The 72089-nt window shown below is 43.9% G+C and overlaps 1 protein-coding gene across 2 annotated transcripts; it reads right to left on the bottom strand.

Annotated features, from left to right (window-relative positions):
* Window positions 1-16960: 16960 nt before the first annotated feature.
* On the bottom strand, window positions 16961-55136 carry angpt1 (angiopoietin 1). Of its 2 annotated transcripts, XM_075450404.1 has the most exons (10): window positions 54066-55136; window positions 45886-46041; window positions 45646-45767; window positions 41037-41269; window positions 39714-39841; window positions 38535-38636; window positions 36701-36867; window positions 24095-24225; window positions 18838-19029; window positions 16961-18725 (listed from the first exon to the last, which is right to left on the bottom strand). In XM_075450404.1, exons 1-9 carry the CDS (start codon window positions 54354-54356, stop codon window positions 18866-18868), a joined length of 1494 nt encoding a protein of 497 aa, XP_075306519.1. In that variant the 5' UTR covers window positions 54357-55136; the 3' UTR covers window positions 16961-18725; window positions 18838-18865. The 2 variants fall into 2 exon arrangements, with proteins under 2 accessions (XP_075306519.1, XP_075306518.1); XM_075450403.1 differs by having other exon boundaries at window positions 16961-19029.
* Between the last annotated feature and the right edge of the window lie 16953 nt (window positions 55137-72089).

The following is a 72089-nucleotide window of genomic DNA, read 5'->3' as shown; positions in this document are numbered from 1 at the left end:
AGTAAAACAAAGTTGTTTCCGCGCGTAGCTCCGCCCCCGTGGCTCCGCCCCCAATGGTTTGAGTATCAGTGGATAGCCCCTGTCCTGCTGAATCCGAGGATGTGTGTATCTTGTCTATGCCACCTTCCTATCAGGACTTATTGCCTCTTGAGCTTATGCCGGGGTTCGGCATAAGGGGTTTTTGCCCCTTATCCTAACCCTAACCCTAACCCTACCCTAACCCTAACCCCTAACCCTAACCCTAACCCTAACCCTAACCCTACCCTAACCCTAACCCTAACCCTAACCCTAACCCTAACCCTAACCCCTAACCCTAACCCCTAACCCTAACCCTAACCCTAACCCTAACCCTAACCCTATCCTAACCCTAACCCTAACCCTTACCCTTACCCTTACCCCTAACCCTAACCCTAACCCTAACCCTAACCCTTACCCTTACCCTAACCCAATGCCTAACCCTAACCGGACATAGGGGAGTGCTTGTGTACGTAATACTTACCTGGAACTAGGGTTTTTCACTGTGGGACTTGGTAAAAAATTTGGGAAATTTACCAAGTATTTTGTCAAAAATCATGCGTCCAAAATTGGTACCAATTGACTCCAAATGGCCTGAAACGTGCTCCTAACAACATTCCACAGAGTCCTTTTTGGCTGTGGGACTTAGGAACTTTTCGAGAAAATCGAGTTCCACTCATTTCAATGGCGAAACGGTTTTTGCCGATTATCTCGGGAACGAAAGGTCGTAGAGACTCGGAGATGACTTCCGTCAGACATAATACGACCCTTGTGAACACGCTCGACTTGTCCCCATGTCTCTACGACCTTCCGTTCCTGAGATATAAGCAAAACAAAGTTGTTTCCGGTCGTAGCTCCGCCCCCGTGGCTCCGCCCCCAAAGGTTCGAGTATCAGTGGATAGCCCTGGTCTTGCAGAATCCGGGGATATGTGTATCTAGTCTGTGCTACCTTCCTATCAGGACTTATGGCCATCTGAAGGATGGTTCTCAAATGGTAGGGGGGTACCATTCGGGGTTTTGTCCCCTAACCCTAACCCTAACCCTAACCCTAACCCTACCCTAACCCTAACCCTAACCCTAACCCTAACCCTAACCCCTAACCCTAACCCCTAACCCTAACCCTAACCCTAACCCTAACCCTAACCCTATCCTAACCCTAACCCTAACCCTTACCCTTACCCTTACCCCTAACCCTAACCCTAACCCTAACCCTAACCCTTACCCTTACCCTAACCCAATGCCTAACCCTAACCGGACATAGGGGAGTGCTTGTGTACGTAATACTTACCTGGAACTAGGGTTTTTCACTGTGGGACTTGGTAAAAAATTTGGGAAATTTACCAAGTATTTTGTCAAAAATCATGCGTCCAAAATTGGTACCAATTGACTCCAAATGGCCTGAAACGTGCTCCTAACAACATTCCACAGAGTCCTTTTTGGCTGTGGGACTTAGGAACTTTTCGAGAAAATCGAGTTCCACTCATTTCAATGGCGAAACGGTTTTTGCCGATTATCTCGGGAACGAAAGGTCGTAGAGACTCGGAGATGACTTCCGTCAGACATAATACGACCCTTGTGAACACGCTCGACTTGTCCCCATGTCTCTACGACCTTCCGTTCCTGAGATATAAGCAAAACAAAGTTGTTTCCGGTCGTAGCTCCGCCCCCGTGGCTCCGCCCCCAAAGGTTCGAGTATCAGTGGATAGCCCTGGTCTTGCAGAATCCGGGGATATGTGTATCTAGTCTGTGCTACCTTCCTATCAGGACTTATGGCCATCTGAAGGATGGTTCTCAAATGGTAGGGGGGTACCATTCGGGGTTTTGTCCCCTAACCCTAACCCTAACCCTAACCCTAACCCTAACCCTAACCCTAACCCCTAACCCTAACCCTAACCCTAACCCTAACCCTTACCCTAACCCTAACCCTTACCCTTACCCTAACCCTAACCCTACCCTAACCCTAACCCTAACCCTAACCCTAACCCCTAACCCTAACCCTAACCCTAACCCTAACCCTAACCCTAACCCTAACCCTAACCCCCTAACCCTAACCCTAACCCTAACCCTAACCCTAACCCTAACCCTAACCCTACCCTAACCCTAACCCTCCCTAACCCTAACCCTAACCCTTGTGTACGTAATACTTACCTGGAAGTAGGGTTTTTGACTGTGGGACTTGTTAAAAATTTTGGGAAATTTACCAAGTATTTTGTCATAAATCATGTGTCCAAAATAGGTACCAAATGACTCCAAATGGCCTGAAACGTGCTCCTAACAACTTTCCCCAGGGTCCTTTTTGGCTGTGGGACTTAAGAACTTTTCGAGAAAATCGAGTTCCACTCATTTCAATGGCGAAACGGTTTTTGTTGAATAACTTTGGAACGAAAGATCCTAGAGACTCGGAAGTCACTTCCGTCAGACATAATACGACCCTTGTGAACACGCTCGACTTGTCCCCGTGTCTCTACGACCTTCCGTTCCGGAGATATAAGTAAAACAAAGTTGTTTCCGCGCGTAGCTCCGCCCCCGTGGCTCCGCCCCCAATGGTTTGAGTATCAGTGGATAGCCCCTGTCCTGCTGAATCCGAGGATGTGTGTATCTTGTCTATGCCACCTTCCTATCAGGACTTATTGCCTCTTGAGCTTATGCCGGGGTTCGGCATAAGGGGTTTTTGCCCCTTATCCTAACCCTAACCCTAACCCTAACCCCTAACCCTAACCCTAACCCTAACCCTAACCCTAACCCTAACCCTAACCCCCTAACCCTAACCCTAACCCTAACCCTAACCCTAACCCTAACCCTAACCCTAACCCTAACCCCTAACCCTAACCCTAACCCTAACCCTAACCCTAACCCTAACCCTAACCCTAACCCTAACCCTAACCCTTACCCTTACCCTAACCCTAACCCTACCCTAACCCTAACCCTAACCCTAACCCTAACCCCTAACCCTAACCCTAACCCTAACCCTAACCCTAACCCTAACCCTAACCCTAACCCCCTAACCCTAACCCTAACCCTAACCCTAACCCTAACCCTAACCCTAACCCTACCCTAACCCTAACCCTCCCTAACCCTAACCCTAACCCTTGTGTACGTAATACTTACCTGGAAGTAGGGTTTTTGACTGTGGGACTTGTTAAAAATTTTGGGAAATTTACCAAGTATTTTGTCATAAATCATGTGTCCAAAATAGGTACCAAATGACTCCAAATGGCCTGAAACGTGCTCCTAACAACTTTCCCCAGGGTCCTTTTTGGCTGTGGGACTTAAGAACTTTTCGAGAAAATCGAGTTCCACTCATTTCAATGGCGAAACGGTTTTTGTTGAATAACTTTGGAACGAAAGATCCTAGAGACTCGGAAGTCACTTCCGTCAGACATAATACGACCCTTGTGAACACGCTCGACTTGTCCCCGTGTCTCTACGACCTTCCGTTCCGGAGATATAAGTAAAACAAAGTTGTTTCCGCGCGTAGCTCCGCCCCCGTGGCTCCGCCCCCAATGGTTTGAGTATCAGTGGATAGCCCCTGTCCTGCTGAATCCGAGGATGTGTGTATCTTGTCTATGCCACCTTCCTATCAGGACTTATTGCCTCTTGAGCTTATGCCGGGGTTCGGCATAAGGGGTTTTTGCCCCTTATCCTAACCCTAACCCTAACCCTAACCCTAACCCTTACCCTTACCCTAACCCTAACCCTACCCTAACCCTAACCCTAACCCTAACCCTAACCCCTAACCCTAACCCTAACCCTAACCCTAACCCTAACCCTAACCCTAACCCTAACCCCCTAACCCTAACCCTAACCCTAACCCTAACCCTAACCCTAACCCTAACCCTACCCTAACCCTAACCCTCCCTAACCCTAACCCTAACCCTTGTGTACGTAATACTTACCTGGAAGTAGGGTTTTTGACTGTGGGACTTGTTAAAAATTTTGGGAAATTTACCAAGTATTTTGTCATAAATCATGTGTCCAAAATAGGTACCAAATGACTCCAAATGGCCTGAAACGTGCTCCTAACAACTTTCCCCAGGGTCCTTTTTGGCTGTGGGACTTAAGAACTTTTCGAGAAAATCGAGTTCCACTCATTTCAATGGCGAAACGGTTTTTGTTGAATAACTTTGGAACGAAAGATCCTAGAGACTCGGAAGTCACTTCCGTCAGACATAATACGACCCTTGTGAACACGCTCGACTTGTCCCCGTGTCTCTACGACCTTCCGTTCCGGAGATATAAGTAAAACAAAGTTGTTTCCGCGCGTAGCTCCGCCCCCGTGGCTCCGCCCCCAATGGTTTGAGTATCAGTGGATAGCCCCTGTCCTGCTGAATCCGAGGATGTGTGTATCTTGTCTATGCCACCTTCCTATCAGGACTTATTGCCTCTTGAGCTTATGCCGGGGTTCGGCATAAGGGGTTTTTGCCCCTTATCCTAACCCTAACCCTAACCCTAACCCTAACCCTTACCCTTACCCTAACCCTAACCCTACCCTAACCCTAACCCTAACCCTAACCCTAACCCCTAACCCTAACCCTAACCCTAACCCTAACCCTAACCCTAACCCTAACCCTAACCCCCTAACCCTAACCCTAACCCTAACCCTAACCCTAACCCTAACCCTAACCCTACCCTAACCCTAACCCTCCCTAACCCTAACCCTAACCCTTGTGTACGTAATACTTACCTGGAAGTAGGGTTTTTGACTGTGGGACTTGTTAAAAATTTTGGGAAATTTACCAAGTATTTTGTCATAAATCATGTGTCCAAAATAGGTACCAAATGACTCCAAATGGCCTGAAACGTGCTCCTAACAACTTTCCCCAGGGTCCTTTTTGGCTGTGGGACTTAAGAACTTTTCGAGAAAATCGAGTTCCACTCATTTCAATGGCGAAACGGTTTTTGTTGAATAACTTTGGAACGAAAGATCCTAGAGACTCGGAAGTCACTTCCGTCAGACATAATACGACCCTTGTGAACACGCTCGACTTGTCCCCGTGTCTCTACGACCTTCCGTTCCGGAGATATAAGTAAAACAAAGTTGTTTCCGCGCGTAGCTCCGCCCCCGTGGCTCCGCCCCCAATGGTTTGAGTATCAGTGGATAGCCCCTGTCCTGCTGAATCCGAGGATGTGTGTATCTTGTCTATGCCACCTTCCTATCAGGACTTATTGCCTCTTGAGCTTATGCCGGGGTTCGGCATAAGGGGTTTTTGCCCCTTATCCTAACCCCTAACCCTAACCCTAACCCTAACCCTAACCCTACCCTAACCCTAACCCTAACCCTAACCCTAACCCTAACCCTAACCCCTAACCCTAACCCCTAACCCTAACCCTAACCCTAACCCTAACCCTAACCCTATCCTAACCCTAACCCTAACCCTTACCCTTACCCTTACCCCTAACCCTAACCCTAACCCTAACCCTAACCCTTACCCTTACCCTAACCCAATGCCTAACCCTAACCGGACATAGGGGAGTGCTTGTGTACGTAATACTTACCTGGAACTAGGGTTTTTCACTGTGGGACTTGGTAAAAAATTTGGGAAATTTACCAAGTATTTTGTCAAAAATCATGCGTCCAAAATTGGTACCAATTGACTCCAAATGGCCTGAAACGTGCTCCTAACAACATTCCACAGAGTCCTTTTTGCTGTGGGACTTAGGAACTTTTCGAGAAAATCGAGTTCCACTCATTTCAATGGCGAAACGGTTTTTGCCGATTATCTCGGGAACGAAAGGTCGTAGAGACTCGGAGATGACTTCCGTCAGACATAATACGACCCTTGTGAACACGCTCGACTTGTCCCCATGTCTCTACGACCTTCCGTTCCTGAGATATAAGCAAAACAAAGTTGTTTCCGGTCGTAGCTCCGCCCCCGTGGCTCCGCCCCCAAAGGTTCGAGTATCAGTGGATAGCCCTGGTCTTGCAGAATCCGGGGATATGTGTATCTAGTCTGTGCTACCTTCCTATCAGGACTTATGGCCATCTGAAGGATGGTTCTCAAATGGTAGGGGGGTACCATTCGGGGTTTTGTCCCCTAACCCTAACCCTAACCCTAACCCTAACCCTACCCTAACCCTAACCCTAACCCTAACCCTAACCCTAACCCCTAACCCTAACCCCTAACCCTAACCCTAACCCTAACCCTAACCCTAACCCTATCCTAACCCTAACCCTAACCCTTACCCTTACCCTTACCCCTAACCCTAACCCTAACCCTAACCCTAACCCTTACCCTTACCCTAACCCAATGCCTAACCCTAACCGGACATAGGGGAGTGCTTGTGTACGTAATACTTACCTGGAACTAGGTTTTTCACTGTGGGACTTGGTAAAAAATTTGGGAAATTTACCAAGTATTTTGTCAAAAATCATGCGTCCAAAATTGGTACCAATTGACTCCAAATGGCCTGAAACGTGCTCCTAACAACATTCCACAGAGTCCTTTTTGGCTGTGGGACTTAGGAACTTTTCGAGAAAATCGAGTTCCACTCATTTCAATGGCGAAACGGTTTTTGCCGATTATCTCGGGAACGAAAGGTCGTAGAGACTCGGAGATGACTTCCGTCAGACATAATACGACCCTTGTGAACACGCTCGACTTGTCCCCATGTCTCTACGACCTTCCGTTCCTGAGATATAAGCAAAACAAAGTTGTTTCCGGTCGTAGCTCCGCCCCCGTGGCTCCGCCCCCAAAGGTTCGAGTATCAGTGGATAGCCCTGGTCTTGCAGAATCCGGGGATATGTGTATCTAGTCTGTGCTACCTTCCTATCAGGACTTATGGCCATCTGAAGGATGGTTCTCAAATGGTAGGGGGGTACCATTCGGGGTTTTGTCCCCTAACCCTAACCCTAACCCTAACCCTAACCCTAACCCTAACCCTAACCCCTAACCCTAACCCTAACCCTAACCCTAACCCTTACCCTAACCCTAACCCTTACCCTTACCCTAACCCTAACCCTACCCTAACCCTAACCCTAACCCTAACCCTAACCCCTAACCCTAACCCTAACCCTAACCCTAACCCTAACCCTAACCCTAACCCTAACCCCCTAACCCTAACCCTAACCCTAACCCTAACCCTAACCCTAACCCTAACCCTACCCTAACCCTAACCCTCCCTAACCCTAACCCTAACCCTTGTGTACGTAATACTTACCTGGAAGTAGGGTTTTTGACTGTGGGACTTGTTAAAAATTTTGGGAAATTTACCAAGTATTTTGTCATAAATCATGTGTCCAAAATAGGTACCAAATGACTCCAAATGGCCTGAAACGTGCTCCTAACAACTTTCCCCAGGGTCCTTTTGGCTGTGGGACTTAAGAACTTTTCGAGAAAATCGAGTTCCACTCATTTCAATGGCGAAACGGTTTTTGTTGAATAACTTTGGAACGAAAGATCCTAGAGACTCGGAAGTCACTTCCGTCAGACATAATACGACCCTTGTGAACACGCTCGACTTGTCCCCGTGTCTCTACGACCTTCCGTTCCGGAGATATAAGTAAAACAAAGTTGTTTCCGCGCGTAGCTCCGCCCCCGTGGCTCCGCCCCCAATGGTTTGAGTATCAGTGGATAGCCCCTGTCCTGCTGAATCCGAGGATGTGTGTATCTTGTCTATGCCACCTTCCTATCAGGACTTATTGCCTCTTGAGCTTATGCCGGGGTTCGGCATAAGGGGTTTTTGCCCCTTATCCTAACCCTAACCCTAACCCTAACCCTAACCCTTACCCTTACCCTAACCCTAACCCTACCCTAACCCTAACCCTAACCCTAACCCTAACCCCTAACCCTAACCCTAACCCTAACCCTAACCCTAACCCTAACCCTAACCCTAACCCCCTAACCCTAACCCTAACCCTAACCCTAACCCTAACCCTAACCCTAACCCTACCCTAACCCTACCCTCCCTAACCCTAACCCTAACCCTTGTGTACGTAATACTTACCTGGAAGTAGGGTTTTTGACTGTGGGACTTGTTAAAAATTTTGGGAAATTTACCAAGTATTTTGTCATAAATCATGTGTCCAAAATAGGTACCAAATGACTCCAAATGGCCTGAAACGTGCTCCTAACAACTTTCCCCAGGGTCCTTTTTGGCTGTGGGACTTAAGAACTTTTCGAGAAAATCGAGTTCCACTCATTTCAATGGCGAAACGGTTTTTGTTGAATAACTTTGGAACGAAAGATCCTAGAGACTCGGAAGTCACTTCCGTCAGACATAATACGACCCTTGTGAACACGCTCGACTTGTCCCCGTGTCTCTACGACCTTCCGTTCCGGAGATATAAGTAAAACAAAGTTGTTTCCGCGCGTAGCTCCGCCCCCGTGGCTCCGCCCCAATGGTTTGAGTATCAGTGGATAGCCCCTGTCCTGCTGAATCCGAGGATGTGTGTATCTTGTCTATGCCACCTTCCTATCAGGACTTATTGCCTCTTGAGCTTATGCCGGGGTTCGGCATAAGGGGTTTTTGCCCCTTATCCTAACCCCTAACCCTAACCCTAACCCTAACCCTAACCCTACCCTAACCCTAACCCTAACCCTAACCCTAACCCTAACCCTAACCCCTAACCCTAACCCCTAACCCTAACCCTAACCCTAACCCTAACCCTAACCCTATCCTAACCCTAACCCTAACCCTTACCCTTACCCTTACCCCTAACCCTAACCCTAACCCTAACCCTAACCCTTACCCTTACCCTAACCCAATGCCTAACCCTAACCGGACATAGGGGAGTGCTTGTGTACGTAATACTTACCTGGAACTAGGGTTTTTCACTGTGGGACTTGGTAAAAAATTTGGGAAATTTACCAAGTATTTTGTCAAAAATCATGCGTCCAAAATTGGTACCAATTGACTCCAAATGGCCTGAAACGTGCTCCTAACAACATTCCACAGAGTCCTTTTTGGCTGTGGGACTTAGGAACTTTTCGAGAAAATCGAGTTCCACTCATTTCAATGGCGAAACGGTTTTTGCCGATTATCTCGGGAACGAAAGGTCGTAGAGACTCGGAGATGACTTCCGTCAGACATAATACGACCCTTGTGAACACGCTCGACTTGTCCCCATGTCTCTACGACCTTCCGTTCCTGAGATATAAGCAAAACAAAGTTGTTTCCGGTCGTAGCTCCGCCCCCGTGGCTCCGCCCCCAAAGGTTCGAGTATCAGTGGATAGCCCTGGTCTTGCAGAATCCGGGGATATGTGTATCTAGTCTGTGCTACCTTCCTATCAGGACTTATGGCCATCTGAAGGATGGTTCTCAAATGGTAGGGGGGTACCATTCGGGGTTTTGTCCCCTAACCCTAACCCTAACCCTAACCCTAACCCTACCCTAACCCTAACCCTAACCCTAACCCTAACCCTAACCCCTAACCCTAACCCCTAACCCTAACCCTAACCCTAACCCTAACCCTAACCCTATCCTAACCCTAACCCTAACCCTTACCCTTACCCTTACCCCTAACCCTAACCCTAACCCTAACCCTAACCCTTACCCTTACCCTAACCCAATGCCTAACCCTAACCGGACATAGGGGAGTGCTTGTGTACGTAATACTTACCTGGAACTAGGGTTTTTCACTGTGGGACTTGGTAAAAAATTTGGGAAATTTACCAAGTATTTTGTCAAAAATCATGCGTCCAAAATTGGTACCAATTGACTCCAAATGGCCTGAAACGTGCTCCTAACAACATTCCACAGAGTCCTTTTTGGCTGTGGGACTTAGGAACTTTTCGAGAAAATCGAGTTCCACTCATTTCAATGGCGAAACGGTTTTTGCCGATTATCTCGGGAACGAAAGGTCGTAGAGACTCGGAGATGACTTCCGTCAGACATAATACGACCCTTGTGAACACGCTCGACTTGTCCCCATGTCTCTACGACCTTCCGTTCCTGAGATATAAGCAAAACAAAGTTGTTTCCGGTCGTAGCTCCGCCCCCGTGGCTCCGCCCCCAAAGGTTCGAGTATCAGTGGATAGCCCTGGTCTTGCAGAATCCGGGGATATGTGTATCTAGTCTGTGCTACCTTCCTATCAGGACTTATGGCCATCTGAAGGATGGTTCTCAAATGGTAGGGGGGTACCATTCGGGGTTTTGTCCCCTAACCCTAACCCTAACCCTAACCCTAACCCTAACCCTAACCCTAACCCCTAACCCTAACCCTAACCCTAACCCTAACCCTTACCCTAACCCTAACCCTTACCCTTACCCTAACCCTAACCCTACCCTAACCCTAACCCTAACCCTAACCCTAACCCCTAACCCTAACCCTAACCCTAACCCTAACCCTAACCCTAACCCTAACCCTAACCCCCTAACCCTAACCCTAACCCTAACCCTAACCCTAACCCTAACCCTAACCCTACCCTAACCCTAACCCTCCCTAACCCTAACCCTAACCCTTGTGTACGTAATACTTACCTGGAAGTAGGGTTTTTGACTGTGGGACTTGTTAAAAATTTTGGGAAATTTACCAAGTATTTTGTCATAAATCATGTGTCCAAAATAGGTACCAAATGACTCCAAATGGCCTGAAACGTGCTCCTAACAACTTTCCCCAGGGTCCTTTTTGGCTGTGGGACTTAAGAACTTTTCGAGAAAATCGAGTTCCACTCATTTCAATGGCGAAACGGTTTTTGTTGAATAACTTTGGAACGAAAGATCCTAGAGACTCGGAAGTCACTTCCGTCAGACATAATACGACCCTTGTGAACACGCTCGACTTGTCCCCGTGTCTCTACGACCTTCCGTTCCGGAGATATAAGTAAAACAAAGTTGTTTCCGCGCGTAGCTCCGCCCCCGTGGCTCCGCCCCCAATGGTTTGAGTATCAGTGGATAGCCCCTGTCCTGCTGAATCCGAGGATGTGTGTATCTTGTCTATGCCACCTTCCTATCAGGACTTATTGCCTCTTGAGCTTATGCCGGGGTTCGGCATAAGGGGTTTTTGCCCCTTATCCTAACCCTAACCCTAACCCAACCCTAACCCTAACCCTAACCCTAACCCCTAACCCTAACCCTAACCCTAACCCTAACCCTAACCCTTACCCTAACCCTAACCCTAACCCCTAACCCTAAACCCTAACCCTAACCCTAACCCTAACCCCTAACCCCTAACCCTAACCCTAACCCTAACCCTAACCCTAACCGTCCTAGAGACTTGCAAATGCCTTCCGTCAGACATAATTCGACCGCTCTGAACACGCAGGACGTGTCCCCGAGTCTCTACGACTTACGGTTCCCGAGATACAGACATTTTCACCCCAAGGAAGTGACGTATCTCCGCAACGGAAGGTCCCACAGACAAACGGGTGCTACCGTTGGAAAGCCCGCCTACGAATTAGTGGGGGCGGAGCATACTTTCGAGTCGCTACGACCTTCCTATCAAGAGATAAATCAAAATAACTAATCCTTTTTTGACTAATCGTGGCTAATACCCCTATTCCCTAACCCTAACCCTAACCCACGCCCTAACCTAACCCTAACCATAACCCTAACACATAAGGTAAGTTTAATTTATTTAAAGAACCTTTACAAAAACCTTAAACTTAGTCTCATTTAATATCAAACTTAATACTTAAACTTAATACTTACCTTAAATTACTTACCTTAGGTTTGCTTACCTCGTGCTCTTCAAACAAACTTCCAATAGGGATAAATCCAATTGGGCGAGTGACACACAGCGGGACATGATCAATCCCGTCTGGGCTTCCCTCGGGTAGGGTGTCTGGTGGTAATGGCCGAAACACCCGAAGACCCCGGGGTCCACCACTGATGATGTGTCTCAAATTTTAGCTTTAAACCACCCAACTAGGCTTTCAAATTAGACTTTAAATAGGTTGATCTGTCTCTGGTTTTAGAAGATTCTCGGAAAACCAGACTGACATGGTCGTCTTTAAAAACTTAGGCTTATTCAGGAGTGTTCTTCTTGGAAGTGTGATGCACAGCGAGGAGGGGTTCTAGTTGACAAGCGCCGGCCCGTGCCTTGCCTTTAGTTCTCTACACCAAACCGTGGTTATCGTCGGATGCCACGGGGGGAACTATCGAGATAGATTACTTACACCTAACCCTAACCCTAACCCAACCCTAACCCTAACCCAGGGTTGCGGGAGGTTCGAAGGGTCGCAGGACCGTGCACCTTCTTCCTCCCACGGGAGGATAGCTCCAGACCCACGCCCTAACCCTACCCTAACCCTAACCCTAACCCATCCCATTAACTCTAACTCTAACCCTAACCTTAACCCTAACCCTACTGGATCACGGGACTATATGCCTAAACATAAGTCCGAGTATGAGCCAGATTTGGAAAAATCAAAGTTCAATTAAAAAATTAAACATTTTTTATAAATTCATAATCCCCTCTCATCAACTCTAAAACCTAACCCCAACCCTAACTGAATCACAGGACTATAGGCCTAAGCATAAGCCCAAGTACTAGCTACATTCTGAAAAATGGAATCCCAATAAATAATCCTGAAGAAATTAATACTTTAACAAACCCATAATTCCTTTTCAAACACCCCCCCCTCCTTTCCTTCCCTTCTTTCCTCTCTCCCCACAACACATGACACACACGGATACGGACCTTGTGTCTAACACACCCATTTTTTAACATAAACCCAGAAATGCACGGAGTTTCCCACGGCCTCCTGAGTTACTCCAAGACCATTCCAGCACACGCAGCAACCATCAGTCGGGTCCTGAGCGACAGTGCACCTCCCTTGGCACCTATACCAAACTCCATGGTGATTGAACAGGAGTCCGAACTGAGACATCACGTAGGAGGGGCCCATTGAGCCTAACCCCAACCATAACCCTTTCATCCTATATCCTAACCCTAACCTGGAGTTTAACCCTAATCGTAACCCTATTCTGGAATCTAATCCTAATTGCACAGGTTATGTAACCTCAGCACCAACGTGGGGTTCTGACCCTGGAAAAATAACAGTAACCTCATAACAGGTAGTGTTGGTTTTTAATTTTAAAGCATTTCTGATTTCCATTTGGATTTATTGTGACACTTGGGGGAAAAGGACCCAAAATTCAGGCCAGGGTTAGACTGAACAGGAGTCTGAACTGAGATGTTACGTAGGAGGGGAGCCGCTGACTAAAAACTCCTACTACCTAACCCTAAGTCCATTTAAAAAAAAAATGAGTAGGATTTATTAGTTTTAGTTTGGAAAAGGAACGGTCTGCAGAGGCCACTGTCACTGGGATTGTGAGGAAGATCATAAGAACTGTGCAAACTTCTCCGAAACTTGCTGTGATGCAGCTGTTCTCAACGAGTAGCATCTTCGTCAACTCTCGCGCTGTCTTCATTTGTGAAATGCGGTGTTTTAGACAAGCACGGAATGACAGCAGCTGAATGGGGAAATCTGACGTTATGTCATCTCTGTAGATGTCCACCAGTTAGCTTGCTTGCAGAAACAGTTCGTCGTTTGTGGCGGTGCACAGTGTCACGGGCTGTATGGCTTTGAAATGTTCTGCTGTTAATCGCAAACCAGTGAATCGCTGGGTCAACTGAGAGATGACAATATCGAGACATGCATTAAACACATGCACTCGAAAGTAAGACTCGGCATCTGCAAGGCGTTCGTCTAGACACAGTTCATCAAAGTGCGCTTTCACCTTTCTCACCTTGCTTACCTTGCTTACTCCCCACTTCTCCAAGAGGCCCTGTGCTGCCTGTTTCGAATCTTCGAAGTGCTCGCGGTAAGCAGACAGTTCTGCGATAGCGATGTCCAAAAGCTGGACTGCTGTGGACAGGTCAGTTTCTTTTGACTGCAAAAGCTTAGACACGGGCCCCTAGGCGGTCGTGGGCCCGTAAGCAACTGCCCCTTCTGCTTACTGATAGTTACGCCACTGAGTGGTGTTCATTATTTACCTTTATATAGTTCCAAAAGCTGGAATGTTTTAGAGTAAAGCACATAAAATGTTTAAACTTACACATACTCTACAAAGATATTCATCATTGTGGGAGAATCCTGATGTATGCATTGGGAAGAAACCAGTGTATTGGAAACAGTGGCATGTCAGAGGTTTAAGCACCATTAATAATCTATTTGAAGATGGAGTGTTTTTGCCATATGATAAGCTGTTGCAGAAATTGTGGTAAATATGTGAGAGAGGCAAGGGGTAAACTTACACAATATAATGTATTACATAAATACTATTACACACCATCCAGACTGTACAGGATGAAACTAGTGGGTGATGACTTGTGTTTGAAATGTAAGGAGGAAATTGGTATCTTCGTTCATTGTATGTGGGAATGTGTCTTGATTAGACCTTTCTGGACTCTGATTCTAAATATGGGGAGTAACTGGCTTGTAGCAGAGATTCCCCTCAGTCCAGCGCTCTGTCTACTGTGGAACAAGTCTCAATTACCCAATATAACCAAATGTCATTTTTCAGGAATCTCAGTGGGTACAACAACAGCTTGTCGAGTCATCTTAAGACATTTGAAGGCATCAGAAAATCCATATGTGAAAGAATCGGTGTGTGCAATGACAGAAACTGCATCCTATGAATGTATGCTTAGTAGATTTAGTGGTGACAGGGAGGAGGGGGTGACCCCCTGGGGCAGGTTTTTGAAATATATATTTTTTTCAATTAAAAAATTAAAAAATATAATATTATTAGGATTAAATTTGGATTTTAATTTTAAGGAAAAAAAATATTTAAAACACTTACAATAGTTTAAAAAAATGAACATTTAAAAGCAGAACTTTAAACTGTGGTTGAAAAGTCAATCCGAAAGAAAAACAGGGAGGGGAGGGGAGGAGCGGGTATAAAAGGAGTGGCGCGAGGGAGAAGCGCATTCTGCTCTCAACTTTTGAACAGCCAACTGCTCTCATACTGCAAAGTCAAAGTCAGCCAGCCATTTTTAAACTTTTGGTAGAAAGGATTTAAATTTTGTTTCCCCTTCCCCTTAAGACTAGTTTCTTAATTAAAAAAGTTGGCTTTGGTTATTATGACTGAAAAAAGGATTTATTTTAAAATATCATTAAAAATTTTAAATTTAATCAAAATTCAAATAATGTAGTATCATTTATTAGGATTTAATTGGATATTTAATTAAAGAAAAGCAAAACATAAAAACATTCATAGTTGTTTAAAAACACCAACTTCGAAAAGCACTATTCACTTGATGAAGGAATACAGGGAAGGGAGGAGAGAGTATAAAAGGAGTGGAAGGAGGTAGAGAGCTTATTATCCTTCCAAATCAACATATCTCTGTTTGTATTGCCAAACAGCTTTGTTTTATTGCTTTTTTTGTGTTCAAAGGTGCCTGAAGAAGACCCTCAAGGGTCGTAACGTTGCCTGAGCACACGTTTGTTTGGGTTTTTCATTTATTGATTTATTAATATAAAATAAATGAAAAATTAAATTTTTTTAAAATGATTAATTTCATTTATTTTCATTCAAAACATATATTCAAAGCTTATAACAATAACTTTATAAAGCACTTATTACTAAATAAAGGCCACATCAACATAATTAAATAAAAAAAAGGCTACATTACAATAAATAAGTAAAACATCCAACACGGTGCATTATGGGAAGAGGCGCCAGCCAAATGAGTGTTTCCCTACTAATATGGACTTTCTTTAGACAGCACTTCTTTAGACTATGTAAAAGATTCCAGTGAGGGATTTGATGAGTACAAGTGTTCAAAAAATCACTGTGGTCTTCAGGCTGCAGCAATTCGTTTAACTGCCGATTAGGTTATGGAATGTCAGCTATGGAAAGACACAACAGCTCTTGACAGCATCATTTGGCACTTCAGCAATCTGTCATTGCTAATAGGTTGCAAGGAAGTGAGCCAACACTTGAGACAAGAGTAATGCCCAGATAGACAAAGATTTTCAGTGTTTAGAGAAGAGGTCTGTGTGATTAATCTGGTCTTTCTTTGTCCATTACTGTGCATGACATACAGCTTAACATTTTAATATTAAGTCATCATTATTGTAACGCATATTATGTGAGAGAGGAAGTCTGCTCGTGCTGATATTTTGCTGAAACAAAAGTAAACACTAAAAACAAAGTGTTGCATCACTTCCTGTAACCTTGTTTGTGTTTGTGGAACTTGCCTTTCTGGGATTATGAAATAACACTTCATTTCTTCTGATAAGTGCCAATGTTGCACCATGAGCCCCATTACACACCATTTGTTTTATTCTAGCACCCATTCATATTAATCTTTGGTGTTTTGACACCTTTTCACTTTTCATAGCGGTGTGTCTGCTTCTCTACCTTAGCATAGCTATCCGCTCTCTCAGATATGTGTCAAATATTTAGTTACTCCTCTGCCTCCTTTAACGACCATGGTACATTTAACAAATATAGCCTTTTAGTAATTTTTGGAGGCAAGGTTTTCCCAATTTGAATCTCAGCTATGCATTGTTGAAAACTACCCGATAGCTAGCCAGGTCTCTTTAGCTGGTGTGAAGCCACCTAGCGGAGTTAAACCTGTTAGCTCTTCCAGGCTGGCTAGATGACGGTCAGTAAGAGGAGCCATAGGGTTGTGCTCAGACCTTCTCACCGTCTTATTCACACCCTTGATCTTATGCTGACTTATGGCATTGAGAGTGAACAGTTAAAATTATTTCCTCATAACTCAGTTACATTCGACTATTTTTCAATCACCTTTGAATTTACATTACTTGACTATACAGCTTCTGAGGAAAAATATGTACAAACAGGAAGGTGTCTATCAGAGAATGCTGTAACAGGATTTAAACAATTCATTCCAGAATCTAGTTACTCTTTTACACTTAAAAATAAGAGACTGAATAGTTTTTTCTCTTTCCATCTTTCCTTCACAAAGCGATGGATGGTTCAAAGCAATGTTGGTTTTCGTGTTCTGCCCAAGGACACGTCAACGTGTGGTTAGGGGAAACTAAGAGTCAAACCGCTGACCTTCCAGTCATATCGAAACACACTGAAATCAATAATGCATCACATGTTCTTTTATTGAATGTAGCTAAAGAAGCACTAACCACATTTTAAGAAAAATGTTTCAATACATCCAGAAATTAAGAATTTCATTACGTAAAAATAGCAGATATGAAATGCATACATTTAGAGTTCTTATGGCTGGCAATGCTCAGGTTTAAAAAAAAAAAAACAACAAACAAACAAAAAGACCTTTTCTGGCCATTTTAAAAGGATAGCCTATATAAAGTTCAAGTAATCCTTTACTTAGTTTTAGTATAGTAATAATCCAGTCAGTTGTAGTTTTACCAATATTTGATTTTCCTCATCTTCCCACAACGTACCTTCAATGAAAGTTGATATTGTTAACTTAACCAAGCTCAAACTCTAGCAATATATTTCTGCATACATCCGTTGGTGGACTCATTAATTTCATGCTTCACATAAAACCTCTACTTTTTCTTATTCCCAAAGCTGCATTGAAGAGAAACAAAATCTAACTATTCTGTGGCTGTTAAAAATATTTGGGTTATACTTTCCTGATGTTCCATCAGAAATTCACAAATCAAAATATGGAAACGTTCAAAAAAAAGTAAATTTTATCCTTATTTATGAGTCATCGGCTTAGCATGAGCATTCATATATTACAGTATATACACTGTACAAACTGTGGCAGGTACATGCAAACAAAAATGTTCTTCTCCTTGTTGTCATAGTAACTTGAGTAATATGCATCTGAATCAATGTTCTTGAATTCTGCATCTTTATGGGTGCAGCAGATGTAAAGTGATCACTCAATCCGAACTCAGGTAGGTATTCATTGTTTCTCAGTCAGTAACCAAGGAAAATAGTTGTCCACCTTGGATCTGTAAAAATTGGCTTTGTTCTTAGACATTATGAATGAAATAAGTCTCAGTACTTTTCCATGATGACCTAAAGTGATCCAGGAGTAGAAAGACAAAACAATTGGGAAAGCCTGGGAAAGCAAGGGCAGATTCACACAGACACATTGTTTGGCTGATCCAGAGAATATGACGAAGCATGTTGAACCTACTCATGTCCAATCATACTCGGTCGAGTGTGAGTCCAACCTATGAGGCTATAAATGCAAATGATAAACCGGAAATCGAGGCTCAGTCTGACGGAATTCCTGCGGGAGCTCTGTTCCACTGAGCCCAGCGCTGAAATGCTTCATTTGTTGCCAGCAATAAAGACTTCATTTTCACTTGAATTACTCCGGTCCGTTCTTGAGCTTCCAATTATAGAATCGAATCTAACAGATCTAATCCAATAATAATATCACATGTTGAACTCGAAATAGCAGGTCAATAACTGCCTGCAAATACTTGCAACCTTTTAAGATAGTTACCAACTGTGTATCTTGAATTTAGTTTATTAAAGTTTACATAATGCAGACAGATTTTCAATAAAAAAATATATAATCTCATCTAATTTTAGCTATTAATTTTGGAAAAAAAACAAAAAACACTATGTTATGGGTTGTCTGATGGGATGATATGAACAATTTCACTGAAAAAACTTACTTAAACAGGCAACACTGGAATACATGTCCCAGAATAAAAACAAATGATACGTGGCATTTTCAATAATTCTTCACATATGTGTGCTATTTGTTATATCAAACTTGGAAATCCGCTTGGTAACAGATCAGTTCAGGTATGCCATGACTTGCTTTGCCTTCCGCCCAACAGCTGCTTTTTTTAGTTCACTGAGAGCAAAGGTTATGAGGCCTCAGCAATGCAGGCACATCAGCAACTCTGGGAAACAACGAGGCAGAAAAAAATATCAAATCAAAGACTTAATGTCCAGTGAGAATGAGATGAGACAAGGAAATCAAACAGGAAGGGTTATTCCTATGTGTTCCCTTACAAACTTAAAAGTTGAGAAGCTCAAAACGCTAGGAGAAGTCCAGTGGACGGATCATCATAGCTGTGGCTCGGAGTGAGTAGCTGGGACCCTTAAAGTAGTGCCATTTGATCCCATTCAACTTCCCAATGTGTTGACCTTGGGCAAAGTACATCCCATTAAGGTTTGATGGACCACAAGCATCAAACCACCAACCTGGTGGATAAGGAAAATAGAAATAAAGAATTTTTGGTACAAATCATACAGAGCAGAATGACAGAGTGCAGTTGAAGCTTAAATATTCCTGTTCTCTGGTAAAGGTTTAGAGCTTCCCATGGCCTCCCCCACTAAGCCTTGGCATAAGTTCAGACACCATTTCCCTGCTATCTGCTCAATGTGTTAGGGTGAGTGGGTTCATTGGCATGACAATACCTGTTGTTGAACACTTTATGTACCTTCTATTTAAAGCAGAGTGCATGTTTGAGCTTCATCAAGATATCAGGTTGGTAAATGGCATGAGAAACTTTCTCTTCTCACAAAGTGACACATTTCATGATTTCCCTGAACAATACTTCATTGTTCAAAAGGTGTTCTCAGAGTTATGGGCTAACTTATTCTGAATTAAAGTGAATGCTGATAATTTACTTGCTAATCCAAAGGGGCTTATATTGTTTGGCTTACCATACATAGTTATCTGTCTAGCTATACTTCTACACACTTCCTTAGGTCAGCATCAATTAAACATTATGAACCATAAATTTTAAAACAAACTTGCCCCAAATATGTGCCATGAACCATTTTGTATCACTCCGTTTCCTTACATTGAAAGTTTTGGAAATTCTATTTTAGAGAGCAGAGATCGTTCAAGTCTTTAATTTAAAAACCACAAAATCTTTCACGAGGAAGCAGATGTGGTTGAATGGAACAGTGTATACTGCGTTTTAAACCATGGGTCTTTGTGTGCTGCCAGATCAAGACTGACAAACATCTTTTCAATAACAAAATTTTACTTTGGATTTAAATAACATTTGTTGGTCAGGATTAGGAATCTTCATAGTTAGGTCAAAATATATTCTCTTTACAATATGACCTTCAGCACAGTGGATCGTATTTTGCTGGTTGCCTTGGTTACATGTACATACAACATGCCTTTAACATCTAATATCACTTGTTTGGTGTTAGAAATATATAGTTTGGGATAAAATAAAAATATTTTTGCAACACAACCATACTGTAGAGGATGTCATTTTTAACATTAACATGAAGTTGCCCTTACAACCTCTAGAGGTCACATATTCTTTGAACATTATTATTGGCTGGATCTGACAGCATGAGCCAACGCCACATGGGAACATTTCGAGGAAGACAGTCTTCTCATTGAAAGTTTCAAAGGAATCATTAGACATTATCATCATTCTACTTACTTTTAACTACGACAATAACTCCCAGTCATTTTTTTTAAAGAATAGGAATCTTTTAAACAGTTTGGAGATGACCTAAAATACTTTCATAAATAAGAATAAGCCAATGTTTACAGGAGGATAAGGCAGACCATATAATAGGTCGTGGTGTGTGGGTGATATAATGTTTGTGATGAAGCTCATCGGTCTGTGGTAGATTGTCTCCAGTGCATGTAAGCATTGTAAAGATGTATGCATATAAATAACATCACCAAAAATCAACTATACACATGAAAAAAAATAGTATGAAGTAGATTCCTTAGTAATTGTACTGCGACACTGGCTCAGTCTCAGAGTCCCTGAAGATTATGGAGTTTTGATGTTTCAGTTGAAAAAATCATGAGTTTTATTGACGTTCAAAACAATTTTTAAATTACACAAACTTTGTTGGACAATATTGAAATATTGATTCAGCTGAGAGCCTGATTGGAAGTAGATGCAGAACATCACAGTATCATCAGCATTAAAATGGAATTTGTCATTTAATAGCTGTTGTAGGAAGATGGCCGCTCCTTCTGGTTGTGATGGAGGTTTCTTCCTGTTAAAAGCAAGTTTTTTCTCTCCACAGTCGCTTCCTGCACGCTCAGGATGGGGCATTGGATCGAAGAGAGGTTTCTGTGCAATCTGTTAGTTTCCTTAGCTAGGAAATTGCTTTTGAATTGGCTCTGTATTTATGAATTTGACTTATTTTCAATTAAATTAACTGGATTTGATTGGATTATGATTACAATAAACTGGACTGTTATTGACTTGAATTACACTGCATCATTGAAGTGCTCTGAGATGACTTTTGTTGTGATTTGGCACTTAATAGATAAACTGAATTGAATATATGGATGCTGTAGTGATTTGTGTTCATTGGCAATAGTTTGTCATGATCTGCTCTGAAACATACAGAAAATGTGAACTTGCTATCCATTGATAAACTGCAGACTACATGGCTGCAATTACACACAAACATCTAGTTTGCACATCTGCAATTTCTGTGATTATATAACCAGTATTTTGTCTGTTTCATGATGTCTGTTTCGTTTCATTTCTCTCTTTTTATTCAATTCCATTTGTTTGTTTTTCCTTTAATTGTTTACATATCTTTTATATTGTACGCTGTCGCAACACAATAATTTCCCAAATTGGGATGAATAAAGTATCTATCTATCTTAAAGACCTAGAAAAATATTGTTAATGACAGATTTGTTTTAAAGCAATACAATATAACTTCTCAAAAAGCCCACTATGGAGCTCCCCCTACAGGCTTGGAGGTAATGTACGGTTACACTGTCATAAATACAACACCCTTTCACTTTCACGTTTGTTGACGAACCGGCGAGGAGTCAGAAGGTGCAAGCTATGTCGACCGAGAAGGTAAGAGTAATCAAATGTACCTGGGAGCGTGAGAGGTCTATTTGTTTTTGCGGTAGGTGTGCCAGAAAGCAAGTCGAAGTACTTCCGCTCAGCTCCCGGGCCGCTCCAGCAAAGTTACATAGCACAGTTTTTCCAACTCAGACCCCCGAAGGGCATAGGAGACAGGCCAATCTTAATATTAAAACTCATTCTAGCCGCACAATTTTTTTCAAGCTGTTATTTTAAGGTAGAAATGTTACATAGTATTGCTTTAATGATATTGGGATACTTTTTCCCCTCATGCAGTACAGTCACAGCTGCTGAGTGTTCTAGTGCTGGTAAAAAATAGAAATGTGTGTACCATCCAAGATATTTTTGGCATGGCCTGTTGTGATTGGCACTTGTTAATGTATCAGATAAGTGTTTTCCTATTGTTTATTAATGACGTTTAGAAAAAATCAAATAAAAATTCCAGCTTTACCCTTCTAAGAGCAAAGAATAAATTAAATGATTGACAATGTATGGTACAGGTGAGACTGTTCTCGGTTCACACCAGCCCCTGAATCAGGACTCCAACAACAACAGAGGTGACGTCAAGGTTGCTGGAGTCCAATTCAGTAGGAGAGTCATTTAATAACCAGGACATTTAGTGCAGTGCCTATGGATTTTTTGGATGTGATTGTTTCCAAGTATGTCAAACAACTGTGAAGGGATACAGAATGTCACCTAAATATAAAGGCTGATATTTAAGTGGCCAAACTTGTCCCCTGAATGATTTGCAAGAGGAGGACAATGACCAGAAATATGTGGGAAGATTACCGGTTAGAAAATTAAAATTAAAAAAAGGGGATACAAAAAAAGCTGAAAATATGGTTCTACCACTCACAGCAGATGGGTTGAATGAATAATCATCAAGCTTAACCCATGTCCTGCTACTATTTGTAAGATACCATCTGAATGTAGGAATATGTCTGGATAACTAATTTTATATATAAATACTTGCAGCTTGCTTCTAAAAATGGAAATGCTGAGAATCTGTGCTGGTTCAGCAGTTGCTGATGTTATTGTTATTTCTGAGATAATGAATTTAATATTTAATGTTCAGACTGTAAAAGGAAAGGGATATATGTTGAATCTAGTGCCGCCTTACAAGTGCTGCTCTGTAAATCACTTTTCAGCCGTTGTTGGATGCCACTGCCGAGACTTTAACATCATTAGAGCAGCTTTAATCTCAATTAGATTTAAAGGAAATCATCCTGGTGGGACATTTGATTGGGATTGGCTTTTACCTGTGTATAATGATGCTAAAGTACATGGTCTATCTTTCAAAATTACTAATAATTACTAATTGTTGTCAAGCAGAAGAGATTATTATTAATTATTTTTTTTAAAGCAAAGATTGGGCAAAACCAGAAATTGGTTGTATGATTTGACTGAATAAAAAAAAAAACTTTTTTTTTTACAGAAAGAACTCTGGTTTATTCCTTTTTCCTGAATAAACTGTATTGCACAGGATTTTTCACCCTCCCCTGTGTCTCCAGCAACTTTAGCTAACACTATTGCTGTAATGAGGCATTTTGATCAATGTTTGTGAAAAAGTCAAACTGGACCTGACCTGGATATTTTTTTACACAACAGGAACTACTCTTTACGTTCTATGTCAACAATGTGGACCTCAATATTACAGACACATCATTACATCTTTATGCTGATGACACAGTTATATTCTTGCGAACATATAGTCTAGTCTAGTTTCCTGTGCTTTGACTTTGTACTTTTTATTTAAACATCAGTTATAAACAAACAATTCATCAAATTGTATCTTTTAATCAGGTCTCTGGAGAGTGAGACTGTCTGAATAAGATTGCCTGTATAAATAAAGGTTTTATAAAAATCAAACAGCTCTGCCGGAAGAAATGTGTTTTCTTTCACTCCACTTTATGACTTATCTTCAAATGTCAAAATCAATTTTCAAAGTCAAATCTAAAAGATACTACACACATAGTTTAAGTATATAATAATAATTGCTTGATGTACATGAATGCGTAAAAGATAAACACATTGTAGAGTGATTTGTAGATTCAGAAACAAGTTTAAAAGGTGTTATGGGAATGTAGACCATTTGTCTTAAGGACCTTTGATGTAGTTCTCACAATTTACTGTTAACTGCATGATAATTTAGAAAGTACATGGGTCAGATCTGGAAAACACTTCTGATGTGCTCTCTAAAAACAACACAACCACTTGGAGGACAAAGTTGCTCACCAACTGGTGGTTAACTGACATATGCAGCAGCTAAAGAGACGTTTCCTTCTTTAAACGCACAAGGTACAAATTCCATTTAATTCTACCAGGAAACTTCAAACATAATTATCTAGAAGTGTCCATGTTGCTTTGTGTTTGTTTGGCATGTAAATAAGCAATTATTTGATTACTTGTGAGGTAATATTGTTGTAACTGTGCATATTTTAACTTACCACCAGTTAACATGAGTGAGCACTTGCACATGCAGTTGTCATTGTCCATGTCCTTGGTGCTAAAGTCTGCTCCATGGATCACCAGACTGCTCTGTCTGCCTGCAGTCCCACTGTGGCTTTTCAGGAACAACCTGAAAGACATCAGGAGTCAGAAAAGGTAGAGGACAGGACATGAAAACATAAGAGCGAGAAGGGGAGAGAGAACTATGGCAATGTAGGAATAAAATGAATACAGGAAGCAAAGAAACAGGCTGAGAAATAAAATAAAAACTTTTTGTTTTTGTGACTGAATTCATAGAGTGCACCTGAAACAACACTGATAACACTGTAAGGAGATTACACAATAAATAAGAGAATGTTAAAGACAGGAACCATAAGAGAGCAGCACAGTGTGAGGACTGTCTGGGAAGTACAGAGCCTGAAAATAATACTGACCTCTAAAAGTGGCAAAAAGCAAAATAACAAAGCAAGAATCTAACACATCAGTATTAAGTAGTAATACTAAATACTGATTTTTATTTCATTGTCTTAATAATCCCATTTAGTGGTAGCCATGTTTAGCAGTCCATCACAACCATGCAGTGCTGGAGGATTTTACTGATGAGACTTTGAGAAGAGTATTAAAAGATTGTTCATATTTTCTCCACAATAGCTGCCTCATTCGCTGCTTTAGACCTTCAAAGGCTGCTCAAGAAAACAGCAAATATACCACAACCTATCTGAATAGCTGTGTATCCCTTCTGAAATTCCACTAAACCTCATGAGAAGAATGTACATTCCACCTCTGTGCATATATACAGTTTAAGTTAAGCAATTCCCCTAAGTTTAATGGGTCATTTGTTTTAACACACCATTTGGACTATTCTTCATTTGTTTGGGGTTTTTTTGTCATGAAACCATAGCAAATCAGAAGGATATCATATTTTAAAAGCACATTATAGTCATGCAATAACTCTGGGAAATGGGACAATAAAGAATCTGAGCCCAATTTAAAAAAAAAAAAAATGAAATATAATGACAATACACAATGTAAGCAACTGAAGTTAGTGAATATATAACAATACAAAACAGTATTGTTGTTGTTTATGCATTTGGCAGACGGTTTTATCCAAAGCGACTTACAGGTAGGGTAAGGGGGTCTTGCCTAAGGACCCCTACTGGAGGTTGTACCCAGGTCACCTACACGAAAGGGAGCAATCTTACCACTACACCATCCAGTCCCTGCTATTGAAAACAGTAAGTTACAATAATCAAAATCAAATAAATTTAACAGACCACTGCTGCCTTCAGTTCACTCAGCTTTTCAACATCCTTCTTCAGACGTTGGTATTTTTCAAGCTTCTCATGTGCTTTCTTCTCCGTTTTTCTGTCACTTGAATTGCTACATCTATCACCCCAGCATCTATTGCTCTTGAGCTGCCATGATTAGTACCTCTGTACCGTCTAGAACTAGCCTTTTCTATCCACCAATAGGACTTCAGAATCACAATTTGTTTTATTGCCATTGTTAGTGAACAGTGTTCACTGACTAGGAATTTGCTGCGGCGTAAGGTGCAAACATTGAAGATAGGATATAATGATAAAAATAAAGAATAAAAATATATGAATATAAAATGTACAAGGTGTGTACAACAATACACAGTATACAGAGCAACAACAGTGCAGCTTCAGTAGTGCAATTTTAATGATGGTAAAGTGACTGGGGCAGGTTATGAGGTGATTATGAAGTGTTCATAAGTCCAACTGCAAGGGGGAAAAAACTGTTGTGACGGGAGGTTCTAGTCCGAATGGACCGAAGCCTCCTGGTGCAAATAGTCCATGTGCAGGGTGAGAAGGGTCAGCTGTGATTGTTGTGGAGAAAAAGGAGTCGAATACGCGTCAGTCAGCCTTTCATTGGGGAAGTTTATATGAACAGCCGTCACAGCAAATTTGCATACAGGATGTTCACAAATCTCCACCGACCTCATTTTGTGACAACCTTTTATACGCAGTGGCCAGGCGCCTAGCTTTCGCCGTAATCATAAACAAGCTCATTCTAACCTTCAACAGTATTCATATGAACCGAACAACAAAGCACACGATGTAATTAGGCCATGTCATGACATTTCTCTCCCACATGATCCGACTTGCTCGCCCCATAGTCCTGGAGACGTGCAGGTCATGGATAGATGGGAGGCTGCAGCCGAGGCCATACCACACCGTGATGGAGGAGCAGAGGATGGACTCCATGATGGCCGTGTAGAACTGGGCCGGCAGCTTGGACTTCCTCAGCTGTCGCAGGAACTACATCCTCTGCTGGGCCTTCCTGGTGAGGGAGCTGATGGTCGGCTCCCACTTGAGGTCCCGGGTGATGGTGGTGCCGAGGAACCGGTGACAGTCCGCAGTGGTGATGGGGGTGTTCAATTGGCCTGTTTTAGCAGGTGTGCCTCCATTTAAAAATGCTAATTTTGGTGTAAAAACAACAAAACTCATATTTTACAGGAAATAATTAACTCAAGAGAAGTGGATGTTTTTGTTTTAAATAACAGCAGCTAGATCTCACAGTAGATAGGTAATGAATGCCGATTGTTCCTGTTAAAGTAACAGTAGTATGATTGCTACCCGTTCTAAAGCCTGGTTTATAGTCGGTAACGCAAGACGCAACGCAAGCCCTTGCGCGGTTGCAAGCCCCCCCTTGCGTGCTTGCGTGTGTCAACTCAATTTTCTAAACTTCACGCAAGACGCAAGCGCAAGCCACTGGCTGTGGTCGAAACCGCCTAATACTTGATCGATCTGACAGTATGCAGAGCGTTTACACACAGTGCACTTCACTCCTGCCCGAGCCGAAATCAGCCGGCCTGAAAAGCTGATTTCCCTTAAGCTATAGGCTAAACTCTGTAAATATGTAACTTTAGCAACATTTGAAACATTTTCAGGCGAGAAAGTAGTCGTTTAGACCCCCAAGGTGTTGAAAATCTGACAAAATACCGGCTATTTACAAGAAGAAGAAGAAGCATGAATCTATGGAAGAGAGACTTGCTGAAGAGGTCCTGGCGGTGAATTTGCTTTCATCATAGTAGGCTTGTCATTGAAAAAACCCGCTACTCCACCTACTGTCCTGGCGGTGAATCGCCACGCAGCACACGCAACCGCCGACAAAGCAAAATGAAGTATAAACGTCTCGAGCCATTAACATACGCGCAAGACGCAAGCGCAAGGGCAGTTAAAAGAAGTATAACTCAGCCTTAAAAGCAGCTCTGGTGAAGAACCCAACCAGAGGCTTGACTGTTTAGAAATGTTTGTGTAGCAGCTGTTTTACCCAGCTAAAACAGCCACTTTGAGACACAGGAGTGCAAGGTTTCTCACACTGATGACCAGGAGACGTAATCCACTGAAGTCCATTTATTTTGAACAAAACGCAAATTAACATGACAGGATTCCTTTGTCAGCAGGTAGAAAATCTGTCTGCTCCCAAACCTGTGTTCGATTCTAGGATCACTGGTGACATCACAGGTCTCTAAAAAAGGGAGTACCCATTCCACTCAGATTTCTTACAACCTGCAGCATTCTATTGGCTGTCACAGTTTGCTTGAATGTTTGTTTGAAAAACCAGTTTGCGTAACACATTTGATTAGACTGTGGAGGAAACCGTAACAATATTCCTATGCACGGAGGCCTTCACACTCTTCATCGGCATAATAAACCTCATTAAACAGAAGTGGTGGTGCGCCTTGGAGCTGTAAAATGCATCTTTTCTCCTCACACAGGAAAAATTAGGGTTTGTAAACGACAGTTGTGCATTGGAATGCATTTCATTTTAATGTTGTTCCTTCTATTGAGGCTGAAATTAACCTTCATCACTTCTGAATTGTGTGAGCAAACTAGATGACATTTATTGTTGAAATGCTTTCAGTGCATTCAAAGACAACTGTGGAGAAATGTAAAGAAAATGCTGAATACTAATCTTAATTTCCACCTAGATATTAAAAGAAAAACTAATCTTTTAACAACCTGTGTGAAGTTGGCACCCCATATGTTGAAAATATGAATAAAAGCATTTTGGTTCGTTTGTGCATTGTTTGTGCACGATTGTGCAGGCAAAATCAACGTTTGTGCACAAACCGTGTTGAAGATATTTAACTTTTAAGAGGTTGGTGACCTTAGGTCACTCAGCACCCCATCAACATCCAAATGACTCGAAAATGGTTGGAATCGTTTGTGCATCGTTTGTGCAGGCAAAATTAATGTTTGTGCACAAATAGTTTTTTTATAATTTAACTTTTAATTTTTTGAAAGTAGGTCACTCAGCACTATGTCTTGGCAGTCATTATTTACCAGAGGTGTAAAAATGTTGAATATTGTAGCACACTGTTGTGATTATATACCCCTATTTTGCACTATTGTGGCCATCAACATAAGTTAGCATTGGTCAACTGATCAAACATTAGTATTTATGCAATCACAAGGGTTGTCTTCATATTTTCAGAGTGGTAAAGCATGATTAAGTTTAATTTTGGTAAATAGTACCACTCCCTATTTTAAATGTCTAGCTGTATATCACCATGCATATACACCAATGTTCATTCTCCTTGTCTGCAAAGTAATAGCGTAAACTACAACACAAATAAAATGCAACATGCATGCACTTCATACTTAAATGGCACAATGAAAGAAAAATGCAACATGCATGCACTTCATACTTTACTGGCACAATGAAAGAAGTGCTTCATGTGTACTGTGCAAAAAATGATGGCCCGGGAAAATGGTGAAATGTATCAATTTGCTACAGGGTGGGAGGGCCTTGGGCAATAAGACTCAGTTTACCTTAAATACAAAAACCATTTCTGCAGCACCAGCCACGCATACAGCCATCTGGCCAAGGTAACTAATTTATATCTATACACTGTTAGATACTGCTATCTTAAATGCCTTGTATCTCTACATATTGATGATTGATTTAAAGACAACTACAAATCCAATTCCTAAAAGTTCGGGATACTTAGGCCTAAGATGTAAATATAATTTTGTGCAAAGATTTGTGTGAAAGACACATATCAGTGTTAAAACCAAAATTACAGTTTTGAGGGAAATACAGGGATTACAAGGAGTTTTATTTTAGTATTGCCAAGGAAAATCACAGAAAGTCATCATTGGCTCTCTGAAAAGTCCCTATATGATGTCATGACGGTCAAGGCAGTATGGGAATTCGCAGGCTACATGTTTTCAAGTGTCCATTTCAAACCTCTGCATTATGTGCATATAGTATTAACCATAGTTTGGTCATACATGAACCAAGTGTTCATTGTTGTCACAGTACCACAGTATTATAAACATTTCTCTATGGACATGCTGCCATTTCATAAACCCATACAAAGATTGTCATCAGAAAGAGGTCTTATATACCTGTGACATTATAAAGTCAATATTATTATGTAATAATTAAGTAATACACAATATTGCCAAAAGTATTCACTAACCTGCCTAGACTCACATATGAACTTACGTGCTATCCCATTCCTAAACCCAGGTGTCAAGTAACGAAGTACAAATACAAGTACAAATACTTTGTTACTGTACTTAAGTAGAAAGTCGTTACTTTGTACTTAAATGGAGTAATTATTTTTCATCATACTTTTTAATTCTTACTTTTTACATGGCCAATCATAATTTGAAAGGGTGGGATGTCCAGCACTGACAGGGATGCATGCATGTGTTTTGTGTCTTAGCTATTGTAAGCTTTTACTTACAAGCTATTGTATGCAAACTGCCAAAGGAATTGGACCAACAATCTATTTCAGCTCTTTCAGCAGTTTGATTTATGCTCAACTCCGTCAGAAGTTATAGTGTTCTTTCAGGAGTATTCATGTAAGCCTTTCTCACTCACACGGAAGGCTCACTGGTCTCAAGTCATAAACACACATTAAAAAACTGATGGCACATGTTATCAATACAGTACTACTGTACAATGTTGTTGAGTTGGAGAAAAATAGGATAATAATAATAATAATATCTTACGAAGCCATACATTCTATGAGTCACATGTCTCATCCATAGGCTACACTACTGTCCTCAATGACATTTTTTTCCATATTTTATTACTTTTACTTTTTACTTTAAAAGTAGCTTGGAAACTGTATACTTTTTTACTTTTACTTGGGTAAAAAGCTTCAGTAGATTCTTCTACTTGTGAATAAGTATTTCTAAACCCAAGTATCTATACTTGTTTGTACTTAAGTAGTAAATGTGAATACTTTTGACACCTCTCCCTAAACCATAGGGTTCAACATGATGTCGGTCCACCTTTTGCAGCTAGTACAGCTTCAGGATACCAAAACATTTTTGACAATTCCATGCTCCCAACCTTGTGAGAACAGTTTGGAATGGGCCTCTACCTCTTAAAAACACACTCCTCAACCTTGTGGATGGCCTTCCCAAAAGAGTTCAAGCTGTAATAGCTTTCAAAACTTTCAAAAACTTAAAAGTCAAAAAACATAAAAATGGTTTGTGCACAAATGTTAATTTTGCCTGCACAAACGTGCACAAACAATGCACAAACGATTCCAACCATTTTCAAGTCATTTGGATGTTAATGGGGTGCTGAGTGACCTAAGGTCACCAACCTCTTAAAAGTTAAATATCTTCAAGACGGTTTGTGCACAAACGTTGATTTTGCCTGCACAATCGTGCACAAACAATGCACAAACGAACCAAAATGCTTTTATTCATATTTTCAACATATGGGGTGCCAACTTTTTTGAGTGTGTTTGACCTTCTGGAGGAGCTGTGGACTTCTTGATTCATCCAGAATTCGTAAGCTACATTTATCTTGTGTACCATTTAGCTTTTTGCTAGATTTTTGCTAAATCTTTGCTAAATCTTTGCTAGATTTTGACTGCTAAAAAGTAAATTTGCTGTAGGCTTGTTTTTCACTGTGTGATCACAGCCCCATTGAAACTAGCTTCAGGCCTGAGTGGCCACTTGTCTTTTAATCTGTGGGAGGGGTTTGCATGACCCTAGCCCCTATTTAGTCAGCTCAGATCATATTGTGACTGTTTGAGTGTGTTTGACCTTCTGGAGGAGCTGTGGACTTCTTGATTCATCCAGAATTCGTAAGCTACATTTATCTTGTGTACCATTTAGCTTTTTGCTAGATTTTTGCTAAATCTTTGCTAAATCTTTGCTAGATTTTGACTGCTAAAAAGTAAATTTGCTGTAGGCTTGTTTTTCACTGTGTGATAACAGCCCCATTGAAACTAGCTTCAGGCCTGAGTGGCCACTTGTCTTTTAATCTGTGGGAGGGGTCTGCACTCCTGCAGACAATCAGCAATTAGTGAATCAGTACAAAGCAACTCCTGTTGTTGGAAGCGTCAGCTTTCAAGCGTCAGTCTTCAAGTGAAGGCTGTCGTACAAAGGCACTTGACTTTTTCAAGTCCGACTTCCTCAAGGACGATCTTCGTCTGGACGGTCCCTGTAAGTGTAAAGTACCATTTTTCAAGAAACCATGTGCTTCATTCCCGTTCTCTCCTCTCGGTCTTGGCGCCCACGCAGATACAGGGTCAGACCCAGAGGCCAGGACCCCACTAACCTCATCCACCCTTCTCTCTCTACTCATATTGAGCAGGTGGTGGCAGGGGGGCTGTGGAACTGCCAGTCTTCTGTGCAGAAGGCTGAGTTTATCTCAGGTTATGCATCCATGCTCTTCCTTAACTTTCTTGCTCTTACAGAGACCTGGATCACCCCAGAAAACACTGCCACGCCCGCAGCTCTGTCTGATGTGTACTCTTTCTCTCACACTCCCAGAGCTGCGAGGCGGGGCGGTGGTACTGGCCTGCTGACTTCCAAGGACTGGAAATACTCTCTTTGTTCCCTCTTGCAATTCTCTCCCTCCTCCTTTGAATTTCATGCTGTCACTGTCTCTCACCCAGTCAAGCTCACCATCGCTGTAGTTTATCGCCCACCAGGCCCTATTGGGGAGTTCCTGGAAGAGCTGGACACTCTTGTCTCTCACTTCCCTGATGATGGCTCTGGCCTCACCCTTCTCGGTGATTTCAACATCCAGACAGAGAAGCTTCACCCTCTTGTTTCTCTTCTCTCCTCCTTCGACCTAGCTCTCTCCCCATCTCCTCCTACCCACAAGGCTGGCAACATACTGGACCTTATCTTCACCAGACACTGTTCTAGCGCCAACCTCTCTGTCACTCCTCTTCATCTCTCTGACCACTACTTCATGTCCTACACCCTCTCCCTCTCTTCTCCTCCCTCCCGACCTCCCCCCACCCACTTGGTATCTTCTCGTCCCAATCTCCGCTCTCTCTCCCCCACTGACTTCTCCTCTTCTGTTCTCTCTGCTCTGCCTGCCCCTGAATCTTTTTCTCTTCTTTCCCCTGACACTTCTACTGATCTTCCTCTCTCCACCCTGTCCTCCTCTCTGGACAAACTCTGTCCCCTCACCTCCAGGCCTGCACGCTCAGCTCCACCTGCCCCTTGGCTGTCGGACTCAGTGCGTACTGAGAGGCGGAGCGTGAGGGCGGCCGAGCGCAAATGGAGGAAAAGTAAACTTCCTGAAGACCTTCTTGCCTTCCAGTCCTTGCTTTCCACTTTTTCCTCCTCTCTCTCTGCTGCAAAAACTGCCTTCTTCTGTAACAAAATTCAAACTTCTGCTTCCAACCCCAAAAAACTCTTCCAAACTTTCTCATCCCTCCTCCAACCCCCATCCCCTCTCCCCTCCTCCTCCCTCCTCCCTGACGATTTCGCCGACTTCTTTGACAAGAAGGTTAACGTTATCCGATCTTCCTTCCCTCACCTCCCAGCTGTCCACACCACCCACACCTGTCGCCCTCCCACTCCTCCCTCCCTACCACCTTCTCCCTCACCTCCCTCTCTGTCCCACTTCTCTACCCTCTCTGCAAATGAGGTCCTCCACCTTGTAACATGCAGCCGCCCCACCACATGTTCCCTTGACCCAGTCCCTTCCCCTCTCCTTCATTCTGCTGCACCTGATCTTCTTCCTTACCTGACCCACCTCATTAACACATCTTTGACATCAGGCTCTTTTCCTTCTGCTTTCAGGACTGCCAGAGTCACTCCTCTTCTAAAGAAACCAGCTCTTGACCCTTCAGAGATCAAGAATTACAGACCGGTATCCCTTCTACCCTTTCTGTCCAAAACTCTTGAACGTGCTGTCTTCAAACAACTGTCCTCTTACCTCCACCAGAACAACCTCTTGGATCCCTACCAGTCCGGGTTCAAGGTGGGCCACTCAACTGAGACGGCCCTCCTAGCAGTAACTGAGTCACTCCAAACTGCTCGAGCTAACTCTCTCTCCTCTGTCCTGATTCTCCTGGACCTGTCTGCAGCATTTGACACAGTGAACCACGACATCCTTCTCTCTACCCTGGAGGGAATGGGTGTCTCTGAATCTGCACTCTCCATGTTCTCATCCTACCTGACAGATCGCTTCTACCAGGTCACACTGAGAGGGTCTGTGTCGAAGCCACGTAGGCTCACCACCGGGGTTCCCCAAGGTTCGGTCCTGGGTCCTCTTCTTTTCTCCCTCTACACATCATCTCTTGGTTCTGTCATCCACTCCCATAACTTTTCCTACCACTGCTATGCAGACGACACCCAGCTGATTCTGTCTTTTCCCCCTTCTGACACCTAAGTGGAAGCACGCATTGCTGCGTGCCTGGCAGACATCTCGGGGTGGATGTCGATGCACCACGTTAAGCTCAACCTGGACAAGACTGAGCTGGTGTTTCTCCCGGGGAAGGGCTGCCCATTCAGAGACCTGGCCATCACCATGGATGACTCTGTGGTGACATCAACCCGGACCGCGAGGAATCTGGGTGTGACCCTGGACGACGAACTGTCGTTCTCGCCAAACATCGCATCAGTGACCCGTTCCTGCCGATTCCTCCTCTACAACATCCGGAGGATTCGCCCCTTCCTCACCAACAAGGCAGCACAGGTGCTCATCCAGGCTCTGGTCATCTCCCGCCTGGACTACTGCAACTCCCTCCTTGCTGGCGCCCCGGCTTCTGCCATCAGACCTCTGGAGCTGGTTCAGAAAGCTGCTGCTCGTCTGGTGTTCAACCTCCCCAAGTTCTCCCACACCACTCCCCTTCTCCGCTCTCTACACTGGCTCCCTGTAGCTGCTCGCATCCAGTTTAAGACTCTGGTGCTAGCCTACAGGGCAGTTGAAGGAACAGCTCCTTCATACCTCCAGGCTATGGTCAAGCCCTACACCCCCGCCCGACCACTTCGCTCTGCGGCCACCAGGCGCCTGGCTGCCCCGTCACTCAGGGGTCCCTGCGCACGATCGACACGGTCACGGCTTTTCTCTGTTCTGGCGCCCCGATGGTGGAACGATCTCCCGAATGATATCAGGACAGCTGAGTCGCTGCCCATCTTTCGCCGTAGGCTGAAAACCCACCTCTTCAAGAAAAACTACCCTGATCCGCCCTCTTAGGACCGCACCTGCGCCGTCCTAGTTCCTTACGCACTTATTGTTTCCTCCACCAATGGCACCCTCTATATTTTCATTACCCCCTACCCGAACCAGGGTTTGAATCCCAGTCCTGCTTTTCTTACCTCTTTTATTTCTTCCCCTACCCGAACCAGGGTTTGCATCCCCACCCCGCTGTGACTGGTGTGCAGTTGGTGAGAGGCTGGTTGGTTATCGCACTTACTCTAGCACTAGTTTTGCTCTTAGCTGTTTGGTATTAGAAGGAAATGTACTTATGATTTCTTGTGACCTGAAGTTCTTTTGCCTACCGAGGTTGAACGCACTTATTGTAAGTCGCTTTGGTTAAAAGCGTCTGCAAAATGACCGTAATGTAATGTAACTTCACACAGGTCTTTTACCACAGTCAGAACTTTACTATCTGTTAATAATTCATTTTATTTGTGTTGAGAATAGACAATAAGAATTAGAGTAATTCAAGCAGCAAGATGAAAAAATGCTCACTAACATTTATGGTAAATGGTGTGAATCATTGGACTGTCGGACTATTATTCTGCCTGCTCTCAGAGGGCTGATGGGCTGCCTTGTTTCTGTGAGTTTAAGACCGACAGAAACAACTCAGTCTTTTACTGGAATACGCTCAGCGTCAGCACAAATAGACAAACATTTGTAAAGCTCTACAGATGACAGAACTTATTCCAAAACCAACCAAAATAAAGGTTCTCTAGTTTCAAAGCAATAAATGCAATCTGGACAATTTGTCACAGTGTTTGACATTTCAAAGCAGGAAGGTGCCAAAAGAGAAAGAACAGAAGATGTGGAGCCTTGGCTTGTGGTTTGTTTTGGTTCATGTCTCTCTAGAGCAATGCATGATTATCATACCACAACTATTTTTGCAGAACAGATCTATTTATAGAGATCAGCATGTCAGTTGGACTCTGAAACCGTGAGAGCCTGCATCCAAAAGAGGCTGAAACAGCCAGGGATGCCGTGCTCAGTACAAACAACTTTATTAGCAAAAAGGCCAAATGTGAGAAAAGATTATAAAAAAGTAAATCCTTTTTTTGGTTTTTCACTTAATGTTTCTGAGTGACACTGAGTTGCAGATGGTCGAGGAAGGAGCAGTTTTTTTTTTTTTTAAGAGCTAAAATTCTAAACATTTTATGGATCTTTTTTTCCTTTATTTCAGTAAGTGCATATGCAGATTTGGTAAACTTCATGTATGTATGCCTGCACTTCACAAATGTGTGGGACAAAAACAATGAAACCAGCCAAAAATAAATAAATACACGAGTTGATCACCTTGATATCAGTTCTCCAGAGAAAAACACAGAGTAGAAGCCTCTGAAAACAAAAACCAGTCAAAGTGAAACCAGTTTGATTTTTATGAAGGTCTAAAGTCTACTGAAAGTAGTGTGGTAGAAGCTTTTAAGCCACAGAAAAGTGCCTTATTTCATCGTTCTGTGCTGAACTCAACATGTAGGAAAGAAACAAGCAGAAAACAACTGAATTCGTGTTTCTGAAGTCAGAGGAACGTAGTTTTTCCATACATGAGAAGGCCAAGCATCTGCCATACTTTGAGCTATTTATCTTGAAGTTTGGTCCAAAACACAGAGTTGATTTACAAGAGAGGAAAATAAAGATTTCATGGATGACGAAGCTGAACTTTTAAATCATTTTGATCAGGTTTTCACTGAAAGTCTCTGAACATTTTCATCTCTATGCTTCTTTAATGGGTTGTCTGTGAAGGACAGAAACAGTTTAAACAGATTATTGGAGTCCAGTTAAAGGAGCTGTGTTCACTTTGGAGGATACAAGGAATCATTGGTTTTTTTCAGATGATCTGATCTTATGCCCACAGGGTGGCGCTGTGACAAGGAAACAAAGTGTTATTCTGATTCTTTTATTCCTTCTGCTGTCAGGCTGCTGAATACTGACAGTAGGTTTATGTCTTTAATCCTGATGTTGTTATCAGATGCTGATCTGTTGTATCTGACATGTTTTACTGATGCTGCTGTGAGAATCGGGAAGGCCGTCTGACTGAACGGCCAATGCTGGATAAATAAAGTCTTTTTTTTGGGTTGTTTTATTCACAGAGTAATGGCCACAGAAGGCTGCCATGAATGTGTGGAAACAGCTTGTGCCTACATGTGCTTTGATATTACCTGTAGTTTTGTTTCTCACTGCCGATGTGGAAGCGGTCGTACAGTGAAAAAGCGAGGTGTCCATCCCAGTCAGTGAGTTCCACCCGGAGGGCGTACGGCCTTTGGCTGGTCAGCTGATGAACATACTCGTTTCCCAACCAGTGCTCAGCAGATACGCTCCCGAAACCCTGCAATGATGCAAGAGAAATTCAATTATCTGAATGGAAATACTTACAAGAATCCATTTTGGGAATAATAAACTCTCCCCTGGGTCCAGGCAAAGTGCTTCTGACAGCAGTTTGCAGAGGGGGGATATCACCCAGCAGGGTAACATTACAGCTCAGTCTGGACCCCTCATTAAAGATTGGAAAGCTGGGGGTGGGTTAGGGTTAGTTTAGGGTTAGGGTTAACGCAACAGGGTTAGGGTTAGGGTAACATTACAGCTCAGACAGGACAGTCTGGACCCCTCATTAAAGATTGGAAAGCTGAGGGTGGAGGGGGAGAGTCTGAGCGTTTGTGCTAGGCGTGCGTGGTGATGAGGAATGGATACTGGGAACAGAAATATGGGGCATTCCTGCTGAGTGGGTGGAAGGAAACAGAGCTGGGGCCCATCACCTTGTTCTCCTTTTCCTCGCTCACCCTCTACAATTTACTTTAATTTTTCGTGTGATGTTCTTGCCTGACCGGCTTTTATCGGAGGTACCCGGGCAGCAGAAAAGGTTTTGGAGTCCAACTGTTTTGACAGTTCTGCTTTGCAGAGTTCTGGTGCTTTGAAATTCTTTTCATTTAAACCAGATCTACATCACTAAACCCAGAGCAGATGGGACAATGTTGAACTGAACATTTGGTTTAACATGTTGGAAAAATCAAGCCAATTTCAAAGAAAAAAAATCAAGGAAACATTAATGATGAACTCTGTGAATCTGTTAAATCTGTTAAATTAGCACAGCTAAGGAGACCAAGAATTAAAGTATCAATATCACAACATGACACCACGAGTCACCTCCAGTCTTTTCAAGGAGACTTCCAGTTATGCCGTCTGGTTAAGTGTAAATGTCAGCCAAGGTCTGTGAGTGCACACTTATGTACCGAGCAGCTGTTCCAAGCTGGATGCTCTGCATAGCCATCTCATTGGGGCTCACATTTAAGGCCTCATTTATTAGCTTTTCTGTCATTAAGTGCACTTAATATAACCATTTCCTTTTGGTTCACCTGCTTGTAATCTACAATAATTTTCTTTTAAATCTTTTCTAACTGGCTGATTCATTTTAATCAAGAGCAGTTTAAAGAGGAAAGAAATGGAAACAGAACCAGGCCAAATGAACATAAAGTGACAACTAGAGGAAGTTACACACAAGCAAAGCTACAAAAATGTAAAAACAAATCCAATTTACCCTCTAACGCAGGTTGCAAATGTTAATACTCTTATCCCAAATATGCGTTTATTCGTCTTTGATGAAGAACACATGACATAGCTGGCACTGCGTGATCCAGACTAAACAAATACACTGATTTCCTGTTCCAGAAGAAGAACAATAACATGTCACTGAATCCCAAGTCTCAGACTCCCAGATAATAATACTGAAACAAACTAAAAGGGGGCAAAGACATCTGGCTTTCCCAAATGGTGTCCATCAGTGCACTCTGCCTCCGTTTCATAAATGTTTAGTCAAAGGGTCAGAACAGCTCTGGAAGTCCAGTTTAGAAACAGGATGTTTTTCTTATTATGGGTTTGTAATTTAATGGATATGGGGAAGTTTAAACTGTCTTGAGAACTAACATCTTCATCTTATTTTTAATGGATATGAATGGATGATGACTGAATGTTTGTGGGTACATATTTGCCAGGTCTCACCATCTTGTACTCTTTCCAGGTTCTCTGGAAGTCCACACTTCCATCGTCTCTGCGCTGCATTACAGTCCATCCACCACCAGCGGCCTCCATGTTGCAGTACACCTATACAACAGAAAAAAAGATTTAAATGGTGGAAAAACATTCATGGATGAAGGTACTAAAACTCTGATAGAACCCACAAGCCTTTGTATTTTCAGAAAATGTCATCCAGCTACCAAACTAATAAACTCAACATGAGTGTCAGTGATATTAAGAAACGATGGACAATCCATTCACCCTCCTTTAGGGTTGGGGTTAGATATGTGTCCTCCTCAGAGTTAGACATGCATCCTCCTCAGAGTTGGCCATCACAGATGCTCCTGTTTCTGCAGCATCACACTGGAGATCTGGAGCTAACATGTACCAGCTGCCCCCCCCCCCCGGGTGGAATGTGGTCCTTAACCTTTAGGTATAAGGTGATAATGCAGAGCTAATGCAGTATTTGTATTGTTGCTCTTTGTTTTGTGGTGGAGAGCCCTGTTAGGAGTGTGGAAGGTCTGTCAGATCAGCCCGCCCACAGAGCTGAACACATGACCATCGTCTTCATACAGTAATGAGGCAGCTCTGAAGCCTTCCATAAACTCTCACTCCTTCATGGCTCACATGCATCTACAACCACATAAACTAGTCAGTCCTGTTTTACACCAACATTGCAATGTGTTTTTCTAAACACTGAAGATAAAATTAAGAAGTTAAAATAAAATGTTATTATGTTCTTTACTCCGAGGTCTTTAAAGAGCAGACAGTAATGCACCATGGAATGGATGTCCGTCTGTCTGATGATTAAAGCTTAAAGTTACTCTTTTCCAATACTTACCCTGCATCACACACTCAAAGCACTCCAACCAATGTCCTAAATTTAACCCATCTATCATGAAGACCACAGTGTGAACATTAAAAACCAGAATCCACACACAAACCTGGACAGCTGTCACCATCCTCAGATTCACCTCCCGTTCATTTCAAGCTGCCAGGTCTATCTTTGGTTTCAGGAATTCTGCAGAGCTCATATTCAACATTCACACTCAAAGGTTCACAAGAAAAACCTTTTGTTCCACCTCAAAGACACGAAGTGAAAACCTGTAAGGGAATTAAATCAGGTAGTTTTCAGCAGTGGACTGCCAGCTACAGGTTTCTCACCTTTTTATTCTCATGTGAATTTATCTGGATGTTGTAAACACCGTTCTTATGGAAGCCAGTCTGGTAAAGGTCTGCACAGTCACCAAACTTCTTTTCTTCAACCACAGTTTTCGTACTGTTTGGAACAACTGTGGATACACAGAATAATACAAAATTAATACGATTATAGGGTTATGATATTTTTGCCCGTAGAATATTGTATAAGGTGCAGTATGTAAGAAAAAGTCTTTGTGTTGCGACAGAACCAAATACTATGAGAATGGTTTTAGGTTTTTACAGAAAAAAGGGATACTGTCACTTTCATGCCTGAATGTAAACTTCTCACTTAAAGGGGAACTCCGGGGCATTTGAAGCGGAATCCCATTGCTAGAGGTTGTCAAATACTGATAGTAGGACACAGACAGGTGCAAATCGGCACAGGGAGCATGTCACTTACCTCTTGTTGGTATGCTCGCGCATGTGAAAGTATTCAAGTATTTAAAACATTACAACAATACATGCCCAGTAATATTGTTGTAATGTTTTAAATACTTGAGCGCAGTTTTTCTAGAGAAGATAATTGTTTTGTATTTGGGAGTATCGTCCATTGACTCTTTTGGGCTTTCACATGCGCGAGCATACCAACAAGAGGTAAGTGACATGCTGTTTATAAAGTTGTTTTGTAACGTCCCCATGCCAGTAATGTGAGAACCATGCATATGGTTTTGATGGTAAGGCTTGTGACTTTATTGTCGGATGGTTTATAAAGTGGTGTGACGTTTCTGCAGTGTGCAAGTTGTTGTTTTACGTGGAAGGGTTAGCACTTGCCCCTTAGCCACCACGTATTAGCCTCGCATGACAGGCTGCGCAAACAGCGCAATCTCCGCACAGGGAGCGCCGATTTGCACCTGTCTATGTCCTACTATCAGTATTTGACAACCTCTAGCAATGGGATTGCGCTTCAAATGCCCCGGAGTTCCCCTTTAAGTGATGACCATTTATAAGACCATGTTTACACTTTGAATTGATAAAAACCTTATCCATGTCAGTTAGCTTACCTCCATCTCTGGGTCAGTTAGCTTACCTCCATCTGTGGGTCAGTTAGCTTACCTCCATCTTTGGGTCAGTTAGCTTACCTCCATCTTTGGGTCAGTTAGCTTAGCTCCATCTTTGGGTCAGTTAGCTTACCTCCATCTTTGGGTCAGTTAGCTTACCTCCATCTTTGGGTCAGTTAGCTTACCTCCATCTCTGGGTCAGTTAGCTTACCTCCATCTCTGGGTTAGTTAGCTTACCTCCATCTTTGGGTCAGTTAGCTTAGCTCCATCTTTGGGTCAGTTAGCTTACCTCCATCTTTGGCGCAGAGGTTGAGCAGGTTGTGGACAGTATCCATCATCTCCTGCTGCTGTCTCTGCAGGACGCTGCTGTTTCCTGTGGCCCGGCTCAGCTGGGCTTCCAGCTCCCGGATGACTCCGCTCTGCCTCCCCACTAAAGCCTGGAGACTCCCCTTCTCCTGCTTAAGTGTCTCCAGCTCTTCATGGTGTCGCATTTCCATCTCCAGCATCTTTTGTTCCATGAGGCTGCAGAAGATGAAATCTCAATTTTTACTACTGATTTTCTGGTTTTGTAATGTGCTTGTTTCTTATTCATTTTGTTTTTGTCAGCATGAAGACACCACACCCTCCTTTATTCAATAAAACTAATTTAAATAAAAACTTTACACATCACATTTTTATATATAAACACACTTTGGGAGGATCTGGCTGTGGCCTTTTCCCTTTTCGCCTCTTGTCTCCTGTTTGTTTTCCCCTCAACCGTCTCCTTTAATTCTGGATTTGGTCGGCTGCTCGGGTGATAGCACACCCGACGTACCCAAGGCTCATTGTGCTCCTTAACCTCTGCCAGTTTGTCTTTGTGGTACACAGCTCAGTGATCCTTCAATTGTTGTTGTTATGTTTTGCTCGGTATCCAACCGGCATTCCGACATCCCGTCACTCAGACATGACGCCACTGCGACATCCCGCCATACCGACAGTTTGACACCACCATTCCGACAATTTGATACCACCCTTCCGACAATTTGATACCACCCTTCCGACACTTTTTGGGAGCTGTCAGGGTCGGACTGGGAAAAAAAAATGGGCCCTGGCAATTTTCCCCGGGACCAGCCCCCCCCCCCTCAGTATTAATTAGTATCTCCAATCTAATTAAATAAAAATAAAAAACGAGCACAGACCGCTCAGTCAATGGCATGTACCCATAGAAAAAATACACACACATCACACAACCTGACTATCGACTGCTAACAACCATGATCAGTAACCTACACAAACCCAGACACATAATGGCTCGGCGGCCAGCAATCGGATAAACCAATGAAGTGAATCAATCCTGTGAATGAAACCTGCACTCACCCATTATGAAGTTAACTCTGCCAGCCCCTCCATAACCTGCTCAGCCAACTCCTTGACGTCGGGTATGGTTGGTAACGTTACGGCGGCTAGCATTAGCAACAAGGCTGCTAGGCTTGCTAAATCAGTAAGCATTAGGCTACTGAAGAAAGCTAGTCTTTTTAGCTACGTTATATTATCATCTTTCTTCTCGGCTATAACCTTTGTTTACGGCCACTGGCCCTAACCTGACGCCCTAGCTGTCAAGTCACCGGAAGTTTTCACCGGAAGTACTCACGCACACACGAAAGCTCTCTCCAGACATATCTTTCTTTCATTCCGCCCAGATGAAATTTAATGCCACTCTTTGAAAATCGGCCAAATTTAAGACATTTTATCTGCCGGTGAACCCAAGTGTCCATTGTCCTGATAAAGATCTAGCCTACCAGCTGTTGTGAGGCTTCACTTTGTCAGCATTCTCAGTGGTTTAAGGTAAAATAAATTGAGGCAATTGTCACAAAAAAAAATAGCATCCGTTTTACACTGCCAAATGAAATATTGGCTACACAACGAGCCCCTCGTCAGCCCTCATCAACAGTAAATTTCTGAGTGGGTGCGATCAGTCTTGCTTGACTTGCGTGTTGGAATGTCTCTCTCTCGGGCATTTGTAGCTGGTGCAGCCCTATTATTGCATGGCGAGCTGTCCACGCGTGTGGTGCTGAAATCGCGTGTCGGAATGGTGGTATGTTGAAAAGAAAAAATCATACCGCCATTCAGACAAAAGAAAAAATGAAATTCGGAATGACGGGACGTTTCATTTCGTAAAAAAATGTCACCATTCCGACAATTGAACGTCAATGTCGGAATGGCAGCATGTAACCGTTTTGCTCTGCTCCTTTGTGGGAGGAAAAGAGCCCACTGACGTTTACAGCTCTGAAAATGCTGCAGTTATACTTGCCTGGGAGTGACCATGCCCAGAGAGACCAGAAGAGCCATTGCAGACTTCAGCTCGAATTAGTTATGTTCTCCTTTCCATTCTCAAACAGCAGGATTATTCCTTGACACTTAAATTCTTCCCATCAACTTGTATGATAACTAGATGCCCTTGTCACCACCAGCCTTGTAAATGGTCCAGAACTTGTGTTAAAATGTTTCTTGGCTGTTCTACTCCTGCAAGAAATATAAAACGTGCATACATTTTCTTCTGCTTAACTAAAGCCAGATATCAGCCTGCGGCATTGCCAGGCCAGAGGAGATATATAACTCTTCCACTGCGTTCTGGGTCTGCCCAAAGCCTCCTTCAAGTTGGACGTGTCTAGATAAACATCCAAAACAACAATCACGGGGTACCCTAACCAGATGCCGGAACCACCTTAGCTGACTCCTTTTTACATGGAACAGCAGCTGTTCTGCTCAGAGTTTCCTCAGTTCCCTCATCTCTAAACCTGTCCGAGTTCCCTCAGTACGAGCCGATCACATCTCTACACCTGAGCCCAGGAGACTCATTCCAGCCACCCGTTTCTGCCATTCTTTAGGTTACTATCCAAATCTCAAGACATGGGTCAGGGTTGGAATGAAGATGGACAAGTAAATTGAAAGCTTTGCTTTTTGGATCAGCTATGTAAATGGTAAATGGACTGTACTTGTATAGCGCTTTTCTAGTCTAGCTGACCACTCAAAGCGCTTCTAACTACATGCCACATTCACCCATTCACACACACTCATACAGCACGTCTATGCCTATACACACACTACGTGCTTTCTAATCATTCACACACACATTCATACACCGATGGATTTATCGGTAGGCAACGTGGGGTTCAGTGTCTTGCCCAAGGACACTTCGACATGTAGCCCGGGGAAGCCGAAGTCGAAGCACCGACCTTCCGATTGGTGGGCGACTGCTCTTCCTCCTGAGCTACAGCCGCCTATGTCTTCACTATACATCTATACCACTATGCCAACCTACCACAACAAGGGGAGTATTAATCCCAGTCACCAACACATACATCCCTGCTAATTATCAGATACCCCTAAGAGGAAGGAGGGAGGCAGAGGGCTAGAGCCACTAGGCGTCAGAGTTACCATCCAAGATGAACCAATAAATATCCAGGAATACATCACGAAGATGGCCCCCACTGAGGAACTGCTAAATGAGTGACTCAAGCTGCTGAAACCCAGAGAAGGCGAGGATATTGAGAAGTCCTATCAGTGGCTAGAAAAGGCTGGTTTAACAGACAGTACAGAGGTACTAATCATGGCAGCTGAAGAAAAGACCCTGAGCACAAGAGTAATATAGGCCAGGGTCTACCACACCAGACAGGAGCCTAGGTGTAGGCCGTGCAAAGAGGCCTCTGAGGCAGTCCAGCACATAGTTTCAGGGTGTAAGATGTAGGTAGGTACAGCATACATGGATTGCTATAACCAAGTGGTTGGAATGGTGAACAGGAACATCTGTGCAGAGTATGGATTGGAAGTCCCAAAGTAAGAGTGGGAGATTCCTCCAAAGGTGGTGGACAATGACAGAGCTAAGATTCTGTGGGACTTCCAGATCCAGACCGATAAACAGGTGATGGCTAACCAACCGGACACGGTGGTGGTTGATAAACTACAGAAGGCGGAGGTGATAGATGTAGCAATCCAAGTGACAGCCACACTGAGAAGAAGGAACACAAGTAGCTTGAAAAATACCAATGGCGGAAGGAGGAAGTTGAAAAGATGTGGGAATTGAAGGCAGCAGTGGCACCAAAAGTAATCAGAATGCTCTGGTCCATGATCCTCAAACAGGAAGAGTGGCTCCAGCAGATCCTGTTTGAAATGGTGAACGCCCACATGGGGGCAAAGTGTGGAGGTTTAGGTACCTATATACGACGTCAATAGACACAGATGGCATATATTCCTCATGCTATATAATCATAAGTTTAATAAAGCACTTTTCAGGGTCCTTTGGTGGCTAAATGTATATCCCTACTGTATGCGAGAAGTAACTATTTCTTATTAACTAATCATTTTTTTCCCTTCAAGTCTGTTAAAGAAGATGGAAAGTAAAAATACAAATGAACATAACAAATCTGAGTTACCAGAGAATATGCTTTCAGATGCGGATGGTGTTCATTTGCTCAGTAATTAAGCGTCTCTATGGATACTGAAATAAGATATCTGGATCCATTCCCTACATCATCTAAGAAGACCCCACAGGACCACTCACTGAAAAGATTTGGAGACATGAACATTGATCCAAAAGCCACATTTTAATTACTTTGTTTTGCAACACATACACTGGTCCAACATGTAAAGCATGGCATTATTTATTTGAGAGTCATTTACTAAACAAAGAGAAAGTGGCTTCATACCATGCTGCTGTTTATACAAGCAGATATTGTTATGGAAAATGGACAAACTAGGAGTTGGTAGAAAGCTTTAGATTTTTGTTTATGCAACCTCAGAGTTCAGGGGTATTGAGTGAGGAATGCTTTATTTTCTTGTCTTTGTAGTGTGTGTGTGTGTGTGCTGGCTGCGTTTCTTCTGGTTTGGCTGCCATTCTGTGTGGTGGTTTGCATGTTTACCTATTTTTGTCATGCAGCTTGCTGATCTCATTGGTCTGGACCATTACTTGTTTCTCCAACTTGTTGGTGGAAAGAGAGTTTTCCAGGAGCTGGATCTCAAGCCTGGAAGTTTGATTAAGAACCTGCCACAGTAAGAAATGTATAAATATATCAAATACATAAGCAATATTGATTATATTACACTTTGGTAGTCAGTTCTGCAGATGTTTGAAAGCCGTAGCATGAGTGTGTTTTTGGTACCTGTGTCTCAACATCGGTTAGCTTGCGCGTCTGTTCAGCTGTCTGAGAAAGAAGGTTGGTTCCCATTTCCAACATGGCGGCAGTGTGGTTGTGGACAGCGCTCTGCTGCAGGTGAGTCATTTCCCTCTTCATACTCTCTTTGATTTTACTCTCAATCTGCAGCCAAGAAAGATTTCAGAAAATGGATGAAAACAGCTCATAAGACATAATTGAGTGTTTGCCAAAAATGGAAAACAAAGTTTCCTTTTTGACATTCATGATCCCCGATATATTCAGAACACAGAATGGGTTTTTATAGTTTACTTTTATCTTTTCCTAATTAATTTGTAAAGGTACATATTTACCGTCACTGGTCTGTTCAAATGAAGAGAAACAAGAAAATAAATACCTCTAAGGAAATGTACAGCAGGAGACGTTAAATAAATACATTTTTTGATTGAAAAAAACAAACATTACAATGATTTGATTTAGAAGTATATGAATAAAAAAAAAAGATGTCAGATGTTAGGGGACCAAGACATACTGATGGCAAGTGGGCTGCTGCAACAAGACATTCATGGTATAAAGTGGAGAATATCACATTGTTGGAAAGGTTCTATTCAAGCAATACCGGTGAGAGAGGACCGAACATCTAAACTAACTAAGAAACAACTTCTAACTCAGAGTTCTAATGTTTCTCAAACAGAATCTGTTATCACAGCGAGAGATCACTGAGGTACAACAAAGATGCTATGGCAAGGGGGAGCCAGGACGACAGGTCTGGGGGGGAATCATCATCATCCCAACCATTCGAAAATGGGTACCAAGCCCCATAACAAAGCCCTGACAACCTGAAGATGAGGGCAGCTGACCTGGGATGGAAGATCACAAATAACCTGGATACTTGGAGGCTGTATGGCCCTTTTGCTAAGGCTAAGAGACAAAGTTCCTTCTGAAAGTTAGGAAGTCAGAAGATGTGACTGCAGCACTACATATTGTACCTACTGGGACCATCAGAGAGACCAATAAGCTGCAGTGATCCTAGAGAACAACAAGGAGCAGTAAGGGGCAGAATCCCATTGAGACAAAGGTTGGAGGCCAAGACTAAGGCCACACAGAGGGAGGTAAGCCAGCTATCACAGCTTCAGAAAGGTACAATGAAGAGAGAAAAGCTAAATAAATACAAACTCTCTATACCTGAAGCACTGGAGACTGCCAAACAACGACTCACAGCTCTGGCTACCTGGTCAAGAAGGTACGCCGGAGAAGCTGAACCATCCAAAGTGTACTCTTAGTATGAGAATAGACCCACCCAGGGCTGGGACTGAATGATACGAGAAGAGCATTTTGGAGAGACAAGTGGATCTGAGAGCAGACCACAGCAGTGTCCCAGAACAGGAACTAACAACCATCACCATGGGAGACATCCAAAAAATAGTCACAAGTATGAAGTGCTGGACTCCACCAGGCCCTGACATGATACACACCTACTGGCTAAAGAATCTAACTGCACTCCATGAACACCAGTGGCACAAACTGTATTAGCCATCTGCTAATGGATGGGACCCGCACCAAGGTTGGACAGTCCTAATAATCAAATTTCTGTCTTCTGTCATTACACTAATGAAAGATTAGTGGGCAGTTCCATCCAACTAACATCCAACACCTGCTTCTGTACAATATGGAAGCTCCTGTCAGGCATCATAGCGGATAAGATGAGTCGGCACAAAGCTCAATACATGAGTGGAGCCCAGAGGGGAACTGGGAGTAACACCAGAAGAGCTAAACAGCAACTACTGATCGACAGAACTGTCACTGAAGACAGTAAGATCAGACACACAAATCTTTGCACCGCCTGGACTGACTACAAGAAAGTCTTAAACTCCATGGATACCCTTGGACCTCTGCAACATCAACAGGATACCAAGAGTCTTCATCAGGAACTCAGTGCAACTGTGGCAGACAGATGTGCAACTGTGGCAGACAGATGTGCCACTGTGGAATACAGATGTGCCACTGTTGAAGACAGATGTGCCACTGTGGAAGACAGATGTGCAGCTGTGGAACACAGATGTGCAGCTGTGGAACACAGATGTGGAACTGTGGAAGACAGATGTGCAGCTGTGGAAGACAGATGTGCAACTGTGGCAGACAGATGTGCCACTGTGGAAGACAGATGTGCCACTGTGGAAGACAGATGCGCAGCTGTGGAAGACAGATGCGCAACTGTGGAAGACAGATGTGCAACTGTGGAAGACAGATGTGCAGCTGTGGAAGACAAATGTGCAACTGTGGAACACAGATGTGCAGCTGTGGAAGACAGCACCCGAGGCCAAACAAGTTGCTCCTTCCCCAATGTTCTGCATCTTCTTCCCAGGACTGAGTGAGAAACAAATGACTTAATTACTACTAAGTATTTTGTATGGATTAGGTACCTATTCAGTAATAATAGGAACTTCAATAAGGCCAAATGGAATTCTTTTTGGATCTTGAAGACGTTTCAGCTCTCATACGAAAGGCTTCTTCTTCACAGAAGACAGAAAACACTGCTGCCTTATTATTTCACACTTACAGTGAAAGGTGGAATTTACACTCCTGAAGCCTGTGTGGACCTAACCCTAACCCCGACTGGGCTTCAGGAGGCTTTATTTGCTTTTATTAGCAGTTGTATAACATCCTGCCACACTTTTCTAGTGTGTATCCACCATGGAATAGTTTCAGGCCATCAGCCATGATGGAGCGCTCTGCTCTGCATGTTAAAGCTCAAACTCAGCCATGATGGAGCGCTCTGCTCTGCATGTTAAAGCTCAAACTCAGCCATGATGGAAAGCTCTGCTCTGCATGTTAAAGCTCAAACTCAGCCATGATGGAGCGCTCTGCTCTGCATGTTAAACCTCAAACTCAGCCATGATGGAGCGCTCTGCTCTGCATGTTAAAGCTCAAACTCAGCCATGATGGAAAGCTCTGCTCTGCATGTTAAAGCTCAAACTCAGCCATGATGGAAAGCTCTGCTCTGCATGTTAAAGCTCAAACTCAGCCATGATGGAAAGCTCTGCTCTGCATGTTAAAGCTCAAACTCAGCCATGATGGAAAGCTCTGCTCTGCATGTTATAGCTCAAACTCAGCCATGATGGAGAGCTCTGCTCTGCATGTTAAAGCTCAAACTCAGCCATGATGGAAAGCTCTGCTCTGCATGTTAAAGCTCAAACTCAGCCATGATGGAAAGCTCTGCTCTGCATGTTAAAGCTCAAACTCAGCCATGATGGAAAGCTCTGCATGTTAAAGCTCAAACTCAGCCATGATGCAGAGCTCTGCATGTTAAAGCTCAAACTCAGCCATGATGGAAAGCTCTGCTCTGCATGTTAAAGCTCCGTCAGGGAAATGTTTCTAATGTTCCAGCCTGTGTGCCAACACCATCCATCAAGCTCGGTGTCTGTTCTAATCAAAGGAATGAGCGTTTAATGACAAGAGTCATTTCCTTCAAAGTCACTTTTGTGTTTATCTTTCATCATAACGTCCCATTAAGCTTGGACTCCAGAGTTTAGAAAGCATTCCTGGAGTTACAGTCATCTCAGTGAAAGCCAAACACAGCTTGTCTCACTTTCTCCTTCTGCCCCCTGCATCCGTCTTCATGTGATACCCCCCTCCACCATCTACTGTTGCCTTGGAAGTAATCAACTCATGTTGGGCTTTATGTCCTAAAGTGAGTGCAGAGGACTCATGTTGGGCTTTATGTCCTAAAAGTGAGTGCATAGGACTCATGTTGGGCTTTATGTCCTAAAGTGAGTGCATAGGACTCATGTTGGGCTTTATGTCCTAAAGTGAGTGCAGAGGACTCATGTTGGGCTTTATGTCCTAAAGTGAGTGCATAGGACTCATGTTGGGCTTTATGTCCTAAAGTGAGTGCATAGGACTCGTTGGGCTTTATGTCCTAAAAGTGAGTGCAAAGGACTCATGTTGGGCTTTATGTCCTAAAGTGAGTGCAGAGGACTCATGTTGGGCTTTATGTCCTAAAGTGAGTGCAGAGGACTCATGTTGGGCTTTATGTCCTAAAGTGAGTGCAGAGGACTCATGTTGGGCTTTATGTCCTAAAAGTGAGTGCAGAGGACTCATGTTGGGCTTTATGTCCTAAAGTGAGTGCAGAGGACTCATGTTGGGCTTTATGTCCTAAAGTGAGTGCATAGGACTCATGTTGGGCTTTATGTCCTAAAGTGAGTGCATAGGACTCATGTTGGGCTTTATGTCCTAAAGTGAGTGCATAGGACTCATGTTGGGCTTTATGTCCTAAAAGTGAGTGCAGAGGACTCATGTTGGGCTTTATGTCCTAAAGTGAGTGCATAGGACTCATGTTGGGCTTTATGTCCTAAAGTGAGTGCATAGGACTCATGTTGGGCTTTATGTCCTAAAGTGAGTGCATAGGACTCATGTTGGGCTTTATGTCCTAAAAGTGAGTGCAGAGGACTCATGTTGGGCTTTATGTCCTAAAGTGAGTGCAGAGGACTCATGTTGGGCTTTGTGTCCTAAAGTGAGTGCAGAGGACTCATGTTGGGCTTTATGTCCTAAAGTGAGTGCATAGGACTCATGTTGGGCTTTATGTCCTAAAGTGAGTGCATAGGACTCATGTTGGGCTTTATGTCCTAAAGTGAGTGCATAGGACTCATGTTGGGCTTTATGTCCTAAAGTGAGTGCAGAGGACTCATGTTGGGCTTTATGTCCTAAAGTGAGTGCAGAGGACTCATGTTGGGCTTTATGTCCTAAAGTGAGTGCATAGGACTCATGTTGGGCTTTATGTCCTAAAGTGAGTGCAGAGGACTCATGTTGGGCTTTATGTCCTAAAGTGAGTGCAGAGGACTCATGTTGGGCTTTATGTCCTAAAGTGAGTGCAGAGGACTCATGTTGGGCTTTATGTCCTAAAGTGAGTGCAGAGGACTCTGAATGAAACTTCCAGGAGGTGGTTTGAGTCTACAGGAAACTGAAGAGCAGCAGCTCAGCTACCATCCCATAATAATTCATATAAATCAGCTTTGGTCTGACCACATGCTGAGACACGACTGCAGGGTGGGAGCCTCAGATCGTGCTCGTTTGGGGGATGCTCGTGGTTCAGAAATTATTAAAAGCAAACATGAAAAGCTGCTGTACAGTTTCAGATGGACAGGTTCTGTTGGCGGGAGATGGTAAATAAAACAGGACTAACACACATTTCATTATTCATTAGTGTCAGGTTAATGGTCAAAGGTTTGTGAATACAGTGGATGCACGGATGGATGGATGGATGGATGGATGGATGGTTGGATGGATGGATGGATGGATGGACGGACGGACGTAACCCTAACCCCCACCGAGGTGACGGGGGTTGAAATAAATGCAACAAATCAGACACTGATGAGCCTGTTGGCCATCGAGGAGACAGATGTCACAAGACATTTTACTGATTCTTATTCCTTTTACTGATTTGTTTTTAAGGGGATAAAAAAGTTGGAACAGTTTTGTTCATAGTTGTGTTCATGAATTCAGAAAAGATGGAAATGTGTGCTCAGTGATGTCACCAGTGATGTCATCAGTGATGTCACCAGTGATGTCACCACATGCAAATTAGGTGATCACATTTACTGCCTTCGTAAACTTTGGGTCAGACTCAGTAATTTTCCCCATTTATTTATTTTCCCTTCATCTCTGACCATTCAAGCTTCAGGCATTTTAAATCTGGTTAAAATGTTTCTTCAAGGTTCATTTTCAATTTAATCAACCTGTTTGTTCCATTTACAAACATTTTCAGTCTGTTTCACATAATATATTCTAAAATGTTTTTTTACTCATTTCAAGTGCATTTATGGATATTAGAATTTATTCACCGTCATTTATCTTTGTATTTTTTTCTGAACATGATTCCTCCATAAATACCTTCCACCACAAAATAAAGTGATCCGTATTCTGAAGATCGATGAAGGGTTCAAACTATCCATCTGGAATCAGTTGTTTTTTCTGAACTTCTACACTTCCTGTCAGGTTTCCACCAGATAGGATTACACAACTTTTCCTTTAATAATACGCAGTCATTTTTCTGCACTCTGAGCCGACAGGAGCTCTGAATCCGCCAGACTCAACTCCAAACCGGCTGAAACATCTGACCTCTCAGAGGGGAACATCTGCTGGGGAGTCCAGCCTCAGATTCCCTCTTACTTAGAGAGATTAATAACTGGATCAGACAACAGAACCTGAGGAAAATATCCAAACTGAATGAATTTGAGGCGAGAACATTACATAAACTCACTAATTCTTCATTTTTATGCTCGTTGTTTTCTTTTTCCTGGACGTAAAGCAGCTGTAAAAGAAAGCGACCGACACATTACTGTACATTCAGACTGAAAGATGTCCACCACAAACAGCTCGCATTGCCAAAGCCTCTCTAAAGCCTCTCTGGTCCCCTGACCATCATCAGAATCTGATTTACAGCATCCAGACGGAATGAACTGAAGTTCAGAAGCAGATACAGTTAAATCTGTTTATCAGGAGTCAGAACTAAATAAGCTCAGAGGTGCTTCAGCACATAACTGACATCAGATTCCTGTTTTACTCTCAGCTGGGTTACAAAAAACGTGGCTGCTAATAACTTCAGCAGGGAAACAGGCCTGAACTCATAGCTAATGACCTCCAGGAACATAGATTAGATTAGAGAATTATACAATGAATTAAGACATATAGGGATAGGGTAAGACTTAAATGGAAATGCTTCCTTTAAAGATGCTGAAATAAAAACTTTAGATCAAACTGAACTAGCTGCACATTCATCACCTCAGGTCCATAAAGCTCATTGTTTTTCTGTCAGTACATTCACCGTTTATCTCTAAACCCTGATCAGAGTCTTACAGGTGCCCGTTTTGTCAAAAAAGCTCAAATAGATGCACTTTACACAAAGTGTTGGGAATCCAACCGATGCATCAAATCCTTTTTCCTGTTAAACAAAAGACTGAAACTCACATGTTCCCTCTGAGGAGGATGAACCCAGATCAGACTTCAGATGGATGCTAATGTTTCTCTGTTAGGTGGCAGTTCTGTGATTTTCTGCCTCTGGCTGAAATTTATTTAATCAGATCATTCTAAACCTGAGTGACCTCCAGCAACCAAAAGGAAAAACTGAACACGGTCGTCTGGAAACTCAAACCTATCAGCAGAAACTATTTGGTGCCAAGTTCTGATATTTTCAGGGGCGACATCATAATTCCTGCATGGGTTCAGCCTGATGTTCAACCAGTGATTAAAGCAGCAAACTCCCATCAGCACCACCAGAGAGCCCCCCAGGACATTACTGATGGTTTTACACTGTTGGAAACCAAACTCAAAATGACCATCACCACCTGCTTCAACCACAGACTTCCCAGGGAAATCATGAGCCCCTCTTTCAGCTCTCACTGATGGGACAAAGTCACTAAAAGCTGTGTATTCCTGAAAACCAGGAACTCCAACAGCCTCCATGTCTGCAGCTTTTACTCCCGTGAGATGAGCACAAAGCCGTCTCTCCTGGAACTCTAACCTATGGTCTCATTCCTATGGTTTCCTCCTTAGAAGTTTCGGGGTCAGAACAGAGGAGCGCTTGATTCTTCAGAGCATTCCCAAGTCTGCATCATCGGATTGTTAGTTTTGGCCCAAACTATCAGTGAAATAAAGCATCACAGAGGAAGTCACCATTACAACAGATTTATGCTTGGATCCCAGGGCATGCTCTGTGGCCCTCTGACAGCTTTAAGCAGAGGAACATTTTCACTCTTTCTTATATGATCTGAGAGGAAAAAAGCTGCCGTTTGCTTTATCCTTTTAACCCAGTTTATGGAACACAATCAGCTTAACCAAGAAGCAGAAAGATGGGGATTTCTGTTCAGTGTCTCAGAGTGGACTGAAGGTCTTAAAGTGTTTAACTTAGTTAACCTGGTAGGGTCTGTGGTGGTGGGGGGGGGTGTATGTGTGATCCATACAATTCAAACAACAGATAATTTAAAAAGTCACTAATTCACAATAAAAGATGAAGATTTAAGTTTTTCTTATTCTTAGTTTCTAATTTCTTCATAAGCTAACAAAATAAAGTTTTATTGGATAGTTTGAAGTTAGAGACCCATCAGGTTTTAAGGACCGTTTAAAACAGCTCTGATAAGGTTAAAAACAACTCTGATAATGGTTAAAACACTCCACTTTTACGCCACCTTTACCTTTTGCAGCCACTGGGTGTAGTTCTCCATGATGTTCTCCAGCTGCTGGATCTTCTGACCAGGGAAGTCGGGCTCGGGGGGCGGCGCGTCCCCCTGCAAAGAGTTGGCGTCGTACTGGGCCGCGGCCCCCCTGCAGGAGCTGCCGGCTGCGCCCCCCCCCTCCGGCAGGATGAAGGTGTAGGTGCACTGGCCCTGCTGGACCTGATGGAAGCGCCGGCTGCTGCCCCCCCCCGCAGCGCTCACAGTCACCAGCAGAGCCGCCAGGGAGAGCCAGAAGTGGCCCCACAGCATGGTGTCAGCCCCCGGGAGGACTCCTTCTACCCGCCGCTGCCTCCGGGAGGACTCCTTCTACCCGCCGCTGCCTCCGGGAGGACTCCTTCTACCCGCCGCTGCCCCCGGGAGGACTCCTTCTATCCGCCGCTGCCACGGGAGGACTCCTTCAACCCGCGGCTGCCCCGGGAGGACTCCTTCAACCCGCAGCTGCCCCGGGAGGACTCCTTCTATCCGCAGCTGTCCCCGGGAGGACTCCTTCTACCCGCCGCTGCCCCCGGGAGGACTCCTTCTATCCGCAGCTGCCCCCGGGAGGACTCCTTCTACCCGCCGCTGCCCCCGGGAGGACTCCTTCTACCCGCCGCTGCCCCCGGGAGGACTCCTTCTATCCGCAGCTGCCCCCGGGAGGACTCCTTCTATCCGCAGCTGCCCCCGGGAGGACTCCTTCTACCCGCCGCTGCCCCCGGGAGGACTCCTTCTATCCGCAGCTGTCCCCGGGAGAACTCCTTCTACCCGCAGCTGCCCCCGGGAGGACTCCTATCCGCAGCTGCCCCTCTGAGTGTAGCCGGATGTTCCTTTAGGACTGGATCATAAAAGTGGAGGAATACTGCTTTCCAGGGACGTGTCATCCCTTCTCACTCCAGACTGAAACCTGCCGCAGACTCCCGTCACGTGTTTCCCGGCCCTGGAGCTTCTGTCCCGCCGGGTGAAGCTGCACATGCTGCAGAGGCAGCTGGGTCAGAAACGCTGCTTCTTCCCCAGCATCGCGCTGTCACAGCCGGTCTGTCTGCGGGGAGCCGGGCGGTGTCAGAGAGAGAGAGAGAGAGAGGCGGTCACTCAGTGTGGGCCGGCCCCTCACACAGGAATGTGTGCACGGAGCGGTGTGCACGGAGCGGTGCGCACGGAGCAGTGCACGGAGCGGTGCGCACGGAGCGATGCGCACGGAGCAGTGCGCACGGAGCAGTGCACGGAGCAGTTGGAACCTAACACTGCTTTGCACTAACAGCTAACACCAGTTTCTCTATGAGCTGCATGTTTGATAGTGTCCAGCACACCCTGTGCTCAAAAGGCCTCGGGACTTCTGACTACGACCACTTTAGAAGACTTTGAGATTGAGGTAGCATCTCAGTACGAGTCCCTAAGAATTCTAATTGATCCTTTCTGGTATTTTGTGCCCAATATCCAACAGTTGGAGCAAATAAATAGTTGTTTATTCTTCCTTTCCCTCCCTCAGGTTAACCCGACTTCTGTTCTTCTTCTGCTGCCTCTGCTTCAGTTCACCTGAATCAGTCTGAATAAACAAACCTACTTGTACTTGTGCATGTCAGGATCTGTGTTTTGGTCACCTTCTTCTCTCCTGTGTTTTTGGTTTTCCCTGGTTAATTTGCCCCAGATGTTTCGAGTTCCCTTGATTACCCTCGTGTGTATTTAAGTTCAGTTCTGTCCCTTGTTCCGGGTCGGATTATTGAATGTCTGTGCTTCAGTTCGGTGTGTGTTTGCTCCCTTTTCCTTGGATTATTATCAATAAAATACATTCCTTTTCCACAACGAGGAGTTTCCTGTCGCTTTTGGATCCTACTCACCCTCACACCGTGACAGTGCAGGCAGGTGTGTTTTTTATTTATTGTGGCAGCCTCATCATGCATTACTGCAATCATCACCATGACAACACAAAGAGACTCTTATAATCTATGTTCCTCACAATAATCCAGTTTGATCCTCGCTGAAGTCAGATAAGTTATAATAAGAGTTTGACAAACTAAAGTCACGTGTGGGCATCACAAGCTGACCATGAACATTTTCCGGGTCCATCCATCCATCTTCTGTACCCGCTGAGTCCATGGGTCGGGTCGCGGGGGGAGCCTATCCCAGCGGTCATCGGGCGAGAGGCGGGGTTCAGCCTGCACAGGTCGCCATTTCAGGGCCATTTTCCAGGTTCTGATTTAAATACCAGCACCAAATAGCTTCATCTTCTTTTTGCACACACATCCACATTCAGGTTTTCTGCTGATTGGTGCCAAAAAGATTTGTAACACTCTGAAAGGACGTGTTTTGAGTTTAAAAGATCATATTTTTATGACCAGCATATGGAAAACATCACCCAACAGAAATGACAACATCCCTTTGCACTCATGAATTTAAATGTCCCGGAGCCAAAGCTAATAATTGTACCACGAAGTGGATCCTGTTCAAATGAGGTTAAAGTGAGTGTCCTTTCAAAGAGATGTGAGTTCAGACATGATACATGTGACCATTGCTGAGAGCATTTAGAGAAACATACCATGGAGATGTTTCTCTACACTTTCTCTGAAATTGGAAACATGTCAGCATCAGAGTTTGGTATCTTTCTCCTCAGCCATTAGAAACACAATGATGTCAGAGGAGCGTGACATCGTCCAGTTCCCAGAACTCAGGGGGTTAGGGTCTGGAAGTCTAAGGTGTACAGAGTGAAGAGTTACAGTCCAGTTCCCTGAACTCAGCCTCTGGTCCATCACTGATGCAACAGCTGCAGAGTCATCAGAATATTTCTGGAGACGTCAGAACTCTGAGTTGTTCTGGAGGTCTGAGGTGTAGAGTACAGTTCCCTGTGGTGCTCCTGAGGTGCTGACCACCTGCTCAGACACACAACTCTTCAGTCTCACACTCTGTTTGTCAGGTAGTTGATGATCCAGGTGGTTCTGGAGGCTTCCTCCTGTAGTTTCTGCAGTTGATCTGAGCTGAACCTGTTTAATTACATCTTGAGCTTATTGGCTCTGTCCAGACTTCCATCAGCCTGAGATTGTTTTCATCTCTGATGTTGTTCTGCTGGAGCCTTTTGCTCTCTGTTAAAATAAGATTAAAATCAATTCCTCACTAGTCAAGTGTTTACCTCTTGTCAAACCTGACCCACATTTGGCAGCAAAGTTTTATTTGGTACAAAACTCAATGTTCCCACTTCAAATACAGCTTTACTTCACATTTACATACAATCATCACAGATTACTTTAAAACACAGACTCCCATTAAGTATTAGACAGAAATATCCTTACTCTTAAAATCTCTTGGTTTGGCCATACTAAACTTGTCATAGCTCTTCCTAATGATGCCAGATTTCCAGGTTCTGTGGTTTATCAGAGAACATATAGTAGATATTCCTCCAAACAGATTAGAGTTGAATGTGAAACATTTGATATAATCTGTAACCGCCTATCACACGAGGACGCAGGCAACCAGCCAGCCTTTCAACACCAGCTCTTTATTTGTTTCTCTCCATTCTCTCTGCTGCCCCGGTGATGGACACATTTTCTATAAAACACCTGTTTTATGGGGATGTATAATGGGTGGAGCAGGAATCCCCTAGGGGTTTCGGTGGTAGAGCCTGAGTAAAATATAAGGCTGCCAGTTGTACCACACTCGAGAGAGAGCTTCCCGATTGTTAGTAATGCTGCTAGGACCACAGTGCTCCTGGTCCGGAGTAGGTGTCTATGTCCAAGTCTGTCTGATATAAATGTTGGTGAATAAAACACCCGGTTGGTTCAGCACGACCTCTGCCTCAAGCCTCCTACCTTGCATATTCAGTCGCTACATGCCCATCCTCACAGATAGACACCAACGGACAAAAAGCAGGTAACCATCTGCTGCATCTGTGGAGAGAAAAGAAAGCAAACTGCAGCCATGCTCAGGATCTTCAGGAACAGAAATGGAACAAACAACAACATCACCAGCAGCAAGTATTTAATAATAATCAGTGACTGTAGTTACTGCACCCTCTATTTTTAACCATCCCCAGACAGGTGGAACAAACAACAGCAGCAACATCACGAGCAGCAAGTAGTTAATAATCAGTGACTGTAGTTACTGCAGCATCTATTTTTAACCATCCCGGGACAGGTGTTCAGCTGCACATGGAGTCCATTCCTCAGAGTGCGAACAGCCACAATTCCTCAATCAAAAAGATTGGTGAAACTTACAGCTGGAGGGGTGGCAGTCCACCTCCTGGTCACGGCCGAGGTGCCCTTGAGCAAGGCACCGTGCCCCCATGCTCCCCGGGCGCTGAATGGCTGCCCACTGCTCCAGTGTATGGCATCTGTATCTATGAGCGTGTGACACCGTGCATGTGCATGCCAACCTGGATGGTTAAAAGCAGAGGGCACATTTCATGTGTATGCATGAGAATAAATCTGATGTTAATCTGCTCAGTATTAAAGTTTATGATTAACTTAAGTATTAATTTCAGTATTAAGGTGTCGGTGGCTTTGAAGGAGGATCCAGGTGCAGTACAGGAGATTGTAACGGTGAGGATCTGGCAAAGAGTGAATGAAACAGGGGTTTGAATACAGAGGAGGGTGATCGGTGAGTGAAGACGGCTGAGGGGAATAACACAGGTGAAGGGAGCTGATGACCGGACTGAAGAGAGACTCAGGAAACTAGTGAGGAAGTGAACAGAACTGAGACCAGACAGAAAAAAATCCAAACAATCAGAAACAGAATACAAATACACAACATGGAAAACAAAAACTAAGATAAAAAAAAGGACAGATCACGGAGGTCTAACCTCCGACTTTCCGGCCTGCCAGAGTCAGCGGGGGGGAAACGCCATCCGATTTTTACAAGATAACTTGCCCGTGTGGATCCCCTCCCTGACCGGGGAGAAAATGGAAATTGAACGGGCTCATCATATATTCACCACACAGGACAGGACCAGTCCTCCGCGGTCCTCCTCATCTTCCGGCTACTTCGTTACCAGGACAGGGAGAAAACTCTCTACGGAGCCAGTGCAAGAGCCAGGATATCCAGTGGACATCGACTTCCAGGCTGCTGTTTGTTCCTGACTACAGAGCAGGTGAGAAAACAACGGCCGTTCCTGAGATATCCAGCCACCCTGAAGGTTAGACACAACAGCTCGCTGCACTTTTTCAAAAGTGTGGCAGAATGTGGAGACATTTATGGCCAACCGGAGCCCTCGCTCAACAGAGAGGCCGGCACCCCCCCTCTCCAGTCATTGCTCTGAGGACATTGAACTTTTGACTGTAAAATGCCGACCCTTTTACCTGCCACGGGAATTCACCTGCGTCACCATTGTTGCGGTCTACATTTCACCCAGCGCCAACACGAAGCAAGCTCTGAGTGTTCTCTACAACAACATCACGGACATGCAAACCACACACCCGGAAGGCGTTTTTATAGTTACTGGGGATTTCAACCAAGCCAACATGAAGACTGTGCTTCCCAACTTCACCAACATGTGGACTTTGCTACCAGAGGGGTGAACACTTTGGACCTTGTTTACACCAACATAAAGAAGGCCTACAGAGCAGCCCCCCGCCCCCACCTGGGCTCCTCAGACCATCTCTCTGTGATGCTAATTCCTGCATACCAGCCCAGGCTCACCAGAGAAAAACCTGCAGTGAAGAAGGTGAGAGTATGGCCTGAGGGAGCGATGTCTGCACTGCAGGACTGTTTTGAGTGCACTGAATGGAGCATATTCAAAGAGGCTGCAACAGACAACCAGCTCACCAACGTGGAGGAGTATGCTGCATCTGTGTCGGACTATATCAGCTGGTGTATGGAGAAAGAGACTGTAACTAAAACTATAGTCACACGGGCCAACCAGAAACCCTGGATGACCAAAGTGGTGCGAGCGAAGCTGACAGAACGCAATGCTGCGTTCAAATCTGGTGATGCGGTGGCTCTCAGATCGGCGAGGGCCAATCTGAACCGTGCCATCAGAGACGCCAAGAGAGCCCACAGCCGGAAAATCCAAGGTCTCTTCCAAGTCCAGCAACACAAAACAACTGTGGCAGGGCATCCAGACCATCACGGATTATAAACCCACACCCCCATCCTGTCAGAACGATACCGGCTTCCTCAACGAGCTCAACAACTTCTTCGGAAGATTCGAAGAGCTGAACAACACCCCTGCGATGAAAACGACTCTACACCCCGACGAACAGGTACTCAGACTCGAAACCACGGCTGTGCGGAGAGCTCTGAGGAAGGTTAACGCACGGAAAGCTGCAGGCCCTGACAACATTCCAGGTCGGCTGATGAAGGAATGCTCAGACCAGCTGGCCCACGTGCTCACGGAAATCTTCAACACGTCCCTGAACCAGGCCGTCGTCCCCCGGTGCTTCAAGTCCGCCACCATCGTCCCGGTCCCGAAAATGTCTACAGTCACGTGCCTTAACGACTACCGACCCGTCGCACTCACATATTCCATCATGAAGTACTTCGAAAGGCTACTTAAGGACCACATCATTTCCACACTCCCCCCATCACTCAACCCGTTCCAGTTTGCTTACCAGCCCAAGCGCTGCACTGAGGATGCAGTCTCCACTGCTCTACACCTGAGCCTGGAGCACCTGGAGGAAAAGAACACCCACGTGCAGATGCTGTTTCTGGACTTCAGCTCAGCATTCAACACGATAATCCCCCAGGACCTGGTATGCAAATTGGGCCCCTTGGGACTGAACACCCCCCTTTGCAACTGGCTGCTGGACTTCCTCACCGACAGAACCCAGTCTGTCAGAGTGGGGAACAACACCTCCAGTGTCATCACCCTGAACACTGGAACCCCCCAGGGCTGCGTCCTGAGCCCCCTGCTGTTCACACTGATGACCCACGACTGTCGTCCACGCTTCAGATCCAATCACATCCTGAATACGCGGAAGACACTACAGTAGTGGGCCTCATCCGGGACAACAACGAGGTGGCCTACAGGGAGGAGGTGCGTCATCTGGTGGACCGGTGCAGAGGGAACAACCTGATCCTTAACGTCAACAAGAGCAAGGAGATCATCGTTGACTTCAGGAGATCCAGACCCGGCCACTCACCACTCCTTATCAATGACTCAGCTGTGGAGGTCGTCAGTAGCAACAAGTTTCTGGGGGTAAACATCACAGACAACCTCAGCTGGTCACCCCACATCACATCACTGGTGAAGAAGGGACAATAGCGCCTGCACTTCCTGCGTAGGATGAGGAGAGCTTCCTTCCCTCCCCCCATCCTCCAGACCTTCTACAAAGGGACAATTGAGAGCCTGCTGACCAGCTGCATCTCCCTCTGGTCTGGGAGCTGTAAGGCCTCCAACTGGAAGTCTCTGCAGAGGGTGGTGAGGACAGGGGAGAAGGTCATCGGGACTCAGCTCACACCTATCAGAGACATAGCAGACAGGCGCTGCCTGTCCAGAGCCCACCAAATCCTCACTGACCCCACCCACCCCAACCATGGACTATTCCCCCTGCTGGCGTCCGGCAGAAGATTCCAAAGCATCTTCTGCCGGACAACCAGACTGAGGAACAGTTTCTTCCCCCTGGCCATAAGACTGCTTAACGCACATCCATCCATCTCCCCCACATAACAACAACCCCCCCCCATTGACATGGACAATTACTCGAGTCGCACATCTGTACTTTACACACTTCTGTTTGTGCAATTTCTCTCAGGCTGAGTGCAATATTTTAGCAACACTTTTGCACTAAGTGCATTTTATTTATTTTTTTATATTCTTTATTCCGAGTGCTGGCACATAGCACTTCCATACCGTTTTTATATTGTACAGTCTGTATAGCTTTATATCTGTATAGTTTGAATATCTAGCAATCTAGCAATGTTGACCGGAAGTCGAGGAACGACATTTCGTTGTCAAAACTCATGTGTGATTTTTGTGCAATGACAATAAAATAAAGTCTAAGTCTAAGTCTTTCCCCACCATACCGGATGACGAAGGACCCTTGGTGGATACTGTCCCCGCTTCAACTTCAACTTGACATAAACAGTGGATTACTCAAGGTTTCATGCTGCTTACTTTTCTCTTGAGTGTACTAAGTATGTGAGTATTGAGTATTATTCAGGTTAATACAGAATGATTCTGAGGAAATAGCCTGATTAGAGCCCAATTTTGTTGTACAAGCGGATGGTTATTAATATTCTGATACCCATACGGACTCAGACAGGAGTTCGTATCACTGCCTGCTGTGTAGACCGAGCAGACCGAAGTGCAGACCGAAGTGCAGACCGAGCAGTCCCCTGCTTCCGAGCAGCAGTGATACGAATGGAGAGAAAATAGGGCCAAGAGATTGTGAGGTCTGACTTTTTCCTGGAGAACCATTTTGTGATGCAAATGTATTACTCTTTTGAACGCATATTGTTCTGAGAAGCAAAACGCTTTATTTTTTAAACCCCAGCCAACTAGCCGGACTACCTTCATCAACACCAAAACGAGGCTGGAACTCTGCTCACAGGACGCAGCAGGGGGTAAGAAGATGTTCATAAATGATGTTGCTGATATGGGATGTCATACAGCTTCATGTCAAAAGAGGCAAACTGTCCCTTTAAGGTGGCGATTCTAATATAACAACATATTCCAGATAAACAGACCATGAATGATCTCATGGTAACTTAAAACAATTATTTCTGAACTAGTTATCCCAGAGGACTGAGAGTACAGTCTGAGCTCTGTGTCTGCATGTCGTTTCATGTGCTGATTAGCAGAATAAAGGTTTGAGGCACCCGTTCAAATCTAACAGCCATGAAGAACTGAGGGTGAGAACTAACACGGACTCTGGCTCACTGCTGGTTTTTAACACATGTTGAATTTACACAGTTTAGCTGTGTGAGAGGTCAAACTTTGGGTTTCGAGCTCATTCAATCTCTTACTCCATATCTGTCATCAGTGACAGAAACAGAGCAGCTATAAAACGTCCAGAAATACCCCCAACCCCCGTGGGCTCTGCAGAACCGGCGGACACATTAAACACACAGCTGACCGATCCAAGTCAAGTCAAGTCTTTTATTGTCAGACGCACAGAACAACAGAGTCGGACTGGGCGCTGAAGTTCGTAGGACAGGACACCGTACAGCAGCTACCATAACAAGACATAACAGGCCGTAACATGTCATGTCATAAGTACTCTACCAAAAATATTTACAAGACAGTAACAATAGATAGATAGGCAATGTGGATACTACAATATACAATATACATTTTAACGCCAATTACAAGAGCTGTACTGAACATATAATACACATAATATCCTATGCTAATCTAAGACCTACACTAACCTATAACATAAGGAAAAATGAAAAATACAATGTTGTGCAATATTGCAGGTTGCAGTGCAAACAGCAGTGGAGGTAGGCATGTGTAAAGTATAAAGTGTGTAAAGTATAGGTGTGTAAAGTGTAAGTGTAAGTGTTGAGTGTGAAAGTGATGAGAGTGCATTATAGTCCATTTAGGAGCCTGATGGCCTTAGGATAGATACTGTTCTCCGTTCTGCGGGTGTGAGACCGGATGCTTCTGTACCGCCTACCAGAAGGCAGCATGGTGAACAGTCTGAAGGATGGTGAACAGTCTGAAAGATGGTGAACAGTCTGAAGGGATGGTGAACAGTCTGAGGTATGGTGAACAGTCTGAAAGATGGTGAAAAGTCAAAAGGGATGGTGAACAGTCTGAAGGACGGTGAACAGTCTGAGGGATGGTGAACAGTCTGAAGGACGGTGAACAGTCTGAGGGATGGTGAACAGTCTGAGGGATGGTGAACAGTCAGAAAGATGGTGAACAGTCTGAAGGATGGTGAACAGTCTGAAAGATGGTGAACAGTCTGAAGGATGGTGAACAGTCTGAAAGATGGTGAACAGTCTGAGGGATGGGGAACAGTCTGAAAGATGGTGAACAGTCTGAGGGATGGTGAACAGTCTGAAAGATGGTGAACAGTCTGAAGGATGGTGAACAGTCTGAAAGATGGTGAACAGTCTGAAAGATGGTGAACAGTCTGAAGGATGGTGAACAGTCTGAAGGATGGTGAACAGTCTGAGGGATGGGGAACAGTCTGAGGGATGGGGAACAGTCTGAAGGATGGTGAACAGTCTGAGGGATGGTGAACAGTCTGAAAGATGGTGAACAGTCTGAAGGATGGTGAACAGTCTGAAAGATGGTGAACAGTCTGAAAGATGGTGAACAGTCTGAAGGATGGTGAACAGTCTGAAAGATGGTGAACAGTCTGAAAGATGGTGAACAGTCTGAAGGATGGTGAACAGTCTGAAAGATGGTGAACAGTCTGAAAGATGGTGAACAGTCTGAAGGATGGTGAACAGTCTGAAAGATGGTGAACAGTCTGAAAGATGGTGAACAGTCTGAGGGATGGTGAACAGTCTGAAAGATGGTGAACAGTCTGAAGGATGGTGAACAGTCTGAAAGATGGTGAACAGTCTGAAGGATGGTGAACAGTCTGAGGGATGGTGAACAGTCTGAAAGATGGTGAACAGTCAGAAAGATGGTGAACAGTCTGAAGGATGGTGAACAGTCTGAAAGATGGTGAACAGTCTGAAGGATGGTGAACAGTCTGAAAGATGGTGAACAGTCTGAGGGATGGTGAACAGTCAGAAAGATGGTGAACAGTCTGAAGGATGGTGAACAGTCTGAAAGATGGTGAACAGTCTGAAGGACGGTGAACAGTCTGAGGGATGGTGAACAGTCAGAAAGATGGTGAACAGTCTGAAGGATGGTGAACAGTCTGAAAGATGGTGAACAGTCTGAGGGATGGTGAACAGTCTGAGGGATGGTGAACAGTCAGAAAGATGGTGAACAGTCTGAAGGATGGTGAACAGTCTGAAAGATGGTGAACAGTCTGAAGGATGGTGAACAGTCTGAAAGATGGTGAACAGTCTGAGGGATGGGGAACAGTCTGAAAGATGGTGAACAGTCTGAGGGATGGTGAACAGTCTGAAAGATGGTGAACAGTCTGAAAGATGGTGAACAGTCTGAAAGATGGTGAACAGTCTGAAGGATGGTGAACAGTCTGAGGGATGGTGAACAGTCTGAAAGATGGTGAACAGTCTGAGGGATGGTGAACAGTCTGAGGGATGGTGAACAGGATTCTGCCAGCTCTACGAAGACATCTTGTGTGGTAGATGAAGGGTTGGGAGTTTCCTACCGATGATGCACTCAGCAGATCGGACCGCACTGCGTAGGGCCTGTGTTCCTTAGTGTATTGCTTCCTTAGGGTGCTGCTTCCTTAGTGTACTGCATCCTTAGTGTACTGCTTCCTCAGTGTATTGCTTCCTCAGTGTATTGCTTCCTTAGTGTATTGCTTCCTTAGTGTACTGCTTCCTCAGTGTATTGCTTCCTTAGTGTACTGCTTCCTTAGGGTGCTGCTTCCTTAGGGTACTGCTTCCTTAGTGTACTGCTTCCTCAGTGTATTGCTTCCTTAGTGTACTGTTTCCTTAGTGTACTGCTTCCTTAGTGTAGCGTTACCGGGTATTTATATACGTATTAAATATAAGGATTTATGAGATGTTCTTACAGTCTCAAATAAACCTTACCTCGAATTCAGGGCACCACCTACCTAGGTTTTGACTTAATTTAAGTCACAGTCAGGTAGGAAAACTGTTCGAAATCTTACGATCCTGGTGTTAAATTAATATTCAATTAATAATCAGTCTCATATCTCGCTACTTTCGTGAAGTTCTCGTTTGGTTGGACAGACATTACGTAAAGAAAGCATACGACACAATCTGTGATTATAACATATATATAGATATATGAGCTGTTTATTACAATGATATGATCTTAGACATGAACCTTTAAACAAACAGGAGATGCATGGAATATGGGTGATTATATAAAACACTTAGTGAATATAAAATAAAATATGGGAATGGAGAGTTACTGGATTTATTCAAATAGTTTGGGTTGGCTGACTATTTGAATCTAAATACTGTACTGACATTTCGGATTAATGTATCATTCTGTGAAAGCCTCGAGACATCCATCAAACCCACTTTAAGGTGAAAACGGGTCGGTCTTACTGTGCTGAAGTTCTATTCACGGTAGCGGCCACGCGGGTCCGAGGGGATTTCTCTTCCGCTCTCTGGGCCTTCCCGGCTGTGGTGGCTGACTTTAGCGGACTTCTCAGTTGTTTCTTTCACCGGGAAACCGAAACGATGGTGCCGAGGACTGGGGTTAGATGGTCGAATCTTCTTAGTGTCAGTGGGTCCGTTGCTTCTCTGATGAAGTGAACTTAAGTTTACAGAAGATTAAAAAAAGGTTGCTTGGAGTTGGCTTTCTTGGTAGGAAAAGGTGATGATGGCGTGAAACAGCGGAGGTTAGGACGTGCGACGTAGAAGGACGTGGATGGCGAGGGACGAACAAAAACACGTAAAACGTGCATCTTCAGAGTATTTCAATCTGTTTCTTTGTTCGGGTCTTTCTTTCTCGTCTCCGGGGTCTCACTGGGTTCTGGAGGGTCTCCTCCGGTCGTCCGCTGCATCGTTATCCACACGTCCTTCCGTTCTCTCCTGAGATTATGGGAAAACTCCCAAACTCTGGTGAGCTCTTCTCTTCTGCTTAAACCATCTCTAAAAGTCTCTGAGCAGCTGTTCTCTGCTCAAATCTCCTTCTGAAACTCTGGGTTGGAACCCTTCTGGAACAAGAGGCAAGAAGCAAGAGAGCAGACGCCTCAAGCGAGCCAGCAAACGAGAGAACTAGAGAGAGACAGAGCCAGAGCTAGAGCGCGTGTGTTTTCCGCGGGTTCTGGGTTTTGACTCTCGGAGGCGGGGCTTAAACTACTTTTTCAGCCAATGACATGCTTGAACTGTGTGCATGTCTCTGTAAGGTGATCTGTGCTATAGGGGGATTTCTGGATGAGACAAAGAACTCTGTGTTTCTCCATTACTCCCATCTCATAGAACATTTGTCTCGGTGATTCTGAAAACACCACATCTTGTTAAGATATGCAGATTAAAGATATAACATAGACTTGTAATATAAAGACATCAAAATAACACACATGATAAAGACAATTATGACTTTCAAAATTCAGATGAATATCTATGAAATCGTGACATATGAATAGTGAGTCACACAATGCTAATTTCTGTGTTAACAATGGGGACACTAAACAAATACCAAATAGATACCGAAGGGACATCGTTAAAAGTTAAATTGTTGCATATACATTGTCCATTTTACTGAGTCCTCTGGGATTTAAATGTTCAACTAATCAACACTGCAGACCACTAGGGGGCAATGTGGTTCCATCAGGCAGGTTGGGCATTTTCCACCAAAATCAGTTCTTTGTCAATATTTAAGCCAGAATCGTACAAATTGTCTCTATATGCGTCTTGTGATCAAGCTGGAAACCTGAAAGAAATTGTACACGGTTATCAAACACATTTAATATAGTTTTAAGATTCGACTAAAAGTGAGTCTTCTCAGTTCGTGTGTAGCCATCTGGTCGGTTTGCTGGTGAAAAGGGGTGTTAAAGTGTCAACTTTCGAGTTATGGTCTAGATAAGATAGTAAGTGTCCCACTTTTCCAAGAGTGAGTTCGACTCCCCAAAAGCTCTTAAGGGTGTTGTAAATTAGGCAGTTTCTGTCTCTTTTTCCTTTGTGGAAAGAAAATGAAGATCTGGTTTATATCCACATACGTAAACATCCCCCACAGGAATGTTGGTTTTGTCAAAGTTTGAAAAACTCTTAATCCACACGGCACTGTGACTGCTACATTAGTGTACTGTTTCCTTAGTGTACTGCTTCCTCAGTGTATTGCTTCCTTAGTGTACTGCTTCCTTAGTGTACTGCTTCCTTAGTGTACTGCTTCCTTAGTGTACTGCTTCCTTAGTGTATTGCGTCCTTAGTGTACTGCTTCCTCAGTGTATTGCTTCCTTAGGGTGCTGCTTCCTTAGTGTACTGCTTCCTTAGTGTATTGCGTCCTTAGTGTATTGCTTCCTCAGTGTATTGCTTCCTCAGTGTATTGCTTCCTTAGGGTGCTGCTTCCTTAGTGTACTGTTTCCTTAGTGTACTGCTTCCTTAGTGTATTGCGTCCTTAGTGTATTGCTTCCTCAGTGTACTGCTTCCTTAGTGTACTGTTTCCTTAGTGTACTGCTTCCTTAGTGTATTGCGTCCTTAGTGTATTGCTTCCTCAGTGTATTGCTTCCTTAGTGTACTGCTTCCTTAGGGTGCTGCTTCCTTAGGGTACTGCTTCCTTAGTGTACTGCTTCCTCAGTGTATTGCTTCCTTAGTGTACTGCTTCCTCAGTGTATTGCTTCCTTAGTGTACTGCTTCCTTAGGGTGCTGCTTCCTTAGGGTACTGCTTCCTTAGTGTATTGCTTCCTTAGTGTACTGCTTCCTTAGGGTGCTGCTTCCTCAGTGTATTGCTTCCTTAGTGTACTGCTTCCTTAGGGTGCTGCTTCCTTAGGGTACTGCTTCCTTAGTGTATTGCTTCCTTAGTGTACTGCTTCCTTAGTGTACTGTTTCCTTAGTGTACTGCTTCCTTAGGGTTCTGCTTCCTTAGTGTACTGCTTCCTTAGTGTATTGCTTCCTCAGTGTATTGCTTCCTTAGTGTACTGCTTCCTCGGTGTATTGCTTCCTCAGTGTATTGCTTCCTCAGTGTATTGCTTCCTTAGTGTACTGCTTCCTTAGTGTATTGCTTCCTTAGTGTACTGCTTCCTTAGTGTATTGCTTCCTTAGTGTACTGCTTCCTTAGTGTACTGTTTCCTTAGTGTACTGCTTCCTTAGGGTTCTGCTTCCTTAGGGTACTGCTTCCTTAGGGTACTGCTTCCTTAGTGTACTGCTTCCTCGGTGTATTGCTTCCTCAGTGTATTGCTTCCTTAGTGTACTGCTTCCTTAGGGTGCTGCTTCCTTAGTGTACTGCTTCCTTAGTGTACTGCTTCCTCGGTGTATTGCTTCCTCAGTGTATTGCTTCCTTAGTGTACTGCTTCCTTAGGGTGCTGCTTCCTTAGTGTACTGCTTCCTTAGTGTATTGCTTCCTCAGTGTATTGCTTCCTTAGTGTACTGTTTCCTTAGTGTACTGCTTCCTTAGTGTATTGCTTCCTCAGTGTATTGCTTCCTTAGTGTACTGTTTCCTTAGTGTACTGCTTCCTTAGTGTATTGCTTCCTCAGTGTATTGCTTCCTTAGGGTACTGCTTCCTTAGTGTACTGCTTCCTCAGTGTATTGCTTCCTTAGTGTACTGTTTCCTTAGTGTACTGCTTCCTTAGTGTATTGCTTCCTCAGTGTATTGCTTCCTTAGTGTACTGCTTCCTTAGGGTACTGCTTCCTTAGTGTACTGCTTCCTCAGTGTATTGCTTCCTTAGTGTACTGTTTCCTTAGTGTGCTGCTTCCTTAGGGTGCTGCTTCAAAAGTGTACTGCTTCCTTAGTGCACTGCTTCCTTAGTGCACTGCTTCCTTAGTGTAATGCTTCCTGATGCTTGTTTCAGAGCTTTCACGATGATCTGATGAAAAACTTTAAGGATTTTCTCATCAATAAAAAGTACGGGCTGATTTTATACTTGAACACAAAACATGCTGAAGTGTTTTTTAAGGGTTTAAATGTTTCAGGGTTTTAAAAAGAAGCTGAGCTCAACACCAGCAGAGAGAACTGGACTCTGTACATCTGGTTCTGCTGGTCCAGCATCAGGGACATCAGGGTTAGTTTCTCACTGGGAGTGGCAGTAATGACACATTAACGGTTTCACATTAACATGGCAGCCTTCAGGTCCACAGAGACCTGAGGGAAACAGCTTTTTATCTGACCCTGTCTGCAGGACACCAACCAGGCTGGGTTTTCTGAGCATGTGATTTATCATGTCAGCAGATGGCCACCAGATGGCGCTGCTGCACTCTGAGAGAGCTGCTGATGGACGGTCGGCTGGTTAAAGTGTGATCAGATAATTCAGACTCAGTTCTGAGAGGAAAACAGACATCACATTAAACTCCTGCAGGAGGTTGAAGAGAAGCAGCAGGAACCTCCTTGCTGATATGGGATGTCATACGAGACCTTCGTACGAACAAAGTGAGAGAAATTTAGAATAAAAATAGGAAAATGTTCCTGCATGAGGCCCACTCATTCCAAAGAAAATGTATTTCTGGGTGTAATTCCTGAACTTTTCCATCTGTCTGCAGGTTGTTGCTCCTAACGCTCAGACTTCCTGGTGGGAAATTGGGATTAACATTAGAAACAGACATGTTGGGCTTTCTGAACACCAGCAGTAAACCTGTCACATGGTTTCTGAGTATTCTCAGGCTTTCACGGGTCCTGACTAACCCTAATAACTGTTTCCATGGCGATCCCAGGGTGAGGCTGAAGGTGGAGCTCACAGGTGGAGCAGCAACACAGTGCTGAGCCTGACATCATGTTATCTTCTGCTTCTCTGTTCTCATGTGTCTATGCATGAAATCTGCACGATATCTTTGAACTTATCTGGACTGTTGCTTGTTTTTAAATTCATTTAAATGATTTTATTTGTTTCTCTTCATATTATTTTATGTATTTTTAATGCTTCTTCCACTCCCTGCTGCAATGCTTTTATTTTATGTAAAGGACTTTGAATTGTTTGTACATGAAATATGCTACAAATAAATTTGATTTGATTTGACTTGATCTCATACTACTGACCACAGGCCATGGTGTTAAACTAACACCATCTCCCAATTAAGTCTCGAGTGGTTCCACGAAGACATTTCAGCTGCATCTCAGCGAGGCTTCCAGAGCCTTTTTACTTTTAGAAACTCTGGGAACCTGAAGTAAACCTGCACTCTGAGAGCAAAGTGCTCTGTTAGGAAAATATCTTATAATGAGATCTTTAAGATATGATGGAGCGGGGGTCACGTGATGTCATCATCCTGAGCAGTTGACCGTTGCTGAGCTCCCGCTGCTACTGAGCTATATCTTACTATTTACCTCACTTTAAAAAAGTTACAACTTTAAAGTTTAACTAAGAGCGTCCAGATAACATGCCTAACTCTAAAACCTCCAAACCCGCAGCAAACAAGTCTGCCGAAGAACTAGTAGCGAAAGAGACCGTGCCAGCTAGCATGAATGCTACACCACCTGGTGTGGATACAGAAGCTCTCGCAATGGAAATATCAAAATACGTCGCTAAGAAAATATCTACGATGATGGAGAAGAGGTTCGGAGATCTCTCAGCCACATTGGACAATATTACAACACGACTCGAGTCCAACACAAAACGCATCACCGAAGCTGAGAGTCGTGTATGAGGAGTGGAGAACAACATGTCGGCCATGGAGTCCAGGTTAAAGGGCTTGGAGACCAGAGTGTGCGCCCTGACGGAGAGGAGCATTGACATCGAGGGACGTAGCCGCAGGGACAACATTTTAATTTACAACCTCAATGAAAATGCGGAGGGCCGACAGCCGGTCACGTTCTTTGAGAAATGGCTACCCACACTGCTGAACTTGGAAACCAAGCGGGGCATCATTAAAATTGACCGTGCCCACAGATCCCTCGGCTCGCCAAAGTCCAACCGGCCTCGCGCAGTGATTATCAAGCTGCACAACCCGAGGGATAAGATGAGGATCCTTGCCGCGGCCAAGGAGAAAGGACCGCTGATACATGAGGGACAGACCATATCCATCCGACAGGATCTGGCAAGTGGAGTCAAAGAAATGAGACGTGCGTTTAACGGAGTGTGCCAACGACTTATTGTCATGGATATACGGTTTTCCATGCGCTTCCCCGCCACTCTGAGCTTCTCTCACGGAGGGAAAAGTCACTCTTTTACCTCACCGAAGGATGCACTTGACTACCTAGACAGACTGAGCTGAGCTCGAGGTGATGTAACATTAAAAACAAAGCAAAAGAAAACGTATATTTTGCTCATTGCAAACATTATTAGACCTTTTATAACTTATGAAAAGGCATGCAACGTTGGATAAACTGTGTGTGTTTAAGTTAATTCTTAGTTGCTCTTTTGGTTTCGGTTTTGAATATTTTCACTTCTTGCTGCACTTAACAACATTTAACATTGATGAAG

This window comes from Odontesthes bonariensis, chromosome 18, assembly GCF_027942865.1.
Source record: "Odontesthes bonariensis isolate fOdoBon6 chromosome 18, fOdoBon6.hap1, whole genome shotgun sequence".
In the NCBI taxonomy this organism is placed as follows: Eukaryota; Metazoa; Chordata; class Actinopteri; order Atheriniformes; family Atherinopsidae; genus Odontesthes; species Odontesthes bonariensis.
This window is presented reverse-complemented; position numbering and strand designations above follow the sequence as displayed.

Bases quoted from the DNA above. Each gene is read 5' to 3' on its own strand.
- angpt1 (XM_075450403.1), bottom strand. From the start codon at position 54,356: ATGCTGTGGGGCCACTTCTGGCTCTCCCTGGCGGCTCTGCTGGTGACT. The intron at 24,226-36,700 runs GTAATATCAAAG...GATGTCTTTCAG, and splicing joins AGTGAGAAACAAAACTACAG to GTTGTTCCTGAAAAGCCACA. The intron at 19,030-24,094 runs GTAAGTTAAAAT...CTTATCCACCAG, and splicing joins CTCACTCATGTTAACTGGTG to GTTGGTGGTTTGATGCTTGT.